Here is a 72,089-nt window from a genome sequence, read left to right on the forward strand (position 1 = left end):
AATTAAACACATAATCCACAAAATCCTAAAATTTATTTCTATAAAATTGGAAGCAAAACTCACCTAAAATGCTCGACGACTTCGATCAAAGATGACAATCAAACCAATGCAATGCATGCTGCTCCCAATTAATCACACCAATGCAATGCTTCAATTCAATTCACAAGTTGATCCCAATTCCACCATCAACAACCCTAGTTCCTTCGAAAGCAATTGATATTCCACATAAGCGCATCGTTACGAGCCACGTAATTAAAAGTGAGACATAGTTAAAGAGCCATGTCATTGTTCCGTTATTGATTTTAACACGGTTAACTTTGAGGACTAAATTGAGTCATTTTTGAAAATATGAAAACTAAATTGAGACAACGAATAATTGAATGACTATTTTGAAACTACCTAATATATAAGAGGACTAAAATAGTAATTTAACCAAAATTAAACAAAAAGCCATAGTTGACAAAATGACGAATATATCAAAAAGAAAATGAGTAATTTATTTAGAAGATCAAAATGAAAATAATAGAGGAGTCGAAAATGAAAGTAAATAATAACAACTTGTTTTAGAGAATAGAAAACTAACGGCAGTTAGTCTCGAAATATATAAATATTTTGTAAATATTAAGATAATTAATTTTTAAATTAAGTGTTAAAGGCTAAAACTCGAAAAATAAAATGTGTATACAGAAAATGATATTTGGGCACACAATTTTTTGTTCAGTTTTACTTTTTTAATAATTATTTATTTTAAATTTAAATGATTTTTTTTTTCTAATTTGATATTTTCAATAATTATTTATAATATGAAATCTATTTATGCAATAACAATTTCATAATAATTATTTATAAGCTATAAAATAATTTTTATAAATTAAAAATTATATAATTTTTTATTTTAGTAATTAATAGTCATTTTATAGTTTAATAAAAATTTTGTTATATATAATAAAGAAAAATACAAACATGTGTTTGCACTAATAATTTAATAAACCTTTTACTATGGTTGAAAGAAAATAAATTCACATTCGCTACCTAAATTTAAACAACTCCACTCCCATTTTTTTTTCTCTGTTTTCATTCCTTTGTTTTTACTACTGGAGTCAACATAACACCACGCCCTAAATTATCGTAATATATGATAGTTTCAATTTCACTGGTTGCGTGAGTCTTGTGTGTTTGTGCGGCGGTGTCTCCCTCGCTTGTTATTTTTTCCGCGAATGTACGGTCATCCTTTCCCTTTCCGAGGTGGCCATGGACAACCGTCACCACCGCCGCCACCGCCGCACTCCGCCAATGCTCCAAACCCTAACACGTTATTCCTGCAACCATCGCTGCCGCAGTATCCTCTAAATGTCCCCAATCCCACCACCGCCTTCTTTCATCAGCCACCGCGATCTTTCTCATTCCCCAACACCACTCGGTCTTTCCCTCAGAACCCGCCCCCAAACCCTAAACTCGCAATTGACCATGCTGAGCGCGCTGCAGCCGCCGCCTTCAGCGCCGTCCTCGCCGCTGGTGGCTCGGTCTCGTCATGGGAGGTCTCCCAGACCGCTCTGTCGATGCTCCAAGTCGATTCTTGGAACTCCTTGGGCATCAAAATGCAGCAAGTACCCTCCCTTCACCGCCTTATGATAACTGAAGGCAAGGTATGAATGTTATGTCATTTCATTTAATGTCATATCACTCGTTCGGAATTTTCGGTTAAAAATTGATTGTTACATTGGGTTTATTAATGAATGAAGAAACCGTCAATATGTACGCCTGAAGTATTACTTACTCTCTCGTTTGTGTCTCCTAAAGTAATAAAAAAATTTATGCACTCCTCGAATATTGAATATCTGTCTCTTTTAGTTCTAATTTTATGTAAACTAGTTAAGTTTAAGGACCAATTTGAAATGGTTTTGAATATTTGGCAGAGTAGTCAATGCGATTTCCACTGCTTCTAGGCCTATTTAGTTTTTTATTTTTTTATTTTTATTTTTATACTATTTTGGTTCTTTTTGAGTAAGAAAGGGGGGTTATTATGTATTGATTGATGTGCAGGTGAATGCTTTTGTCCATTGCTTTGTTGGGGTCCGGAGGATCACTTCCTTGTATGATTTGGAAGTGGCAATATGCAAGAATGAGGCTGTTGATAACTTTGAAGCGCTAGGATTGGGACCTTTGTTGCAGCATCCTTTGGTTATGCATTATTTCTCCCTTCGCTCTGATGTCACCCAGGTGTTTAAGATAACGAGTGAGGAGATAATTCAACTTTTGAGTGAGTTTTTGGATGCTTCTAGAAGTGACAAAATTATTAAGGTTGAACAGTTTTTGGATTTTATTGCCAAGCAGCGATTGGTTAAATGCAAGGAATGGCTTGGGATTCGGATTCAGAACTTGGGGTACGTTATTTCTTGTTTCACTTACATGTTGGTTGAAATGTATTGTTCATTAGTAGCATTAGAAAGATGGAGTGAACGTGTGCTGTGTTGGAGATTTTTCATGTTATAATGATTCGATTTAGGCTCCTCACTCCTCATTAGAATTGATGACATGGGAGATTTGATATAATGCTAAGTAAACAAGTGCAGTTAGTAGGCCAGCAAAATTTCTTTATTGGTGGTATTTGAAGCAGCGGATCAAAATTTTTTTATATTGGCATAATTTGCAAATGAATTATCTGGTTTAGCTCTCATGGAAGATTCTTCAGTCCATACTCATAAACTAACTTTTGTTTAAGCAGATTGAGTTGTATGATTATGTCATGCTGAACACACAGATTGAAAGGGGGAGTATTTTATATTTGCATCTTTGAATGTAACTTTTGGTCCAAATATTTTTAACTGGTTATTGAAATTATTTTATTTCATACCTATGAATTTTGGGATTCATACAAACTAGTTCAGAATAAGCTCTACAATTTGCTTTTGGCTTGATCAGAACCCTTTTTCTTGAAATTGTATTTTTCTGTGCTTTGTAGCTTTTACTTTTTTGGGCAGTAGTTGTAACCAGACTTTTTTGCAATCTTGTTTATTAAGAGATATGTTGTGTGTCTATTAGTAGCATTGTTATTTTTTTCTAGCCTTCTCCCTTGTCTTAATTTTTTTCACATCATGTAAATGCCAACAATCATATTCATATCTCCATTTTCCCGTTTAATTTCAGTGATTGAGACATTCTTTTTGCTGGACTTATTTTCTTGATAAGTATTTGTAGTTTCAAATGTTTTGTATTGGGATTTGAGTATAATTTTTCTACAAATTTTTTTTTTGGAGACCAAAAGTGTGCTTTGACAGTTCACCATGGCAGCATGCAGTTCTATCAGTATACAATAACCACCTCCACAACCTTCTTAAAAAGCTCACGGAGTAGAGAAATAATTGCTTTTATGTTTTCTGGGGTTTTGTTTTCTGTTCTGTGTTGGATTTAGAGTGGCTTTCTTATCCAATCTAATGTTTTTATAATCACAGAATGCATATATCTGCTATACGAGAAGCTAGAAATTCAGAGCAATCAACATTAGAGAAATGCTTGAAGACCTTAAATTTGAAGATTGATAAGTTTGGAAAGCGTTCTCTCTCTTCCTCTCAGAAAAAACAGTTAGATGAACGTTTTAATGCCATTACTCAGCGCATTGAATGTTTTTCTCCTGTAAAAAAGTCTTTTTGTGGAAAGCATATAAGATTTATGTCATCAAGCTCCGAAGATGAAGATAGTGATTCTTCTGCACCTGAACAAAGTAACAACATTATGGGTAACCAGTCAAACCCATCATCACAATTCACTAGAAGTTCAGAACGAGTAAGTAGTTGTCCTTACCCATCTGCAACTGAAGAGATGGAACGACTTGGGGTGAGGAATGATATGATGGGGAACTCCCTTGTTAATAGCAGCCTTAAAAATGAATTTTGTCAACAACCAAGAAAGAAAAGGAAATTTGAAAACGTAACTTCTACAAGATCTGCTGCTTATAAGTTGCAAAAGAGAAAAAGACTCGGACGTGTTGTAACCCCAATCCATAATGGTAACAAAACAGACAAAACCAAGGTACCAATCAATATGGAAGGAAATCTTTCAATCACTAATGATTCTTTGCACTTGTTTGTCACAACCTGGAAGGAGGCATGTTTGGAGCACACGGTTGATGAGGTAGGTGTTAAAGATCATTCAAATGAGATGATACTTTTTTGTTATGCTAAATGGGGTAAATTAGTCAGAATGTTCAGTAGATAACTAGTCTTGGTCTCTGGGAGTCTTAGGCCCTAGCATGAAACAACCTTGGGTTTTGTAAATTGAGCATTTTTGTCTGTTGTTTTTATATTATTGGGGTGCCTGAGAAATTCATTTATATGGGAAATCTATTGCAAAATATTCAAATAATTTACATTTCTCCTTCCCTCATGCTAACACATTTCTCTAATAAAAGCATGCACATTTTGGTTCTTTTCTTTGTGAAATTGTTTACATCCCTTAATATCTTTCATCATCTACTACTTTTATCAGCCTAAAATTTGCATGCACAGTGTATGTCATCTTGAGAGGTGATAATTTATGTATCAAATGGGTAAAGATGAAAAAATATCAGTTAACAGCTAATATTGCTTTTGATGCACGATGTCATGTTTTTAAAGTTTCTATTTTTTGCTGGTTTTTATACCAAAGTATTTTCATTTAGTTGTTTCTAATGGTATGCAACAGTTGAAGCAGTTAATTAGTTTTTTGTTGCTTGCTGTATTTTTTTTTCCTTTAGAAAAGTAAAATACACTATTTTCACGATAGGTTCATGGACCATATGCAAAGACCAAAGATCTCATAGTGGTATAATTTTTTAATAGAAAAAGATCAACTTATGCTGACATACAAACAACTTGGATGGACTATTATTTTTGTTTTTGTGAAGAAGTGGATTTGTGCAGAGAGTTTGAACCAATTTATCATTAGAACGGTTGTTTTTGGGGGATTATTGAATTAAATTTATTTATTTGTTTTATTGTGGAGTGATTTGGTTGGTGCCTTTACATGGAGAGCAGTGCCAGCTTTCACATATATTTTCTATGCGGCACCTAGTTAGTTGTTCATATTCTGAGATGTCAATGTGGTTTTTTCTCATTCAATTAATATTTTCCTTCTCTTTGATCCCTTCCCCCCAAGGATGGCTTATCCATGTATGTCGTACTTTTTCTTCTTCTTCTTCTTCTTCAACTTCAATGAACTTCTTCTACGGAAACAAATGCTCTTCTATGAATATTTATTCATCTACTTCAGCTAGGAATAATTTTTGCAGAAGTATACTTGTTTTAGATATGTGTAACATAGGTCTAACACAGTTCTTGATACACAATTAATATGTAGGTTTTCGAGAGGATGCTTCAATTCTATAAAGTAAAACACTGTGGCTGGAGGAAAATAAAAAAACTGTTCTCATCATATCCTTTCGTTGGGTTACTGAATGTTGCTGTAAGCTTCCTTTTATTCATTCCATTATATTAACATTGCATATGTAACTTTATTTACTTCTTTTATGTATACTAGTTAATTAGCATTTTAAATTTAGCTGTAATCCCCCATTTCACATATAATGAGTTGGTGTTAAGAGATGATTGATTTTGTTTGTTAATTAGGTTCCATTTATATTTCCTTGTCGTAGTAAGCCTATTAGAGATAATTATTTATCAATGTGAATCTGATATTATTGATCCGAGAATAATGAATAAACATCCTTCGTTCCAGTCTACTGTATATGTAATAATATAATAGTATAGCTACAAACATGCAACAATTGTAAAATGGAAAAGCATAGTAGGTCAATTTTTAAACTCTCCATATCAAGACCATTAAGAATCATCCTAAAGTATATATATCAAGAAGACTCCTAGAAAATACCTCATTAAGGAAATACTAAAATTGTTGGGTTATCTAATAGTGGTTGGGTATGGTTACGACATAATAAATGCTTTATTTTAGGGTATTGTATTCTTATTAGAGGTAATTGAGTATTAGGATAACTGAGAAAGAAAATGTTGTGGCAAGGTCAAGTGTAGAAGCATAATACAAACTATGACAATAATCACTTGTGAGTTGATCCGACTAAAACAACTTCTCAAGGAGCTTAAATTTGAAGAAAGTTTCCAAATGCACCTTTTATGTGCCAACTAGGCAAACTTAAACATTCTCGCCAAACATATTGAGGTGAATTGTCCTTTCATAAGAGAAAAAATTGAGTCTGGAGACATCAACATTAGATTTGTCAACTCCAATGAATAATTATCTAACATGTTTACTGTTAGACATCAACATTAGACATCAACATTAGACATCAACATTAGACATCAACATTTGATCCCTCTTGTGATCTTCTATTAATAATGATAGAAAACTAATACAGTGGGATGATTAAAAGACTATTCTAAACTCCTAAGTACAACTCATAGAGGGCATGACTTATTACATATTTCAACAAAATCATTCACAAACTTTCACAAACTTTACCTTTAAATCTCTTACTTTCACCTCTCCATCCCTTAAAACAAACAACCCCACTTTCCCCTCTCTATCTCCTCAAATTCATCCACTCACTCTCCGTTAAATCCATCCTTATTGTCATTTTACCAAGGAAAAGATGCTATCAAAGGAATTACATACTAGATTTATAAGCTCTAATGACTAGCTCGCATGTATTCTCCCTAAATAATTTAGATGACCTAGAATTATATTTATATATTTCAAGTTTGGTGCATGCAAGGTTATCAAACTCGCGGGTTGACTCGTACACTCGTACGAGTCTGCGAGTCATGACAGTGTTCACGGGTTAACTCGCATATAAACTCGTTTTTTTTTCAAACTCGTAGTGAACAAGGTGTAAACTCGTCAACTCGTACCAAACTCGCGAGTTCGAGAGTGAGTCACCGAGTTCGAAGAACGAGACGAAATGACACAAAACATGTTGTTGGCTTTCGAATTTTAAGCCTAAACCAAAACCCCAATGACCCAAATTGAAAATTCAAACGAAAACAGAGATCGAAGCCCAACTCGAAAACCCTAATCGAAGAAGAAGAGAAGATCGAACTTGAAAATGTTGACCTATTTCGACATCTCAGCCCCGGTCATCCACGTCGCAGCTCCAATCGTGTCGCATGGTAGCTCTGATCGCCTCGCGTTGCAGCTTCGTCAGGTCGTTGGTTTAGTGGCGTCGTTGTTCCCTTCTTCTCTTTTCCCTCTTTCGAAGTAATTGACATACGTATTCCCGTTTGGGTTTTTTTACTTTTACTAATCATTACATATATAATATATTATATATTTTTCTTTGTTTTTTTATTTCATTTTTTTTTCTCTGGCTTTTGTTGTTGTTCTGTTACATATATATATATATATATATATATATACACACACATAATATAATATGTGTAGTTTTGTTCTTTTATTTAATTTATTTATTTTATTTTTGGTTTTCTAAAAAAATAAATTATTTGATTTTTAATTGATTGAGACTGGTTTATAATGTCTGGAAGTGGGACATGCACTACTTCAAATTCTTGTGATCCTAGTGAAGAAGATGATGATGTTGGAGATGATATAAGTAGAGGGTTGGGCCAGAGAGTTGAAGTTATTTATGTTTTTTGATTCGTATTAACTTATGTGTTTGCTGTAATTTGAACTGAACTTATATAACAATCATATGTGTTGAACTAAGTTATTTTACAATTATTGAACTTTGTTTACTATTTGCATTAATTGTGGTGATTAAATTCTGAATTGGTATGGTACTATATACAAATTTTCATATGAAGTAGGGGTGTAGTAGACTCTTACGAGTCTACGAGTCGGGTCTACGAGTCGAGTCTACGAAGCTCTCACGAGTCTACATAGACTCTCGAGTCTGATAACCTTGGGTGCATGCAATTTATATCGGCCCCAACTTAAGAGAAGTGTTAAAATTATGGTTGGTATTTTATTGTACAACTTCCATAAATATGCTTTTTAGGTATATGTATCTAGCCTAAGGGTTTTGTTTTACATGACATACCTTTTCCTTCCAATTTACTATTCTCTCTTTCTTATTTATATATGTAATATATAAATACCTTAATTGAGCAAGTAGCAATAATAATCATGGCACAACTCTTTCTACTTAAGAATGTAGCATTCTATGTGTCACTATTCGGTTATGATTTGATCCACTTGGCACCTCTCTAAGGGACAATTGATAACAACAATCTACCCTCAATAATCTATTTAAGAAGGTAGCTCTCTACTTAAGAATGTAGCATTGTATGTGTCACAATTCGGTTATGATTTGATTCACTTGGCATCTCACTACGGGACAATTGATAACAACAATCTACCCTCAACAATGTCCTGCTAGTAGGCCAAAAGTTATACATTTTAGTCAATGCATAAGTCTTTTCACTAGAGAGTGTAGCAACACAAGTGCCATGATTCATGTTGATTTGGCCCACTTGGCGTTTGGCACTCGACAATTAATGCATTTCATGACAACCTCAATACTAGTGAGACAACAATGATGTGGCTCTTTTTTTGTGGCAATGAAAATTAAAATCCCAAGATTGGGAGCTTTGATACTAAGTTGATCTGTGTAAGGAAAAAAAAAAGAACACATATTTTAATGATATCCAATATACAACATCTAGGTTATTGATTTACTTGCTAGAATTATTTAAGAACACATTTAGAGCTTGTTCTATTGTTGGTTGCTGGTATTTGATGGTTTTAGGATTTCACAGCTTGCTGGGATCAATGGTTGAAAAGATTTTTGATGTTAATGTTTTTTTCCCCTTTCTTGCACATGTTAGCTAGTATTTATTATTATTCATAATGCATTAATTTCAATGTTATTAATATCGGATAATGGAAAATTTCGGAGACTCAAATCCGTTGTAAAGTTATAACGGAAACTGTAAAATAAGATGAAATAGGGTTTTGGGATTAATCTCCCTTGTGTAAACCCTACACAAAGGATAGTTTATTTATATTGATAATGGGTCAAACCCAGAAATACATAATGGGCTGAGTCCAACTACTAAACACAATATTATATCATCTAACAGAAACCATAACAGGTTATGGCGGAAACATCAATTTCTAAAGAAATATAATCATATCACATGTAATTCTAATGGAAAAGTAATAATATTATAGTGAAAATAGATTTTTCTTTTAAAAAATAGTTATAGTGAGAGTGTAGAAGAAGAAAAATTAAACAAAAAATTGAAAATAGAAAAAAAGGCTTGGCCGGTGACGGCTAACGGCGGCAGCGACCGAAGAGCAGTGGCGGCAGTGGTGGTTATTGGTGATAATAAGTTGCAGCTGGAAAAGAATAAAAGAAAAAGTGTGCTAAAGTTGTGGGATTAGAATAGGGTGGGTTTTAATTTTTTATTGGGCCTGGACCAATTTTTAGCTCTGTTTTAAACACATAAAGCAAAGGTTGCTGCAATTAGGGTATTAGGGTTTCACTCCTGCCGCCGCTCCTCCCCCTTCTTCCACTTTGCTGTCATCTCTCTTCTCCACCCCACTTCTTCCGCCATTGTTGTTCTGCCAACCACTATGCATAAAATGGCCGCCATGGACCACCATGGAAAATCCGTTTCACCACCATCTTGTTGTGGCGGCAGGTCGGAAAACCGCCACTACATTCCGCCATGGCCGAAATTTGATAATACAATTTTCATGTTAATATTTATATTCTCTATTAGTGTTATATCTAAGTCAGTTTTTATTTTTATTTAATTTTGTACTAGCTATGCCACTTCATCAGTGCTCTGTACTCTTTATTTTCAGTTGTTTGTAGTTATTTGGACGTTACACTGTTTTGTAACCATCAATAACGGTTTTGTAACCTTATTTAACTGTCTTTTCCGTTTTTCCTATCTGTAACACGTAAAACATTTTTTTGAGTGACAATATACTACTTTAATTTTTTGTACGTTCACCCAGTCACAAGACTGCATATTCATTTGTTCTGATTATGCCTTTTCTTTTTTTGGTCAAAATCTAATATCTATTAATATTGCCGGTTTATGTGACTTCTTTATGGAACAAATATAGGCTTCTTGGTAAAAATGTATATCGTCATATGGTGAAATTTTCTCACTCTTCAATGCTTTAGGTTTCATATATCAAATCTGGAATGAGGAACAACATGTATGATACATTCCAAGATATCATTGGTAATGAATTAAGTAACTCCCCAACCAAGCGGTCTTCTGAATATGAGACTATCGATGTTGGACCATGCCAGGAGAAAGTGCCAGTCATAACAATGGATAACATAGAGAATGCAAAGTGTGAGTGTTTTTCCTTTAATTCAAGCTTTGGTTGACATATTTTGTAGTTATATTCTAATATTGACAATCTGTACCTTTATATTTCAGTTTCCATAACTAGTCAAAATCACATATATTACAATGAATTGCACTTGGAACTTAATACAGCTCAATCTTCTGAGTATTTTATATGCCTAATTTTATATTGGAGTTGTATGTTAATGATTTAAAATCTATTTGATGAGAACTTAAGAAATTTATTTTGGAGTTGTATGTTAATGATTTAAAATCTATTTGATGAGAACTTAAGAAATTTATTTTCTTTTCTTTTAAATTCCAAAAGGATACGAGCATTATTGTGCTACCTTTTTTTGTAGTTTTCCTTATTATGTATGCGATCTTTTATATCGTTGGTGACATGGAAACTTCATTATTGGATGTCACAGGTATTTCTTCTGGTGATGTCGTCAGAAAAATTGGAACTTATTTTGACCATGACAATGAGATAAATAGAGTTAGTAGCGACTCACTTATGCAACATAGAATTATGTTGTTGAGGAAGTTTTGCAACTGTGAAAATTGGGTGGCCAAGGAATTTGGTATTCAAAACTTTGATTCTCTTGGTTATGGAGATTTCATATCATTCCTGGTGAAGCACATTAACCAGTTGCCTCATGAGCTACTGGAGTTGTTTGATGGAGATAGATGTGAAAATTTCCCTTTTGGGGCCTGCATGTCTACAAATCAATTGACTACTCTAGTATCTCAGGCTCTTAGTACTTTGTGGGAGAATGAAATAGTAACCAAACAAATGGTATCCATACTGCTTACGAGGCAGTTCCCTACAATTATGTTTGATGTTCCTCCAAATGGTTCTCTAGTGAATCTGCTGGATGCTGTTCAGGGGCATAAATCTTGTGTGACTTCAAAATGTGTTGTATTTTCGGCAACTATTACAGGAAAAAACTATGGAGAGTCATCAAGTGATAGAGATAATAATTGGTCAGAAATGACTACTGATTGGTCTGAGATGAGCCACGCAAAAAACAATGAAAATGTTATGGCAAAAAATGCTATTGAACTCTTTCTCAAGTCTCCAATGTTGTCTGATTTGAGCAAGTGGTCTCATTGGGATCTTAGGTTTGCTCCCTTTCTAGGCCCACTAATATCATGGTTGTTGAATGATGTAAATACCCAGGAATTGTTGTGTTTAGTTACCAGAGATGGAAAGGTGATACGGTTAGATCATTCTGCTTCCTTGGACTCTTTCCTGGAGGCCGCACTTCAAGGATCCTCTTTCCAAACTGCAGTGCATTTGCTGTCTCTGATCGCACTTGTAGGGGGGGAAAAATATGTGCCATTGTCACTTTTAAAATGCCATGCTTGTCATGCATTTGAAGTTATGTTCAGAAACTCTGTTGAAGATGTTGAAGTTAGTGATGATGGGAATGGTCTCTATCAGTCTGTGGAAGTATTAAGTAAAACAAAGAATTTAACTGAAATTTCAAATGCTAAAATGGGAAGTGAGTTTAGCAAACACATAGATAAAGTGAGTAAAGTTGCATCCATTCTGTCAAGGTTTGTGCTTGATTGTCTTGGTTACTTACCAGAAGAATTTCACAGTTTTGCTTCTGACTTGTTGCTTTCTGGGATGCAATCTGTTTTCAAGGATTCTGCTTCAGCTATTTTATGTGAATGCACCAATATCGAGCAACGTTTCATGCTTCATGAAATAGGATTATCTTTGGGTATTTCTGAATGGATCAATGATTACCATTCATTTATTTCAAACAACACCTCTGACATTCATTGTACTCAAGTTTCATGCGTAAAAGATGCCAAAACTGATATAAAAGCAAGGGGTCATGACCAATATACCTTGGATAAGTCTCCTATTCCTGAAGCAAATATTGAAGTCACTGGAACAGTTGATCAAGAAAAACCTAACCAGGAATCTAACACTTGCTGCCTTGGAAATTCATTTCAAAATGGTGCAGATGTGGATGCTCCACTGCTTATTGAATCCATCAGGCGGGATGAATTTGGCCTAGATTCAAGTCTTTCTGATATTGATACTTCAATGTTGAAGAAGCAACACGCTCGGTTAGGGAGAGCACTGCATTGCCTTTCACAAGAACTATATTCTCAAGATTCACATTTTATTCTTGAGTTGGTGAGAATAATTCTTTAATGTTTTATCTTTTGATTAGTAATAATGGAGAAATGGAGGATATTTGTGATTCAATATTATTTCTTTTTCTTATTATTGTTCGTAAGTACTATGTGTTGAATATCTAAGATGATGTTAAGCTTCTACATTATTACCTAATAGATGAGTTTCACTTTTTACATTACCTTAGACGTTGAATTTTGTTGGGAATGGATAAATATAATATCTAATATAGATTGAAGACAGAGATAACACACTGGAAATGTTTCTCATATCTCAATGATTTTAGTTTTTGGAGTAGTGACATCATATCTGCACCATTGATAGATTGTTCATGCTATGCAGGAGGGTAAACAACCGAGTCTGATTATCTTAGAGCAATTCAATTTAAATCTTCAATATCATTTTACACTGTTCATGTGCAGTTGATAGTAATAAATCATTTACATTGACGATCCATTCTTAAATTTGAAAATTTGTTTATCTTGTTGGCACTTATTAAAACTATTGGTAGTTTTTGAGAGTCAATACGTCATGTGCCTGATAATTGTTAATTTTGATTCAGGTTCAAAATGCAGATGACAATAATTATCCAGAAAATGTGGAACCAACTCTTACATTTATTCTTCAAGATTCTGGTATAGTTGTATTGAATAATGAGCTAGGTTTCTCTGCTCAAAATATGAGAGCACTTTGTGATGTTGGAAATTCAACAAAGAAAGGATCTAATGCTGGATACATAGGGAAAAAAGGCATTGGTTTCAAGTCTGTTTTCCGGGTATGTTTCTGGGTATTTTTCTTTAGGTTCTTAAAACAACATTGTTTTATCCGAAGACCCAACTTCAATTTTATTAATTGCTAAAATCAAGTCCATCTACTAGTTTTTAGATCCCCAAAACTCTGAATTCTTATTTCGTTCTTAATATTTCCTTGAATGAATCCATTAAATCCTTTTAAACCATCTTGTGATATAGACTTTGTTCTTTCAATCCTTAACCCAACGATACAAATTTGATAAAAAAATTCATCTCTAAACTTTTCTAACATTTGGTATCTCTAATCCATCCCAAACCTCTACTTGTTGAGTAGGACTTGATTGTAACTACAATTAAAAAAAAATCTGGGACTAAATTCTAGTGAAAAATTATCAAGTATCTAAAATTATATTATAATTATATACAAATGATTTGGAATGATTTTTATAGTGAATTTCCCTCTTAGGATCTCAAATTTGTCAATAAGATTTACTGCCAAAGTTTTTTACTATATTTTTAATTTCTTCCTCATTGTTTATCACGTTTTTCATCTTTTGCAATCTACTATAGAATTTGTCAAGTTATGTAAGTATTTTGTTTGCAAACACAAACCAACATGTATCATTAGCTTGTTGAAAAATCATGACAGGTGTTGCTCTTGCATTTATAGCAAAAGCATACAAACACTTGAAATAAAAGAGAGAGGGGCATAAGCTGGATCCCTAATGTGTATTGAGCACATAGGGTTATGCATTTATAAATAGGATAATATAGAGATGGACCCAAGTTTGTTACAACGAACACTCCCTTTCAAGCCGGTGCATATAAATCGTATAAACCAAGCTTATTATAAATATAACCAATTCTAGCTCAATGTAATGATTTAGTAAACACACATGCTAGTTGATCACTAGAATTAACATTGTCTTGATATTTCCATATACAATTTTTTCTCGAATAAAATGACAATCAACATTGATATGTTTGGTTTGCTTGTAAAAGACGAGATTTGAACTAATATGAGGAGTAACTCGATGTCATATATAAGTGTCATTTGAGTCAAATTGCAATTCTTTAAGTAATTGTTTAAGCCAAATAAGCTAACAAGTATATGAGGCCATGGCTTTATATTTTTCTTTTGACTAATCTTCCATACTTCCTAAGAGTGACTCCCCCTATTAGGTAGGATTTTGGTATTGGGATCCGTGGGTGTGTCAACTGACTTTGAATTCATTAATCCAGTATCCTCGGAAATATCAAATGCATACTTCCTTTGAGAAATAAAAATTCCGTTGTTGGATTTTGCTACCTCAACTCCCAAATATCTGAGTTTGCCAAGGTATTTGATCTGAAAGTGGTGACAAAAATGTTGCTTTACTAATGCGATGCCATAGTGATAATTGTTTGTAAGTACAATATCATCAACATATACTACTAGATAGATACACCCAGAGTGACGATAAACTATTGAATGATCTTCACTTTGAGTCGTACAAAATTATTGAAGAACAATGCTAAATTTGCCAAACCAAGCCCTAAGAGATTGCTTGAGACCATATAAAAATTTGTGGAGACAATATACCAATCTAGAAGACTCCTCTTGAGCAACAAAACCTAGAGGTTTCTCCATATAAATTTCTTCTTGCAAATTACTACTAAGAAAAATATTTTTCACATCCAGTTGATAAAAAATAGTCAAAATTGAAGAGTAGGCATGGCTATGAATAAGCGAACAAAGGTCATCTTTGCAATGGGAGAAAGTGTTACCAAAGCAATTCAAAAATTTGTGTGTAACCTTTGGGCACTAGGCGAGCTTTGAGATGATCAATAATGCCATTAGGACCAACCTTGATAGCAAAAAATCCACCTATAACCAACATTAGATTTTCCAGAAAAACGAGTTCTCAAGTTCTATTACTTTGAAGAGCACTTATTTCATTAACCATGACTTGACACCAATTAGGATGGGTGAAGGCATCACCTATAAATTTTGAAATTGTAACTAAAGAAATAGACAAAAGGAAAGTATGAAGTGATGGAGATAACCTATGATAACTCAAAGCACTATAACAAGGATAAGAATTATGGGTAGAGCACATACCGTTATATAGAGAAATGATTAGATTCAATTGTCCTTGTTGGAGGAGATGAAGGAGCACTAAAAGAGATTTGGTGGAAGATGGGAAATTTATTAAAAGTATACACATGAAAAGGTGGTGGGGAAAGGGAGATATGTAGGCACACTAGAAACAATACGAGGATCACAAACAACTGGGTTAGTGATTTGATAAGATGGAGATGTAGTAAGAATGAATAGACTTAAAGTATAGGGAAGACTCAGTAAAGGTGACATCAACTGAAATGAAATAGTGGTTAAGGGAGGGAGAGGAACATTTATATCCTTTTTGTGACCTAGTGATTTCTATAACATGTGGACCCAAAGACTAAGTTGTAAGACATGGAGATGCGGAAGATGAGTTATGCAGTTAATAAAGATTCTCTTACTTACGCAATTCAGTCTTTAACGATGCTTATCCCGCATCTTGTCACGAGGAAATAAAATAGAATGAGTAATTTGGTTATCTAAATGATATGTGATTAATTCGATAACACACTATGAACAACATAACCCCAAAAGTATTGAGGAATCTCACCATGGATTAACAATGTGTGAGTTGTTTCAACAAAATGTTTATTCTTTTGCTCAACTACCCCATTTTTTTGAGGTGCATGTGCACATAAGGTTTGATGAAGAATCCTATGAGAAGTTATAAAACTTTGAAGAGAATGAGAAACATATTCACGGGTGTTATCACTGTGCATATTTTGAATAGACACTCCACATTGATTTTTAATGTTGTTGTAAAGTGATTGAATCATAGAAAACAAACTCAGAAAGATCTTTCATTGAAATAACAGTGTACATCTTGAATAATGATCAATAAAGGCGACAAACTACTAAAATCCTAAATTTGACTTAATTCAACTTGGTTCCCAAATGTCAGAATAAACCAAAGCAAAGGTAGGCGAAGCATGTTGTGAATCATTTATAGGAAAAGGACTATGACTGTGTTTTACTACTTGACATGACTTAGATAAACTTGGAACAAGCTGCAACATCTTGACAAGGCTAGGTTGACCCAACTTCGAATGAACAAGAGAGGTAGACTACATGACCGTACCAATATGTCCAAATGTTCGCAGATGATAAAGGCCATGAAACTCACATTCAGTGCCAATAAATAAATAGAACCAGAAAATTCTCCTACTGTTTTCGATACAATGTTTTATGATCTTCTGTGTTAGCGTCTCCTATTGCACCTTTCCTTAATACTCATCCCATGCAAACCAGGTCTGAACCTACTAGTGTTAAACAAGCTGTTAAAGATAAAGATTGGTTGGCTGGAATGCAACAAGAATGAGGCTTTAGTGAACTAAAAGACTTGAGATCTAGTACCTTTTCCCTTTAATAGAAAAGTTGTTGGTTGCAAATGGGTTCTTAGAGTTAAGGAAAATGTAGATGGCTCTATCAATTTATATAAAGCTCTACCATGTAAGGAGGCCCTAGAGCTGCCATGGTAGTAAAAGGTAAACAACCCGAATTAGTCAGAGAAAAGAAAAATGATTTATTACCAATGATATGATTTGTGGTCCTTGAGTTTAGAACCCAAGAGCCAAGATAGTTGGAGTGAGTGAGGCCAACAAATGATGTACCCATGTGTGCAGTAGAAGCATATTGTCTTGAAGGATCAAATGTTGAAGGTGCTGAAGAGGCCATAGATAATCGTACATTGAGAAAATAATTATTGGGAGAGAGAAACAACCCTAAAAATAGTGAAAAAAATTCCAATGAACCTTGATCACAATGAAAGTTACAAGTTTGATGAGTTGGACAAGATGGGGAGACCAGACTAGGTGTTGGTAGCACAGTGGTGGTGAAAGACAAAGGCGGTAAAAAAGCTGATAGCATTGCCAGAAAATAATTCCAGAACAATATTTAGCATTGGCGAACAGTGGGTTTACCAGAGAGGCAAGGATAAACCCTAGATTTGGATAGCATGTTGAAATAAAAGAGAGAGGCATAGGCTGTATCCTACTGCATACTGAGTACATAGGGTTGTGTATTTATAGATAGAAATATAAAGAGATGGAGCCAAGTCCTTTACATGTAAAACATACGAACAAAATTGAATTTGTTCACCATATTACAAAAAACTGACTTTTCCCTAATGTTTTAAATTGTGATGAAAGACTTGATAAGAAGAAAAAAGTCTTTTTCCACCAGGTAAAGTCAGTCATATGAATCAAATGACATGGTTAAGGAAAATATTAAAAAATGTAAATTTATTCGTTTGCACTGGTCTCTGGTTTGCACTTTAGTTCTGTTAATTTACACCTCTTATTGAAGATAATGTTTCCCAAACTCTGGCAGGATTTCAGTTTCTATGCCTGAACTGATGGTTGTGCATTTTTCTGAACTTTCAAAATTTTAGTACAGCTTTTTTATTTACAAGTTTCTTTTCCTTTTTTCTCACTTCCTATTTGCAAGGTATTATCATATTTCTCTTTCATCTTCTTTAATCTGTCAGAGGTTAATTGAGCTGACGGTGGATTAATGCAAGGGCTTTTGTTCTTTATCATATTTGTCTATATATAATTATCACAAAACACATTTTTTCTCTTCATTTTTTATATATTTAAATAATGAATTTCATTAATCTTAGTTGTCCTTATTGCAGGTCACAGATGCTCCAGAAATTCATTCCAATGGTTTTCATGTTAAATTTGACATTAGTGAAGGCGAGATTGGTTTTGTTTTGCCCACAGTAATACCTCCTTGTGATATTGGGATATTCAGGAGGATGGCATCTAATGATAGCAAATTGTATGATGATGGTTCCTGGAAAACATGCATTATGCTTCCATTCAGATCCCATCTATTAGAAGGAATGGCCTTGAATAGTATTTTGACTATGTTTTCAGATCTTCATCCTTCATTGTTACTTTTTCTTCATCGCCTCAAGTGTATCAGGTTGAGAAACATGCTTAATGATACGCTCATTGTTATGAAAAAAGAAATTTTAGGAGATGGTATCATTAAGGTTTCTCATGGAAATGAGAAAATGGTGTGGTTTGTAGTATCCCAGAAGTTGCAAACAAATTCCATTCGCTTTGATGTGAAGACAACTGAAATCTCTATGGCATTTACTTTGCAGGAATCAGATAATAGTTACATTCCATGTTCAGATCAACAGCCTGTTTTTGCATTTCTTCCTTTAAGAACATATGGCCTGAAGTTTATTCTTCAAGGTGATTTTGTTCTTCCTTCATCTAGAGAGGAAGTTGATGGAGATAGTCCTTGGAATCAGTGGTTGCTGTCAGAGTATCCCAGTTTGTTTGTCAGAGCACAAAGAGAATTTTGTGAACTTCCCTGTTTTAGGACTGAGCCTGGAAAGGGAATTTCCGCCTTCATGAGTTTTGTTCCATTAGTGGGTGAAGTTCATGGTTTTTTCTCCAGTCTTCCTCGTTTGATTATTTCTAAATTGCGAATGATGAATTGCTTACTTGTGGATGGTGAAAATAGTGAGTGGGCTCCTCCATGTAAGGTATTGAGAGGCTGGACAGAGCAGGTGCGTGATTTTATTTCTGATAACATGCTTCTTGAACACCTTGGGCTTAGATACCTGAATAAAAATATAGTATTGTCTGATGCATTAGCGAGGGCACTCGGCATTGAGGACTTTGGGCCTAACATCCTGGTTCGATTACTGTCATCTTTATGTCACAGAAAGACCAACCTTATATCTATGGGCATGAGTTGGCTAGCTACTTATCTAAACACTCTTTATTTAACAATGTTCAATTCATCTGCCGCTATGTCAATCAATTTTAAAATGGAAGATGTTTGTAAAAATCTTCAAAAGATACCATTTATTCCACTTTCGGATGGTACATACAGCTCAGTGGATGAAGGCACTATATGGTTGCAATCCAATATCTTAAACCCAGGGTTTGACGATGAGCATAAAATTGAAGCTTTCCCTAATGTATGTGCTAAACTAAGGACTGTAAGTCCTTCCCTTTTCTCTACGTCTTCTGGTACTCTGAGCATGAATATGATTTTTTTGGACAATATTACCCAGTTACTTCAGGGTATTGGTGTTCAACAGCTGTCTGCACATGAATTAGTGAAGCTGCATATTTTACCTGCGTTGTCTGATGAAACAATGGCAAACAAAAATAGAATGTTAATGGTGGAATATGTATGTTTTGTAATGCTACACCTGAACTCCACCTGTTCTGATTGTTTTACTGAAAGCAATCATATAATATCCGAGTTTAGATGTAAATCTTTGTTATTGACAAATTGTGGTTTCAAGTGTCCTGCTGAGACACCAATTCATTTCTGTACTGGATTTGGGAATCCTGTTACTCCAAAATTGCTGGCTGATTGTGTAAATATGACGTGGCATGAGGTAGACCTAATCTATTTAACCCATCCAGTAAATGAATCAGTTTCATCTGCAGTGATGAAGTGGAGGAATTTTTTTGAGAAAATTGGCATCACTGATTTTGCTCAAATAGTTCAGGTGGACAAGAGTGTTGTTGATATTGGTGATGCCACATTTAAGCAGGTGATGTGGGATAGGGGTCTAATATCGACTGAATCATTAGTCAAAGACTGGGAATCCCCTGAAATAGTGCAATTATTGTCCTTGTTGTCTAAAGGTGGCAATCTTGAAAATTGTAAATATCTCTTGGAGGTTCTTGATATGTTATGGGATGCTTGCTACAGTAATAAAACAACGGGTTATTTTTATCCTAAATCTGTTGGGGATGGCCGTCCCTTTAAGTCTACATTTATATGCAGCTTGTGTGATATCCAGTGGGTGGTTTCAACCATGGATACAGAGCTACACTATCCTAGGGATTTGTTTTATGATTGTGAAACAGTCCGGATGATCCTAGGAGATTTTGCTCCGTATGCTGTTCCAAAGGTTAGTTTTGGGCACTTTTTGTTATTCAGTGAGAGAATGTATAATTTCTCTTGGATTTCCTAACATTTTTCTTCGGTTAGTCAGTGTGATATTTTTCAGTCTATTATTTCTGTTAGGTTTTTGGGTGTTACAGTAACAGCTGTTACAATAATTGATTTTGCCTGTGCATGGATATTCTATTCGAATAGAGGATAGGCAATTAGAATACAATAATTTATTTCCTATCGCATTTTTCTTCTGTTAGTCAGTATGATATCTTTCTGTCTGTTGTTTCTGTTAGGTTTTTGGGTGTTCAGTGACAGCTGTTACAATAATTGATTTAGCTTGTGCTTGCATATTATATTCTTATAGAGCATAACCAATTATAGTCAGTGCGAAAAAAGTGTTTAAGGAGAAAGCAATAATTATGGAATTAATTTCTTGATATGAAAAAGAGAATTGTTTTGCCCATATAAGCTAACAGTTAACGGATGCAATTTCTCTATTGATAAGAGATCATCCTATGTTCTTGAGATTACAAGTTAATGGTGTTTAATCATATATGGGCATGAAGATTAAAGAGGACTCTCTAAACTCTCACCCACGGCTTAACAATAATAACTCTATTTAAATTATTCAACTCTTTACAAGTGGTGGAGAGGTCTTTTTATATAGGCGTTGGAAGGGACCTCTTAGCTATTACACAAATTGTGATTCTAGAAGTTAAGGAAACCTAGAAACTAGAGCAACCTAGCATGACCTAGATATATCTAAGGCCAGCTCCTTGCTCTCCAAGGGTAAGTCACAGGGCCTTGATCTTTATATATGGTCAACCAAGGTCTCCTCTAACCTTCCATGTGCTAGTCCAAGGTTGGGCCAAGTCCAATTCCTTCTCTCTTCCAACCAAGAGTGCTTTCTTCAAACTAAGAGGTGTTAAAGCACCCCAAGCTTTAGGCCATGCACCCCATCCTCTACCCTCCAAAGGATGTCTTGATTAGCCAAGGAGGTGCCAAAAGCAACCCTACAAAAGCATAAGTCTAAACAGAAGGAGAAATGCTGTGTAAAGAAAAGGAAATGAGTAAGGATGAGGTCTCCCTATAGTCATGCTTCTATTAATCCTCCTAGTAAGAGTCTCTTCTTCCTCATGAGGAGTCATGGGCTCATCATCCTCCCCCTCTTGGAGAGAATTTGACCATGAATTTGCAACACTTATATCAAAAGGAGAATGATCACCAACATTAAAAGTAGGGCTAATGTTATAACTAAAGAGTAAATCTAACTAATAGGGATTGATATTGATCCTCATCAAAACATGGGGGTTGTGAATTGCATTGTATCGTGCGATACGAATCGTGTATCGTACAATACTTACTACCATGCTGATTGTTGATATGGTTTATATAAACAAAGTGCACCATGTAATTCATAATTTATAGATTAAGTACTGGTATGGTTTATATACTGAGGTCATTTTTTATGCTATTATATTGTCTTTCCTAGCTTGGATTTTGGTTGTCGTATGGTTGGATTGCTTGTACTACTAGAGCTAGGATTATATGTGAGGATATTAATTTGTCTATCTGCTAATTATTAAATTTCAAAATTTGAATTTTTGATAAACTTTACTGTTTTTTAATGTTTTCCTTTGGTTGCAGTACCTGTGCTACAACAATGTTGTCTGCTTTATTTTGGATTTTGAATACTGTGACAGCTGAAAAAAGAATATAGCAACTGGAATTTGACATTTTTTTCTGTGTTTAATTAGGTGAAAAGTGAAAGATTGGTAAAAGATTTTGGGTTTAAGACTAGGGTTACTCTTGGTGATATTTTGGACGTTCTTAAGGCCTTGAGAAAATCATCGAAGACTCCATCCAAGGCAAGGTATGCATGTCTATGTTTAGGAAATTTGTCTTTGTGTAAATAAAGTCAAACCCAATCCCCTTCAAATATTACTTCTCTCTTTTCCGTGTTTTGTTTTCTGTATCTCTTTGTTTGTAGTTGTATTTGCATTTTAATCATCTCATTAAGCTTCATTACAAATTCAGCTTTGAATACCCCTTCCCTTCATTATATATGAAATCATTAAGTTTAGTGAAAGGTACCATGCTCAACTTCAAAAGGAGAGATCCTGGTACTCTTGTGAACACTATGTTACAGGCAAACTCACTTTAGGGGAGGGGGGGGGGGGTCATCTACATTGATGTTGGAACTTGTGATGATTCTATTATTGTTATTATTATTATTATTATTATTATTATTATTATTATTATTATGTTGAAGAAGTTTATGTGCCTATTGGTAGGAGAGAAAAGTTGAGTGGCCAAATTTAGAAATTGGCTGTCGTTGACTATCAGTGATTCTTCTGTGCATTTGCTAACAATTTTAAATTACACAAGTTTACTCACAAATAATGTCGATTGCTTTTGCCAGCATAACACAAATGACCAAATTATATACGTTCATTTGGAATGAAATGGCATCTTCAAAGAAGAAAACTATGGATGACTTGATGTCTGGACCTTTCATATTTATACCATACTCATCTGTCTATGATCATAATGATGCTGTATGTGGGACGTTTGTGTATCCCAATGAAGTTTATTGGCATGATTCAACTGGTTCTGTTCAGCAAATGAAGGAGTTCCATCCTCAGTGCAACTCATCTTATTCCCCTATAAACAAGTCGTTATGCAATATTTACCCTTCTCTTCATGGTTTCTTTGTTGATGAGTGTCAAGTACAAGAGGCACCTCCTCTATGCAGCTATATTCAAATTTTGCAGCAGTTATCAACTGTCACTTTGCCTTCGCAAGCAGCAGATAAAGTAAGTTTTGATCTATAAATAGGAAGTGTTTCTTTTACCTGTAATCTTACCCGGTGCTCTCTCTCCAGATTTTGCAAGTTTTTCTCAAGTGGGCAGATGGACTGAAGTCCGGTTTGCTTAGTGTTGAGGGTGTCAGTTATCTGAAAGAATGTCTTTCCAAATTAGAGTTTCCTGTGCTTCCCACTGTGCAAGATAGGTGGGTTTCGTTGCATCCTTCCTTCGGTCTCATCTGCTGGTGTGATGATAAGAAGTTGAAAAAGGAATTCAAACATTCTGAAAACCTGGACTTTCTCTATTTTGGAGAACTGACTGATGATTGTAAGGAAATGGTGCAAGAAAAAATTTCCATCGTCATGAAAAGCTTCGGTATTCCAGCTATCTCAGAGGTATGAACACACTTTCTCCTGTGATTCTCTTTTGGTCTGTTATATATTTTGCAGTGTAGACTATTCTTAAATTATTTTCAATCGCATTTGCCCCCTGATTTTATAGTCTGCTGATTAGTTTTATACTTATGTAGTTTAGACATTTCTGAATATCTCCCTTTTCTTAAAAATAGGAAGGAATCAAGGTGTTTGTCCTTCATTCATCTGGCATTTAATAGCTTGGTGAGCCAAATGATATCTTGTTTTCCAACACACTTCTAAAGTTCAAAAGAAATATCATGTGGACTAACATCTTTACCGTTTTCTATCCTCCTCAAGGTTTCTCTTGCCTCTCCAATTTTAAATATATGATAGTGAGCCAAACTTTTGTCCTATTGGATTTCTAGTCCTCTCATATGACAATCCGATCATTGTTCATAATTGTAAAATTTACATAAGCAATACCTCCCATCCTCTTTAATATCTTGATATGTGATCTCTGATCAACAGTTTACTTTCTTACTCTTTAATACATCTTTCTTGATCCAAATATCTTGTTTGCCTTCTTTATTTTGGTAAGCTTTTGTACTCTTTAATACATCTGCGCTCTTTAAAAATCTTAAAAGGTTTTAGATTGTTTCGGTAACAACTTTCCTTTTCTAATTTCGAGCATTCACTTGTCCAATTTTCAAACTTATTGCACTCTTTTAGACAAGAAAGAAATCTGTTTCTTGCCTTGTTTGATTAGTTTCATTCTATTGCCAAGATTCTTCAGCTCTCAGCACTGCCTTTCATTCTCCCAAGACCAATTTAGCAACATTTACTAATCTTCCCAGACATCACATCTCAATGAGGTTAACACTAGCTTGTTATTCCCAATTATCTTCGTTCAATAATTTCATCTTAAAAACGTCTATGTTTTTCTCCATGGATTTGCTACCACTTCATTAACTTGTTGAGTTTTTTCGTTATGCTTCTTCATACTACCGTAAAAAATCAAAGAATATTTCACATGCGATAAAAAAAATTATTTGAACAGAATTTTCCTTTGTCAGTAAGCTATTAATAACACTGTAATTTGTTAGTGCTTGAACCTATTTAAAGTATGACTAAGGAGCATTTAATTAGCCACATAAAAACATGTAACTGAACTAGCCTATTTGTCATTTTGGGCATGCTTGGATGAGCTTCTCCACAACTCCTTCTAGGAGCAATATTAAAAAAATAAAATTAACTTTTTTCTTCATGAACTGAAATTAGATTGTACAGGATAAAAATAAAAAATTTTAGAAACAATATAAGAGAGCTTCTATAAATTAGCTTAAGCATATACTATATTTAATATGTTGGTTCTTATTAAATTTAGTGAAAAACTAAGTATAGGGTTAATCTCCCTGGTGTAGAAAATACACATAAGGTAATGTATTTATAATAATGAGAAAGTGGGCTAAGCCCAAATGCAAATGAATATGTAAAAATAACATAATTAACATAGGTACTATGTTTCCCTAATTAACATAAAATGTAATATATCTAACACTCCTCCTCAAGTTGGTGCATATAAATTGTATGTGTCAAGCTTGTTACAAATATAATCAATTCTCGACCCCGTAAAGCCTTAGTTCAAATATCTACTCACTAATCATTTGAGTTGACGAACTCAACCTTGACGTCTCTAGTCTTCATTTGAATGAAATGATACTCAATCTTAATGGGTTTGGTCCTCTCATGAAAAATAGGATTAGAACTAATATGAACATCATCATGATTGTCACATATGAATGTCATTTAAGTGACATCTCCAAAATGTTACTCTCTTAAGCAATTACTTAAGCCAAAAAAGTTCACAAGTGGCTGAGGCCATATCTCTATATTTTGCTTTCGCACCTAATCTTGCCACAACACTTTGTTTCTTGATTTTCTAAGAGATGGAGACACAATACCCGAAAGTGAATCTTCTATCTAAAGGAGATCCTGCCCAACTAGTATCAAAATAGCAAACAACTTTTGTATGAACAAAACATTTAAACATGTAGACCCAAAGACCTTTAAAGCCAAGGGATGGAGAGGTTCATGAGAAAATAAAGAGAATGAGAAATTTTGTTATCAAAAACTGAAGATCACATACGATTAATAAGATAAACATGTAGTAAGAATAGCATCACCCCAAAACTGTTGAGGAACCTCACCATGAATTAAAAGAGTGAGTTGTTTCAATAAGATGTCTATTCTTTGCTTAGCCACCGTTCTTTTTTAAGGTGTATAAGCACATGAAGCTTGATTGAGGATTTTGATAAGAAGCCATAAATTGTTTAGAAGACTGTGAAAGATATTCACGACCATTATCACTCCGTAAAGTTCAAATCAAAATCCCAAACTGAGTTTTTATTTCATTATAAAAGGTTTGAAATATAGAAAACAATTCAAAACGATTTTTCATTAAGACAACCAAGTGCATCGATAATAATCATCAATAAAGGTAATAAAATACTGAAAACCTAGATTAGACTTAACACCATGGTTATTGCTAGATATATCACATTAATTATGGAAACATAATGTCTATTGTTTATTACGGAAAATAGATATTGTTGATATTCTTTATTACAATATCTTCTATTTACCATATTTATGTTTGGTTGCCATATATACTTGTATCACTCTTTATTATAAATACATTCACCCTGTGTATTTTAGACACAAGGGATATTACCCCTATACAATATTTCTCAATATTCAACATGGTATCTAGAGCTTAAGGATATCTTGACATTTTTTTTTTCGTCGTTGCCGTTGGTGTCTGTCACCATCACCGTATGTTATTGCTCTCAACCGCCGCTGCTGTCATTTGCCGCCGGATTATCAGTTCGACGACCACACGAACGAAGCGACAGACGCAGAAGAAACAGTAGTGGTAGATGCCATGGAGGAGAGAGAAACCCTAAAAATTAAAAGTGCTCCGATGGAAACACGAAGCCCATATATGGAAAGACGAGGCTGAGGCGAGTCAACGGTAGAAATGATGGCACGCAATGTCACGCATTGCGGAAGCGGACAACGGCTAGAATGTTTGAATAGCACGTGGGAGCTTGTCGGACTTTTGATGATGATGAAACCAATGGCGTTGGTCACCTGGCCAAGACGATCACAATGGTGTGGTCGCCATTCGGAATTGGATCTCCGGCTCTGGCGATGGCAGTCGATCCAATGACAGAGGCGACAAAAAAAAGTCTTTAATGACCCTTAGGCTCTAGATACCATTTTAAATATAGTGAAACTAGGTATGAGATTACTCTCCCTTGTGTAGAAAATACACACAGGGGTTGTATTTATAATGAAGAAAATATGGGATAAATCCAAAATACACATGAAGAATAATAACAATAGAAATTGAAAAATAAGATAGAGATAAAATATCTAATGATATCTTAACAAACACATAGCTAGTTTAAAATTTATCTGGATGGTGCTTTTTATCCAATACTTTAGTTTGTTCTATATATTTATCCGGCTTGGAGTGTGGGTTTTAGATAGGGTAGTACAGATAAGTAAAGATTGTTACTTATAGCTTGGATGTTCCCACTCACCCAACCATCACTGCTGGACTCACCACACTTTAGCTATCTCCATTGCTACAGCATTAGTTCCTATGAAGAAGCAACGTATTTTTGAAAGAAAAAGAATGAGTACTGTATTGTTTTTCGCTTGTGCACAAAAACTGTGGGAGATTTGTTTCTACATTTCATATTGTGCTATACACAGGCTTGCCTTTATAACAACTTCAAGCATTGATTTCCCAATTAATGGCAATTGCCCTGCATTTTACCCTCTAGAGTGAACCCCGATAATGGGTTTATGTTAAAAAAGGATTATTATGAGTTTGTTGGTAGATTTATTTCATAGGATGGATAAGTTTCAAAATTGTCCCGTGTACCCTTTTAATATTCAATTTTGTCTTCTTTTATAGAATCGTATACTTTGGAATTTACATCAATGCAATGACTTTGTGCAGGTGGTATCTCGGGAACCAATATATTATGGTCATGCTGATTCTAGTTCAAAAAAGTCATTGGTAAACTGGGCTCTGCCATATGCGCAGCGCTACATTAATAAATTTCATACTGATAAATATGATCAACTTAAGCATTCTGGTTTTGATATTTTGAAACATCTGAAAGTCGTTGTTGTTGAGAAGCTGTTCTACAGAAATGTTATAAAAACCTGTGGCAGTGTGTCGAAAAGACGAGTTGAATGTAGTTGTCTTTTGCAGGTATGTTTGATTCAAAACTTTTTATCTAAACGTTCCAGATTTATCTGGATGCATGTTCTTCATGGAAACTGAACCAAACTTGATGGAAGTGTTCACTTGGATTCTAATATAAAACATTGAAGTAGGCAACTTTTAGTTTGAAAGATCAATTTTTTTTCACCTTGACCAGAGATTTGAATTACGCCCCAGACTTGATTTTTTTTCTTTTTCTAAATGGTATTTAGGCACCCTGCATATGAAAAGATAATATTTTCTTCAAATTTTTTATTTTCTTTAATAATTAAAATCTGAACACGTGCCATTCTTTGTTGGGTGACGCTTCCTGTGTACGATTTGATTCTCCGTTCATCATCAGTAATTCAGGAAATTTTTAGGATATATGTACTTCATCATTAAACTATGCTAGAAAGCATTGAGGATTTCTTTGCATACATCAAGCATTTTAGTATATCAGTACTTCATCATTAAAGTATGGTAGAAAGCAATCTGTATCTCAAGCATACATTACAATTTAGTTACCTGTTGTAAGCCACAATTGTTGTTGAAATAATGTTTCGCTGCTGAACCTGTATTTGTATAATGTGTTTGTATGTTGTTACTTACAGGGCAACAATTTTTACACTACTAAAGAATCAGACTATCATTCATTATTCCTTGAGCTCTCTAGTTTATTATTAGATAGGACTTCTCAATTGCACATGGCAAATTTCCTTCATATGATAACAACCATGGCAGAATCTGGATCCTCTGAGGAGCAAATAGAATTTTTCATTTTGAATAGCCAAAAAGTACCTAAACTTCCAGTTGAAGAACCTGTTTGGACTTTGTCTTCTGTTTCTTCACTTGCAGAGTCTGATAATTTGAAACCTTCAGATCACGTTCCATCAGTAAATGAACCGATCTTTCAAAGAAGGAAGACTGTAGTATGTCCCAACTGGCCACCTGCTGATTGGAAAACTGCACCAGATTTCAGTTATGCCCGGACCAATGGTTTCAAAACCAAACCAGCTCAGATTAGCGGCTTTTCGGAAAAGAAGAAGGATGATATTTCTGAAAGCATAATTTCCCCACCATATTGTGCTGAACAAGAATCACTTACTGTTGACTGGACCATTAAGGAAGATCCACCAGCAAATTCTGTGGCGCTAGTGGTGAATAATAATGTGAACTTTGAAGATCAATCGGGCAATCTTTTTGAGCCCTCTGCTTTTAGTATCCGTGCTGATTCTGATTCTGTGGGTTTGGATGAAGCTATAGATGAATCTCCGGATGAAGCTCATTTTAATTTGCCAGCTTTTTGCAACAGAGAACGACTACAAACTGGCACCTTTGATGCTAACCAGGGGAAGGTTACTGGCAGATTAGGTGAGTTTCTTGCATGCAAATACTTTGTTGACAAAGTTGGCAAGACTGCTGTAAGGTGGGTTAATGAAATTAATGAAACTGGACTTCCATATGATTTAGTCATTGGGGAAGATAACAATGAAGAGTTTATAGAAGTCAAAGCAACCAGGTCTCCAAAAAAAGACTGGTTCAACATATCTCTGAGAGAGTGGCAGTTTGCAAATGATAGAAGCGAATCTTATAGCATTGCATTTGTTGCATTAATGGGAAATAATGTCGCAAGGATCACCATATTCAAAGATCCAGTGAAGTTATGCCAACAAGGTGAGCTGCAATTGGCTGTTATGATGCCAAAACAACACAAGGCGTTCTCTGTTGTTTCATAGCCTCCATTCTTAATTATTATATTGGGTGTACAAACTTAGTGAATCCAATATTAATGACTTGCAAATGCATATCATCTGCATCCTGGCTTGCCAGAGAGATCCGATTGGATATCATTTACGCAAGATATGTTCACTTAAAATGTACACAAGATTTTGCTGCTACATGGATATCTTTCATTATGTAAATACAAATTTGTTTCCATTTTGTAGGTAACATGATACCCCCAATTTGATTTTCGATGATTTAGCTAAGTTTTGGGATATAAATGTGTTATTCTACTGATTTGGAATTTTTTTTCTTTTCTAAAATGATTTCACGTTAGCACTTCCTTTTTTTGTTAGATCTTTAGATGGCATATGCTGTGTGCTAATAAAAAAAAATGTATGTAAATACTTAGAAAGAGGATGGCTGGAGGGGGTTTTACAATTTGTGTAACATTAGCATGTATGATGAAAATGGGTTTCCTTTGGTCCTTTTCATCCCATTTTAGATGTTCGAATTTTAATCCTCAATTTTTAGTTATAGAATTATAGAACGTGATACTAAAATGTTAGTAACTTATCTCGTCAGCAATTTGTCGTTGTTCTTTGTTCCTGTTTTCCATTTCTACGTAGTAGTAAGAACACACAGTCACCCTTATTTTTTTCCCTTTCTACTTGATGTCATTTTGGTTACAGAGGTTATAGGTTCTACCATTTATTTTTTTCTCCAGTCCTGGAATGTGCATTAATAGTTTATTCATAGTGGTTGTTCTTTTCGTAACTAAATATGGTTATTATGTTGTGTTTCTCCTTTTCTCCTTGCAAAGTTATCCTCAAATTGACTTTAATTTTTCGGAAGTTCATTAATCATATAACTTCATACTCTTGTTAACTTTTGCACTAACATAGAATCATATTTAGAAGTACAATGCCAATCCAAAATATGTCTCAATTTTAAGGAAAATCCAAAATTATATAAAATATAAAAGGGTTAAGCAAACCCCCTAGTGGCCAACCACACTCAAGAAGAATTGGAATCATATGTGAAAAGTGGACCCAAGCTTTTATCATCATAGGTTATAAGTGAGTTTTTAGTAACATATATCTATTTTGGCCCTTGTATTATGAATCTAGTAGTAGTATAGAGAGTCTTCCTTTTGGGTTTTGTATAATAGTTCAAGTAGTTTAGGTTTTCATTTAAGTCTTGTATTTGAGTCAAGTAGTGTAGGATTTTTCATAGATAACCTAGAGGAGGGGCACATTTTGTAGTTGACTACCAAGCCAGCATGCACCTATAGAGAAGGTTTGCTCTCTAGGTTGAGGGATTCTTGGTTTTTCATTTTTAAGAGAGTATTGACCATGTGTTATGCTCTTAATAAAAAGAATTTTTCTTTAGTAGTGGTCATGTGTCATGTTCCTAATGGAGAGAAATTCTCCTTAGTAATGATTATATGTCATGCTCCTATTGAAAGAATTTTACATTGGTCTTTCCCATGTAAATTCACCTTTAAATTAAGTAAAGTTATGTTACCAATTTTGTGTTATATTACTCAACTTAGGTCACCAAGAATACATCTTCTATCTTTCCTCTAGTAAGAGTTGGTTCAACCACTCTTGAGAGCACTCAAACACCCCATAACATCTCCCTTGTATTTGAGTCATATAGTTTGAAGGAGGAGTCATCATCTCATCATACCAAAACCACTATATATGTACCATATTTTCACTACCATCAAGCTTTTGCAAACCACCATCCATTTAGGAGTCTTCCTTTGGCTTGAGTCTTTATGACACTCCTTTTGGCTTGAGTCTTTATGACGCTCACTTTTTCACTTTAACTCTTTAACAACAACAACTATTATAGTAGGCATAACTTGTACCACTACCCTTCCCATCAAAAGTTAAAGAAACTTCTAAGAAAGTAGAGGATGAGAAAGAACTCATGGATATATTCAAAAGAGTAGAAAGTAGAAATCAACATTACGTTATCAGAGCAATCACTTGAATCACCAAGGTAAAAAACCTCTACTATTTAGTTAATTTTTTGTAGTGGCAGTGTTAGTGGAAAAAATAAGTGTATTAGTCGCACGTAGCAGGTAATATTGTTTTTTTTTCATAGGGACTTGTGTAACACATGACAACTCGCAATTCACAATTCAAATAGACAACGAATGTCACAAAAACATAGGAACTCTTTTTATATTTTTATCTAACAATTGGTGTGTAATAATAAATTAACATAAATGTATTGTCCCACGTAACAAGTAATAAATATTGTTTCTTTCACATGGACTTGTGTAATACATGACAACTCGCAATTGATAACTTAAATAAACAACGAATGTCACGAAAACATAGGAACTCTTTTATATTTTTATCAAACAATTGGAGTTTAATAGTAAATTAACACAAAGTATTTACAAATGTCAATACTAAATTTCATCAACTTCATTCTCATGCATACAATCATCTCAAACAAATACGTTAGTCCAATTTTGATATAGACAAAGACTTGAGAACTGAAAACATAAACATAAAAACAGAGAAAAGAATTGAAAAATAAAAAAGAAAGAGAAAAGAAAAATGCATAACATAAACAAAGGCATACCAACAAAACAACAAATCTAATATGCAGAATGATTAAAATAGATTTCCTAAATAACCTCACTTAGATCCATCTTAGATCCCTCTTGTTCCAAGATCAATTAGTAAAGGGATGAATATTCCACTCAATTTCCTTTTGTTGTGTATATTTAGGCCTGATACATCTTACCTAATCTATTGGCTTAACCATGCATCAAGACTTGCATAAAGAACTAGAATAATGGGGCCAAACACGCAAACTCATCCCTAGTGACTTGTAGTATTTGGTTTAATTTGGTTAGTTAGGATGTTAAAATCTCATTCTTAGGACCTTTCAACAATTGGATCAAGCTATAAGACATACTTTGAGACAAGTATTAAGCACAAACAAAACAAATGGAAAGTATAAACATCTATAGGCAAACTACATATAAGAAAACCCAAGAAAAGAAAACACATAACCAAGTTTAAAAGTGTCACAAAGTTCAAATCGCCTTGTGTTGGAACACAAATCCCTAGCAACAGCGCCAAAAACTTATTAGTGAACATCGATCACACGCACCATGTAATGATTATCGTTTCTCCACAGGGACTTATGTGACACATAACAACTATCGTAATTCACAACTCAATTAGATAACAAAACTCACAAAAATATATAATTTTTTTATCAAACAGTTGGTGTGCAATAAGAAATTAACATAAAGTATTTACAAATGCGAAGATTAGATTTCATCAACTTCATTTCATGCTCACACAATCATCTCAATTTCAAATTCATGTCAAAATCAACTCACAAGATTATCAAACCTTATTCTTAATGACTTTGACCTTATGATAACTCATCAAGTTTCAATTCCTTAAATCCTAAATAAGTAGCCATGCATTAAGTTCAAAAGTCTTAAGATTACTAAGGAAACATCTTCTAACCCTAGTGATAAGCTCCATTAGGTATTCAATGTCAATTTTAGATTTAAAAGATATTTTCCAACACCTCAAGAACCACAACAAGCTATGGACGATCAAGTCACAACAAACATTAAGCACAAAATTCAAATGCTAACTTGAATTGAAAAATCATGTATATATAATCAACATAAATTATGTAACATCCCAATCGAATATTACTAATTTAAATAAAAAGAAAACAATATTAAAATTTAAACCACACTTATTATAACATCTTTCCAAAAAGCGCGGGAAAATTTAAAACATACATTGATAATATAATAATATTAATAATCATACATTGATAGTATAATAATATTAATAATCGTAGATAAAATCCAAGTTTTCACATTTCCAAAACTGATAAATTAAATTCGATTACAATACGAACAAAATCAACGATAAAATAAAATCCCTAAGCAGCCCCACTTCGACGCTTTGCCTCACCAGCACCACCTGCAACATCCTCTGCTCCCATGTAACGAATTACACAATCATCGCCAAACACAAGCAAATAGGGTGAGCTAATATATAAACATATATACAATTCAAAAATATGAGCATACACTCATCAAAGGAAACTCTATCCTTTGATTCCATACCACATGGCCAACACCATGTTATCCATGTTCTATGACTTTAGATGATGATCATAAGATATCCTTTGTTGCCACAAGCCACAACTCATGGTTCCACCATTTACGAGTCACAACTCGTAGAAACACGTGTGGGAATAACATGTTGGATAACACTAAGAAGGGAAATCTTTCAAAATCCATCTATACGACCCACGATTTCGCACACTCCACTGGACTTCCAAAACCACCAGGATACAACCTCGAGTGGTCACATATTACCTCAATACAAGTTACACTCGTAACTAGGCCCTCAGCAAAGCATCGTATCAAGACCTCCATCCAAAGTCGTGTAGAATCCTCCTCGCAGTCAAATTCAGCACTTGGAACCACTTGGCACCTCGTTCGCATTGCCTGGTGAAAACTGGTTCCAGACTGCTTGGTAGTCACCTTACATCGCTAAGCGCCACACGCCTTTCAATGCCTCTTTGCTTCACAATTTTTCACCTGGTGGGACCATCCCCATCGCTAGGCGCCGCATGATTCTAGTGGCCATTGCCACTATTTTGGGTCTCTATCGCCTGATGGCTCGTCACGCATTGGTAGCCATCTTACTAGTGTTTTTGGCATTTTTGGACAAGTTCTAATGAACATCAAACACTCATCACCCAATTAATAGCACAATTACAATTATCCAGTCATAATCATATGACTGGATCACAATTCAACACATTCATGGTTTCACAATTGAGGTCATGCCTCTATTCAATTATGAAGCAATCCACTATACACTCATTATTTTACGAAACAAACATACCACATTTAACTTAAACCAACATCATAATTTGCACATAATGACAGTCTAAAACATGCACCAAACAATATCATAGTCAAGGCAAAACCTTACTCTTACACGCATCTAATCCCAACCATCACATAATTATTTAATTATCTTACATATTCTACTTTACCAAATAAGCATGCCAATTTGCATTCATATCAATCAACATGATTCAAATCAAATATAAAGAGCAACACTCTAACAACTTAAGCCCATGATTCTATGCACCAATGCAAATTAATATAGCACTTCACACCTCTTATGCAATAATTTAATTTATATTGATACACATGCATTCATCAATAAACAAATTCTCAATATGTGACTATCCCAAAAGAACATTCGAATTCATAGAGACTTACAAAATAACCCAATCATGCTTCCAACTCATGCCACATTAGTAGTTACTTGAAATTATCAAGAGATTATTCATGCTTTTTAAAGACTTTCAAACTAGCAATCATGAGTAACATATATCTCTAGCTACAAACCTCGAATTCAAATCTCCACCGTTCAAAGTAAAGAACATGTTACGGATCACGTGTAAAAATTTCACCTAAATCGGACGATTAATGAATCAGAAAATGCAGTTTTACAAAAACTGCGCAAACTAGACAAACGGTGACGCCTAGCGCCAAAAAATCAGGGACCTAGCGCTTGGCGGTATAAAACCAGCATTCGACGGTTCCTGCTACGCGAAAACATGAAAAACAACGTTTTTTCATGAAAAATCCTTATTCCACACATCCATGCATCGCTTGGCAGCTTCATCACCGCTAGGTGGTTCAAGACAGAAACCTAGAAACTGGGATTGTTTCACATGAGTCGCCTGGCAGCTTTGAAGGCCCGCCAGGCGATTTCTGGAAATTTTTCAAAAATCCAAATATTTGCGATTTTTTCAGCATGAAAGCATATACAATTTATCATATTTCATGCAATTAGACAATTAATCATCAAAATCACGAGATTTAGCTCCCCTAACCTGGAATCCAACTTCAATTGCATGCCTAAATCTCCCTATTACACAAAAATGATTCCCTTTGGCTCCTCCCTCTTAGCATTCACTTTGCCTTCTGATTCTCTCTTAGGTGAAGAGAAATCGTAAGAGGAAGAGAATGCCCCAAAACCTCAAGGAAAACACGAATACCTAATTTTAACATGTCAGCGATGAGACCGCTCAATGCCATATCATTACCGTTTAGCACCATTGAATAACATGTGAAACAATAATTGTTTGTCAAACCACCGCTCAGTGCTAGTTTAACATCGTTCAATACCAATTTTGCAGGATCACTTGGTGTTCAACGCTAAGTTCCTCTACAACATTAGTTGCTCCTTGATTTTGTATCGCTGAACAGTGTCACCCATTGCTCCAATCATGTTCCTTGAGTTTTAGCTTATGTTCCTCCATCACAAATACTTCATATTCACTTAATTAACACACTTAAAAGAGATATCAGAGGTAAAACAAACATAAAATACAAGAAAATACAAAGGTATGTTAAACTTGAGGATAAAACAAAATAAAAGCTATGAAAAGGTTGATTTTATTAATAAAAACAAACACATAAAATAGCTAAAGTATATGTTATCAAACATCTCCAAAAGAAACAAAATGTTAGAGACATCTTAAAACAATGTTAGCTTTGTTTCAGTCCAGGATGTCCTAGAAATGTGAAGATCTAGGCGCTTTAAAATTCCCTAGACTATTAAAGAGATCACCATTGTTAATGCCCTGCTGGAGTTGGGAGCCCCAATCAATGTCATGCCATCAACTATGTACAAACTGTTACACATGTGAGACTTGAAGCTAACCATTGTGGTAATCTAGTTGGCCAACAAAAGCATTGCTCAACCCTTAGGACTGGTTGAGGACATGTTACCGTTTTTCTATTTGTATTGTTTATTTATTGTTGTATCTATACTTTTTATACAATCCTATACTATTATATAAAGAGCATTGATCCTTTTGGTGTTCACATTTTTCTTTTGAATTTTATCCTTTATAATCACTTTTTTAAATTCAAATAATTACTAATAATAAAAAAAAATTCTAATTTTATCTTTTTAATAACAACTTTTTTAAATTTAAATAATTGTTTATTATAAAAATATTAATATAACAAAAAAAAACTTATACAAATTATTTTAGCAAAAAACTAAGTGCCTTTTATAGAAGGCAGCAAATGATCAGAACCTTTCTTGACTCAAAGTTTATGATTACCTTTAAGCCAAAATCAGTTTCGTCCATTAACTGTGAGAGTTAAAAAAGACAAAAAAATCATAACCTTTCTTGACTCAAAGTTTATGACTACCTTTAGACCAAAATCAACTTCGTCCTTTGATTGTGGGAGTTAACATTTTCTTTATATGTAAAATATTTTATTTTCCAAAAACAGAAGAACATTTAAGTTACAAGGATAATAATCCAAAGATAATAACAGAAGATAAAGATACTTTTTGCTAATGAAATTTAAATTAAATCTAGAATAAATTTAGGTCCAATTTTTGGGTCCATAAATGTTAAGTCAGATTTTGAACATTTGTTATTCATCTTTAAGTATTGAGTCGAGCCCCCAACGATTATTTATTTTATAATTGAATAGAACTTTTTTATAATAAAAATAAAGTGAACTACATACATGCATGTGTTTTCATTAGTATCCATACAATTTAAATTCGTTTAAGTTTGTACTCAAATAAGTCTAACTTCCGCCTAAATCTATATTTAGAAAGGAAAAAATCTCAGATCAAGTTTTGAATGACTTTTTCATCAACTTCGAGCAATACTTGCATGGACTATGGTTTAGATTGATGAAACAAAACAATAATCTTTAGGCGTTGACGATCATTTAGACATAAATCTTGGCCTTTAAGTTTCGTGCATCCCCGACTGCTCATCTTTCACAATGAGATGAATTGTTTTCTTAGTAAATATAGGGTTTCTTATATGACTATCAGATTCTATATTTATATGACCTCTAGTATTCCATAAATTATATGATCCTTATAATATTTCATAAAGGGGATTATGTTTTTGGTGTCTATATAGCACTCCAACTAAAACCTGGTGCTATTAGATATTATTTACTTATCTAATGTATCGTTTACTTGTGTAAGGGAAATTTATTTGTATTCATTTAACAAATACCAAACTAAAAAATACATCACTTAATGTATCATTTGTTAAACATACATGATATTTAGGCGAATAAAATATTAATATACCCATAAGTGTATGTAATAGAAGTTTGTTTATACTTTTACAACCAACTAAAGGCATTTCTTAATTTGAAATACATGACAAACAAGTTACACTATATCTTGTAGCTTTAACAAAATTCAGAGTTATATGAAAAGTTAAGCTAGACAATCTTATTATTACATGTTAGTTTTCCATTTTGTTCATTTGAAAAAAAAATGTAAGTGTAAGTTTTTTCCTTAACTTTAAAACTTCATCATGACATTTTAAAACATGTTTATTTGAATAAACATGCAATTGGATTCACAAAATTTTAAATCTACATAATATCATCATAATATAACTAACCATGCCAAAAATAATAAAATCAAGTTAATCAATAGGATAATCATTACCGTATGTTTTGAATCTAGGATCTCAAAATCACCATTATCAATCCTTTAATAATCATGTTCACATAATTATGAGTTTCAACTCAGTTGTATATTCATCTTATATTCTTTCTTTATATACTCTAGACTCAAGCATTACCATTAGACTTTTTCAAATCATAATGGTTTTACGCCAATATGGATAGTGTTAGTAGGTTGTACGCTCCCACGAATAGAACATGTGCACTACACTAACCTTTTGGTCTCAATAGTATAGTCAAGAGGACAGTTGAAAGTGGAGTGCGAGACCTATGAATTTTTGAATACCCGGCTAATTACGTATGTCAATCCAGGGTATTTATATCACACTCTCCATTCTACTAGGTCTACATAACCTTTCTTTGGACTCTATACCTAGTGCATCTCTGTAATATGTATACACTCCTTTTTATTCTTTATTTCAGTACTTTAACTTATAATCGTCATTTCACATTATCTTTATATACAATTATTAAGACTTTTACTCACAAAATTTTGACAACATAACAATTGTGTTTCTAATTTTTCATAACTTTGAAAATAGTAAAAAACAACCAAATTACAAAAAGAGTTTAAAATCAACAACCAAACATAAATCATTATTTCAAAATAACTTTACACAAAATTAGTCAAAACAATAATCATAATTAACAATAGTCATAATTAAGACATAATTTTTGTATAATATCTTATAAATAAAATAGCAAACTTACTTTATTTATAACTTGTGTTAAACTTCAAATAAGATGATTCTTGAACCTAATCCTAGGTTATCATACCCAAGATATCCATTTTTTAACTCAAACTTTCAAAATAGTGTATGAAAATTTCAGAATCCATAAGACAAATTGTTTACTTAAAGAAAATGTGCTAAACCTTGCACAAATAGATAAGGATAAACTGATGGTAGATTTCTGAGATTTTTTAGTGTGGGTAAATTTATTTTTACCGTCTAGAAAAGCTTGGTTAAAAACCCAATAGTTCTAGGCAACTTCATAGTAGTTGCAAGGACACTTCTTGACTTTGTATAAGACTTATTCTTACTAAAAATTGTAAAATTCACATGTCTTACCACACACTTCTATTTGTAAATCACTACGGTCCAAATGAATCCTTATGTCTCTAGAACATCTAGAAAAAATATGAGCGAAATCCAACGATTAATGAAACTGGATTCAAATTCTTAATAAAGAAATTCGGAAACAAAATGTAGTGATGCGAATTCAACTTGCAAATATTATTTCTCTTACCTCAGATGTTTAATTGGAAATCCCAATGGTCAAAATAAAGATATATGTTTTATGTGTGCTTTGTTAAAATGTAATTTCGATCCAACAGTTAAGAAAGCATGAATAAAAATTTTACCAAGGAAATCCAGAACCAGAAAGTATATGCAGACCTAACTTTTTACACTAAACTGGGGAATTATTGTTCCTTCCATACACCTCCAATTTAAAATCCAACTGGTCATAGTGAAGAAATTTGTTTTAAGAATGCTATGTAAAAATTGCAGCCTAATCTAATGATTAATGAAGCCTTAATCACAATGTTTCTTAGACAACTCAAAAATAGGAAGTAGTTGACAAAATAAAATCAACTTTTACTTTGTACAAAGCCATTCCTCATAATTTATCGATTTACTTATGAAATCATAAAATTACTTTATACTACATATTTAAATAAGAAAGATAAATATAATTAACATAAAATCGAGGTTGTTACAATGCATTACGGATGACAAATAAACTCGCGCTCGTGGATATTATCCGAACTCGTCTCCGTTTTGACGGGAAATCCCCATAATGATTGGGTATAAGTATGAGAAATATTGGATTTTTTTCAATTGGGTATGGGGATGGGGATGGGGATGTACATATCCACTCCATCCCCATTTAAATTATTAAAATACTAAGTCTATTAAGTAACCTTATATATATATATATATATGTATATATATATATATATATATATATATATATATATATATATATATATATATATGTATATATATATATATATATATATATATATATATATATATATACACACACACACACACAAGCATAAATACAGGCACTATCGTGCCTGTATGTATGATTTTTTAAATATGTGTGATATTATATTAGTAAGTGATAATATTGAAATATTATTAAGTTGTTATATAAACTAAAATGATATTTATTAAAAATAAAGTGAAATATATCATAACAGATGAAAGAATAACCATTGATAAATAAAGAAGAAAAGAAGAAGCGGAGATAGCCAAATTTATAAAAAGCTTATAAAAATAACGGTCAATTTTTAAAAATTTAATAAATTATTATATTTAAAGGGTAAAATTGGTATTTTAAAATGTGGACACAAAAAGGGGAATCCCCTTTATATATTGTTATTGTTATAGATATACACACACACATACATACTACACACTTTCTATTTTTTACTTCTTTTAATTATTTTGTTTGCCATAAAATTCATTCGCATCTTCAAAGATATATTTTGTCTTAAAATGTATTTTGTCTTTTCATAGTCTTCATGCAATTATGTTCGAATAATATATGTCAATTGCATATTTTAAATGTCTCGCATTTATATATTTGTACTATTTTTCAATCTTTTTATTTATTGTATATTTTTTTTTTCTCATGAGAGTGTTGAACACTGTTACTTTAAATCTTCTTTATCATATTATTATTAATTATGTCTAATTTGAAGAACTTTTTTTGTTTGCTAAAAAAATTTTTGTTATCTCTCAATCATCGAATATGTTGATATTTGAAAAGTTTTCTTAGATCTCTAAGGTATTTTTCATTTTATCACACTCTTAATTATACATTTATTTTCCTATGTGTGATGTAATTCAATGGTCTCTCAAATTGTTTCTAAAATATATTTAATAATTTTTTTAATATTTTTATTTGTTGTTTATTTTTATCATGTAGAATACTATTTTGATATTTTTTATATAATTATTTTAATTTTCTATCTCATTATCATACATGTAATTTTATCACTATAGTTATATAAATAAATTTTATTTACTATAATACAATAATTTAATGTAATTATCATGAATCGTTTTATCAACATTCAACATATATTGAAGTTCAAAATATGAAAGGTCTATGTTAAAATTATATTATTATTAGTTTAATATTGTTCTTTGTATGTTTTAATCTGAGTGATATATTATAACTTTTATTATTGTATAAAAAAATATTTTATTAGAATTCAAAAAATTAAAATAAATAGACATTTAAAATATTTTTCACTTTGAATATGTATTTCATTTTTTTATTTTTTTATTTATATTTTATTAACATGTTTCATTAACATTTGCAAATTTAATAAATATTTTGGTTCTCATGAAATTTTATTTGGTATTTTAATTTGAAATGAATATAATTATAATTTATTTCTAAATATTTGATATTGAAGAAACAAAATTTCTTTTAATATTGAATATTTGATAATATTATGTTTTTTGTACTGCAATTTGTATTATTTTATAAAAAATAATTTTTTGATATTGAAATAGTAAGAAAACGGGTACGGGTACGAGTATATACCCGTTACCTAGAGAGAATTAAATAAGACAAAAATTTTATATCTTTTGAATTTGGGTATAAGAATGAAGATGATTTTTTTTTCTTGAGATAGCTACGGGATACGGAAGCCCATCCTGCCCCCACCTTGTTGTTGTCATACCTACAATGCACATTTGCTTTAAATTTTTACCCTTTAAATATATATTTTTTAAATTAAAAGTATAAAGAAATTCTTATTTTGATCTCCACATTTATTTTTTGTATTTTATCTTTTAAATATAATTTTAAAATTAAAATAATTATTTTATCAATATTTAAAAAGTATCAATTTATTTAAATTTGACGGTTTGTTTGATTTAAATTTAACAACTTTTATGATTAAAAATTATCTATAGAATAATAAAATGATGAAGGCTTGATCCCTAATAAGGGAGTTCCTTAATTCATTTTCATTGTTTTATTTCTTTAGTTTGAATTCCATGAGTTGGCTTGATTGACTATTTTAAGTTGACTTGTTGACCTTGACCTTAGGTTGACTAGTTGACCCAAATATTAGCTTAACCTAAAGTCAATATGTTAATCTAACTTTATTTATTTTGTAGGATAATTAAGGAGATGGCCACAAAATGGACAAGTGGTCCATGAAGACAAGTCCATATGGAGAGAAAGATGGTAAAGCTTTCTAAAAACATCTAGAAAGGATAACCACATGCCTTGGCCACCAAGAATTCTAGAAACATCTAGAAGGAACATCCATTTTGCCTTGCCTAAGACGACTTCTAGAATGTGTCCATGTGCTCCTTTGTTGACCTACTTTCTAGACACTACTTTTATTATTTGTTAAGTAACCCTTTTGAGATTATTTGTTTATGCTAAAAGGCCCATAAACACTTCTATTTAAGGGGACCTCTAACACTTGTACAAGAGGTTGAACATTTTGGAGAATTAAACACATTTGTGTATCAACCCTTTATGAGAGTTTCCTCCCTAGGGATTGAATATTTTTAAGTCTTATCTTGCATAACAAGTGGGAACATACATTCACTCATTTTCAAGGTTGCCACGATTTCTAGCCTAGCCTTGTAGTGGCGTGTTTCTCACATTTTTACCATTCCTTTTCTTTCCATTTTATGCTTTCTTCTTCCTTTATTGTTCTCTGTTTTCTATGGTTTATTCGCATTCCATTTCCTTTTTGTTTTGAATCAATCTATTACCTTCTTCTCTTGAACTTTGTGAAAGGAACCTTCATATCTAGACAATATACTGCTATATGTCCAGTGAAGATTTCACTTAACTTTCTTAATCAACTCATACCATATTCGATAATTTTAAAAAGGAATAAGATAATCCTACATCATAAAAACTACTTACAATAAAATTATAAAAATTATTTCTATTTTATTTTAATATTAAAATAATAATTTTTTATAATTTTTTTTATTATCATACAAAATATACACATACACGCGTGAATAAAAAGAGTATAAAAAACATAATTTCTCAAATTAATGAATTTGCCAAAGTTTTACGTTAGACTTATGTTTCAACATATTTTCTCCATTTTTCTTCTCAAATTTTATTGAAAAACATAAATAGAAAACTCCCACTTTTTTATAAGAATTTATTTTTTGTTTCACTGTTTCAAACAACCATTGTTTTACTTTTATTTACACCCCTTGATGCGTAACCTGTAAGCCCTTGTTTCTGCCCAAAAAGGGGTTGGGTCTGGCCTTTCGTAGGCCCAGGGTCAGCCCCTTTGTAGGACCCAATACCCCTTCCAGCTGACTCATTATTCACTTGTCACCTTTTCAGAATCAACTCCTACCCCTCCCTCTCAAATCTCCAGCAAAGTGCTCTGCTAGGGCACAATAACTTTCGTTCATCTCCGAGCTAGCAAAATCCTTCTCACCTTCAAGTAAGTTAAACGTTAAGGTTTTGGGTCTGTTTTCCTCTTCTTTACACCGTTTAAGTGTGTTAGACCGGTTAGGGTTTTGTCTCATACCCTGGTTTGTCTTCATTCCATGTTTCAGCTCACTGCTCTAGCCCTTGGAGCTGACGTACTTCTTAGTTGTGGATCTGTTGCGTTTTAGCATCTAAGCAAGGTAAGGGAAGTTAGTTTAGTTTCGTTTTTTTGGAGTATGTTGCCTGTTTCACCACTGTTTTATGTTTAAAAGGGATTTGGAAATGTTTGTGCTTGTGTGAGATCAAGAATAAAATGTTTGGCCTGTTTGTTCTGGGTTGCATGCACGGAATAATGGGGGAGAACTGGTATTCTCGCCTAGGCGAGCTCGCCAGAAGGTCGCCCAAGATTCTGCCTCGAGCGCTCGCCCAAGCGGTTAGTCACGTTTTGAGCGACACCTTGTCTCGCTCAAGCGAGAAGGGCTCGCCTGAGCGAGAGCTCGTGAAATCTCCCAGGGGTCACTGTTGCATGTCTCGCCTAGGCGAGAGCCCACAATTTTGAGCGAGGCAAGCACCTCGCCTGAGCGAGGTCCCTAGCTTGGGCGAGGTCAGTGCAGTGGTGAGTGCGGGCACTATTTTCTTGACTGTTTTGATGATTTGATGCATGTATTGTCTGAATTATTCTTCCTAAATATGATGCTCGTGAATATGCTTGGGTGTTTGGACTTATGAATGAAATTGGCATGCTTGGTATGAGGTTGATCATGGATTTGTGGCTTTGTGATGTCTTAACATGAGAATGGGATGAAGGTAATAAGGGAAGTGGAATTGTATGATAAAAATGATTCTGATTGTGTGATAGGCGTAATTCCATGAGTCTCGTGGGGAGACCCCATGGTGGTGAGTAGTGTATATGTTAGGATAAGGATTTAAGTAAGGACCGCATCCCGAAACTCTAAAGAGTTAGTGAGTCTCAAGTAGAGCAAACTGACCCAAGTGGTGAGAGTAGCGGGAGGCCATAGTCTTTGGCAGGATAATGGCCTTAGACGCTTAAAGGCTAACCTTGTGTGTGGTAGGGTGAAACCCATTGGCAATGGCTCTGCAGAGCAGTAGAGGCCACCACAAGTGCAAGCGTCCAGTGAATCTGATCCTAGTATATGTATCCGGATAATTGAGTCATATAGTCTTGCTTATTTGTTATAATGTGATTCTTATGCCTACTGTGTTGTATGTTTGGACTGTTTCTAAATATTTCGCTGCAATAACATGCATAATTTAAGTCACTCTAGCTTACCTTGCTATTTCTTTTGTGTGTGGGTCCTTGTTCTGATTTCCCTTTTGCGATGATGGTGGGAGCAGATGGAAATACTTCTGGAGGTAGGCCTGATGGTGGTAGCGGTGCAACTTAGTGGGCTCATTGAAGTGGCCCTCGAAGGACGATTCTATGGCCCTAGTGCCTTTGTAATCCCTTGCTCTAGGAGTCTTTATTTTGCATAACTGTGAACTTTGTTGTTTCTCTTTTTGGCTATGGCATGGTTATATGCCTAGAACCCCTTTCAAGTGCATTCGTGGATGACTGTAACAGTTGGGATCCTTATGTATGTTGTTCCAATTCTGACTACTCTTTATTATAACTGTGTGATGTTTTATTTAGTAGATTTTATCTATTCAAATGGGATGTCACATAACCAAACTAAGCAATGTAAAAGCCATAAACTATTTGCATAAAAAATCTAAAATTAATTACAACTTTTAGAAATGATATTTCTATTTATAATCTTAATTGAAGGGTAAAAATAAGTTTGTATTTAAGTTATTCAATGTAAATGATTTATTATTATTTTTATTAATAAATTGTTACATTATAATATTTTTTTGTAATATTTACTTTAAAATGTTAATTATTTAATTGAGTAAAAAATTTGAAAGCAAATATTTATTAAATTGAAAAATAAAATTGGAGCAAAACCGTAAGGAAAATTCAAGGAGAGGCGAAACCGGTTAATTTTTTTTTGAAATGGTTGCTTTTATAACCAAGCTCAACTTGACGATAAAGGAGTTAAGAAACAAAAGACACCTCTATTATAAAGTCTCCTTGTGTCTGTAATTCTTCTTTTTTCTTTTCCCTCTCGCTAATTTTAAACCGCCTCAAAAGAAAAAGTTAAATCAATTGGAATAAACAGTAGTGTTACAATTTCTGAAAATCCAGACATAAAGGTAGCCCAGAAACGGAGGAAGAGGGAAGAAAAAAGTGTATACCCCGAGAAAGGGAGAAAGATGCTCAAGCTTTTCAACAGAGGCAGGGATAGCCCCGCCGACGCGTCCCCGCCCTCCTCCGCCGTCACCGCGCCGTCTTCCTCGTCGGCATCTCCAGTCACCGGCCCCGCCAGGCCCATACGCCTCGTCTATTGCGATGAGAAGGGGAAGTTCCGCATGGATCCGGAAGCCGTCGCTACGCTCCAACTTGTCAAGGAGCCCATCGGCGTCGTCTCCGTCTGCGGTCGCGCACGGCAGGGCAAGAGTTTCATCTTGAATCAGGTAATTATTCAATTCAAGTGAAAATTTCGTCGCTGTTGGACTTTAGGGTTTTTGGAGTGTAGTTAGGGTTTTGATGTGTTGATGTCTGTTCCTTGGGATAACCGTATGTTCAGTGGTAATTGTTTCTATGATACAGTATCGGTTTATGTAACTGTTGCATATCTGGTTTTGATTAATTTTGGGACAAATGTCGTTTTTCTAGTTGTGGTCGTGGTGGTGTTATAAGGTAACTTGAACGCTAAATTCGAAACCTACTTGGAAGGTTTGGGGACTGTCCTTGATTGGCTAGTAGTCCAGTGATTACAGTGGAAAGTGTGGTTTTGTGATTGTGAGAGTGTCTGCTCGTTTGCGTATCGTGTGCAGCAATAAGTTTGTGGATTTTGTTTCTCTTTGGTTCGAGTTGTATGTGGAAGATAAATGCGTTCGTACTTCTTTCGGTGCCATTGGATTGTTTACTTACTGGGAGTATTTCTTTTGCGTATGCGTGCTTTTTATTCAATATATATTGAACATCCTTTCTGCCTCTAAATTCCTCCGAGTAAAAGTTGAATCAGCACATGGTAAAGATGAACAACTGGTTTGCTTCAACACTCAGTTTTATTTCTGCGAGTCTCGAAATATGCATACTTTTATAACATTATTTTATTATTATAATGTGTACTTTTGATTTTGGGCTTATGCTTTTTTATTTTTTTATTTCAGCTATTAGGAAAGGGTAGTGGATTTCAAGTAGCATCAACACATCGGCCTTGTACCAAAGGGCTTTGGTTGTGGAGTACACCTTTGAAAAGGACTGCCCTTGACGGAACAGATTATAATCTCCTGCTATTAGACAGTGAAGGAATAGATGCTTATGATCAAACAGTCAGTTTTTCAGCTTTCTAATCAAATATTCTTTTTCACATGTATGTAGTCGATCTCTAAACATTGCTAACTTGTCTTACTCAACAATTTGTTTACTACGCAGGGAACATACAGTACCCAGATATTCTCACTGGCAGTTCTTTTGTCTAGCATGTTCATTTATAACCAGGTTGGCAGGGCTTATTCAAACCTATACATTCATTCTAGCATGTTCATTTGTTCCTTGGTTTTGGATGTCATGATCAATTTGATTTTGTTACAACATGAAACTTTATTCTGTTTTCCAACTTTTGTGGCTTTCTTGCTGAAATTGGAATGCTGATGCTACATTTTTTTCCAGATGGGTGGTATTGATGAGGCTGCCTTGGATCGTCTTTCCCTGGTCACCCAAATGACAAAGCATATTCGTGTTAGAGCATCTGGAGGAAAGACTTCTGCATCTGAGCTAGGCCAATTTTCCCCAATTTTTGTTTGGCTTTTAAGGGTAGGTTGTGTACATATGTTGGGCAAAAGTGTCAAAATATTGTAGCTTTGGTGGTATCTTAGTAGACTGTAACTGTATTGTACATTATCACTTTTTACTTCATTAATTTGTCAACTCTCATACTTGCAGGACTTCTATTTGGACCTTACAGAAGATAACAGAAAAATAACACCCCGTGATTATCTGGAAATTGCCTTGAGGCCAGTTGAAGGGAGTGGAAGAGATATAGCAGCTAAAAATGAGGTACCTTTCTGCTTCCCTTTTTAGTTATTCATAGACGCTACTTAATTATTATTTCACTACTATTTCTAGGATTATTATTAATTATCTTAGTAGTCTTATGTGCTGGGCCTTCAATAATAATATACACATTCTCCTTGTGTTGTCATTTCTTCTTTCAATAATTCTATTTTCAATAACATTATTGAGTAGAGAAGCTCAAAGGAATAAGACCGATTATTGAATGAAAGTACTTAAGATTAAGAAAGAGAAAAAATATTTTTGGAGGGCTTGAAAGACCCCTCTTATGGCTTCTAATTATAATGATAGAAATCTGATACAATGAGAAGATGAAAGATCAAAAAACTCCACTAGACTTCAGGTACAAAACTAGTTACAACTCATAGGAACAGTAGGAGGCTTTATGCACAGATGACGTTGACAATCAGTCTAAGTTGTTTGATCTCCTTTCCAAAAATGTGGGCGGGGGTCATGGAAAACTGACAGAGAGCATTTAGGGAACCATAGCCTGAAGATAGAAAAATCCTCTGAGGGAGGAAACAAGACATCAGTGAAAACAATGGGTGGCAACAGTAGAGGCTTGAAGAAATTATAGGGTGATGCACTTGATGAATTTCGACAATCAGTCAAGAAGGTGGGACTGCCCTTGTTCATGGGAGAGGATCCGACGGGTGGATAATTAGTGTGGAAGTTTATTTTCAAGTGGAAGAGACCAATGATCAGGTTTGGATCAACTTGGCTGAGTTATGTATGGAGTTTCCTTCCAAGTCAACTTGTCCAGAGTGAGTGGAAACGTAAATTCAGACGAGTTAATGAGTTAACTTGCGAGTTTGATAACCATGTATATGCCAATGCTAATATTTTCCTAAGTGCAAGAAACAACCTTCGTGCTGAGATTAATGTCTTTTGGCATGATACCAATATCCCACGCTAATAGTTATGCTAACATTGACTGATAAGTTGAAACTTGTACTTGCCCATAATTCGAGTTTTTTTAGACTCTTCGCTCTGAGGCTTGAGCTTGGGGCTTGTGGTTTGTCCGGGATAGCATCTCTCGTGGTTAGACTAGTCCAAGAAGTTGATAATATTTGCGGTTTAAATATTGAGCTTGGAGCTCACTTAGAACAAGAAACCTACCACTACCCCACTACTCCTAAGCAATAGAGTAGAAAATATCTGCTTTTATCCCTATAAATAAACCTCTACACTATCACTAAGGGATATACACATTGAATGTTTCTAGCCTAAGTCTCATTTCAGATTTAGCAGGAAAAATTTGTATTCTTCCATGTATGGAATGTTGTCCAACAAGATTTTGTTCTATGGTTATTTTCTGAATCTAAATTTCTTTTAGTTCCTGTCATTGTGAGTTACAAACTATAACTTTTTGTAAATAAAATTTGCAAGTTCGTTAGGTACATTGGAAAATGGCAAATATGTTTATTTTCTCTGGAATAATTATTTTTCTAACAAAATTAAACAACAGATTCGAGATTCCATTCGGGCTTTGTTCCCAGACAGGGAATGCTTCACTCTTGTGCGACCCTTGAATAACGAAAATGATCTACAGCGCCTGGATCAGATATCAGTAAGTAACTTATCAGCTGACATTCTATTTTTGTCACTTTGTTGCATGTTTTAACTTGTGATATTTTATATTATGCAGGTTGGAAAATTAAGGCCTGAATTTCGATCTGGCCTTGATGCTTTGACAAAGTTTGTTTTTGAGAGGACAAGGCCAAAACAAGTTGGCGCAACTATGATGACTGGTCCTGTCTTGGTTGGCATAACGGAATCTTATTTGGATGCGCTCAACCATGGTGCTGTGCCTACAATTTCTTCCTCTTGGCAGGTAAATACTTAATCTTCAAATTATTATTGTAACCGACTTGAGTTAGAGAGGAAAAACTTAGCTGTATCACATAAATAATGATACAGAATTCACTGGACATGTTTAAGGTTTTAGTTTGGTCAAACTGGTTATGAAATGTCATTTTAGTGGCTTGTTCCAATTGCCTAATATAATTTTTAACCATCCAAGGAAATAAGATGCTTGAGGAAATGTTGATTATTCGTTTTACGTTCTCATAAATCATAATTGACACCTCCTCACGCCGAGGTATATACATATCGTGTGTGGGACTAGAAATTAATGGGTGGTCCGTTAGCGGTCCGATAGCCGGTGGAACAGAATGGCCAAGAGATCTCGATAGGATAGGTTTTTTTTTTTAAACAAAGACTTTGATACCATGTTAAGAATAAAGAAAATAGGGTTTGAACCGGCTTGTAAGGTAAGGTTTGCACCTCACTTATGTACTATGAAATTGCCTTATCTCTAGTCGATGTGGAACTTCGAACTGACGATATCTTGAAGTTGATGTTCAACTGATAAAAATTTCTTTTTATTAATTGTTCTAAATTGTATGCTGCTTTTGTCCCCTCTCTTTTGATGTGAATGATTACTTTTTTAATACATTTGAAGTAATTTTTTAGTTTTTAACTACAAAAATGTCATTTGTTCTTTTTACCTAGTGTATTTTATCTGACAATAAAAGGAGCAACGTGACGTTATTAAGGGGTTTTGGTAAAATAGTTTGTTAGAATATGGGAAAGAAAATGTGAAAATATTATAGCATGCCATGTGTTCTTGACGTTTTTGTTTGCTAAAGTATTGCTTTTATACTTCAATTGTTGTTGCCTTGCAGAGTGTCGAAGAAGCTGAGTGCCGTCGGGCATATGATTCTGCTACCGATGTTTATATGTCTTCTTTTGAGCGGTCAACGGCCCCTGAGGAAGTGAGTAATCTATTCTATCTGCTTAAAGTAAATAATGAGTATAATTCTTGTCTTTTCTAATAGTAATGCTTGTTTGTAGGGTGCTCTGAGGGAAGCACATGAACTAGCAGTTCAAAAGTCAATGGCTGCTTTTAATGCTAGTGCTGTAGGAGTTGGTTCAGCCAGGAAGAAATATGAGGACCTTCTTTTGAGATTCTTCAAAAAGGCATTTGAGGTATTGTGTATGTCAGATCATGAGTGGAATTAACTGATAAACTTGATGTGAATAAGTTATGTGAATGTTATCTTATAATTTGTTGCGTCAGGTGTTTTGTCTCCCCCTCCCTCTTTTTGTGGTTGGGGTAATAGGCTGGTTGGTGGCAGTTTATGGTCATATTACCTGCAATGGGTTCATTTGCTTATAAATTCTTGAACGGTTTTGTATTAAAATTGTAAGATATAACTTTTACCCCTTCTGATCCCTCTGGTCTTGTTGAATGAACCATCTAGCTTATCTACTTTAGAAAGCAGAGGAAAAAATGTAAGGCTGTAAGCTACCTGGATGCATCTCATGTAATTGGCTTGCCTTTGATCTACTTCTGTTACAGGATTTAGTGGGAAAGTTTATGATAGCCTGCTATCACTATTTTGAAGGGAAAACTGCTTGGTGCTTCTTATATCCTTAGGGGTCGGCATAGTTGTGTGTTACAATTGGAATGGATTCATATTTTGTTTTGGCTGTACAGATCATTATTATTCATTTCTGACAGTATTGGAGGTTATTGAGAGGGGACAAAATTTTTTTGTGTTCCTACTTGTTTAAAATATAAGATCTTATTTGCTTAGATATTTTGTTTTCCTCTTTTGTTGAACATCGTTTAGTGCATGTTGCATTGTATGAAAGTTTTATTGAATCATTGGTGAGTGAAGATAACCTGTTATTGCATTTAGGGGAAATGTATACGATGAGTTCTTTGTTTATAAGTTACCATAACAATATTCAGTTGTGATTATTTAAATCCATTTTGGTCAAGACTTTAATTACTGTTTTAGGTCTCAAATTTTTAAGCTAATTAAGTCAGTTTTAAAATAAAGTAATTTTGGTCCTTCCCTTTGTTTATGATAGATTTGGGATCTGAAGTGCAATTAAGTTTTATGTATGTGTCTGTACGTACACCTACCATTTTGTCATGGTAAATCAGTAAGCAATTGTCTATTCATTTGAGGGTTGGGGTTGGGGTTGGTGCAGTGCGGCAGTGCTTTCTATTAGATGTTACTAATGTATTGGTTAACAGGATTATAGAAGGAATGCATTCATGGAGGCAGATCTGCAGTGCTCAAATGCCATACAGTCTATGGAAAAGAGGCTGAGGGCAGCTTGTAATGGTTCTGATGCAAAGATTGATAATGTTGCTAAGGTAATTGTTGTGCTCCTAATGGAAAATATACATCATGACTGTTGCAAAAATAAGGCAGCATTGTTGAAATGATAAGTTTCTATAATGTATTTTTGATGCAGGTTCTTGATGCTCTTTTATCTGAATATGAAAAAACTATTCAAGGTCCAGGGAAGTGGCACAAACTTGCTGTTTTCTTGCAACGAAGGTTTGTTAAAATGTCTTTCTGCCAAATTTTCTGTTTGTCTTTGGTCTTTCCAGTGACTTTTTCTAATTAATTTTCGTCTTGCTGCTGTCAACAGTTTTGAAGGCCCCATAGTTGACCTTACCAAGAGGCTAATAGCTAAAGTTGAATCAGAAAAGAGTTCTCATGCTTTACAATGTCGGTTGATTGAAGATAAGATGGCACTTTTAATGAAACGGCTGGAAGCCAGCGAAGGTGAAAAATCTGATTACATTAAGAGATATGAGGATGCCATCAAAGATAAGAAGAAATTAACTGATGAATATATGAATCGCATAACTGATCTGCAATCTAATCGTCGATTACTGGACGAAAGGTACTCTGGTTTATTGAAAACACTAGATTCTACCAAGCAGGAATCCATGGATTGGAAAAGAAAATATGAACAAGTCTTGTCGAGGCAGAAAGCTGAAGAAGATCAAGCTAGTTCTGAAATAGCAGCTCTCAAGTCCCGAAGTGGTGCTGCTGAAGCAAGGTTGGCAGCAGCAAAGGAACAAGCTCAATCTGCTCAAGAGGAGGCGAAGGAGTGGAAACGAAAGTATGATATTGCCGTTAGAGAAGCAAAGTCTGCTCTTGAGAAAGCATCTATTGTGCAAGAGCGCACAAACAAGCAGACACAGTTGAGGGAAGATGCTTTAAGAGAAGAATTTTCTGGAACTTTGGCTGAAAAAGTGCGCTCTCCCTCTTGAGATTCCTGCTCATTTCTTTTATATCTTTCACTTAGTATTGCTAATACATGAAGAGATCTGTAATGGTTTGTAAACTTGCGTTCTTATCTGTTACTCCTTTCTAACTATGCAGGAAGACGAAATAAGAGAGAAAACTGCAAAAATTGATCATGCTGAGAAGTGTTTAGCAACCCTGAATTTAGAGTTGAAGGTGAGATTCTTGGCTTCTAAGTAGGGTCCCACAGGGCCTATTATCAAGTGCTCTCAGTATGACACGATTTATGTTGTGCATGTGTATAATAAAATCTGGTTTATATTCTTGATACTTGTGTATTTCTTCTTTTATTGTGGACCTGCACCTGGAAGGCTACTTCTCAGCTTCTGTCTTTTGCTCTCATGATTTTTTATATTATGTTGCATCTCAACCACTTGACTTGGAATTGTATATGGATGTTAAGACTCTAGAATTCTACACTCAATTATATGCATGTTTACTCTTGTTGGGACTAAGTGCGTTATCTGATCTTGCAGGCTGCTGAGTCAAAGATAAGAAGTTATGATACTGAAATATCATCACTGAGGATCGAAATTAAAGAGTTGACTGAGAAGTTGAAAATTGAAAATGCTAGGGCCCAATCATATGAGAGGGAAGCTATGGTTTTTCAGCAGGAGAAGAACCATCTAGAACAGAAGTACCAGACTGAGTTTAAAAGATTTGATGAGGTCCAGGAAAGGTGTAAAATTGCCGAAAAAGAAGCTGCCAGGGCTACTGAAGTGGCTGATAAAATGCGGGCTGAAGCAGGCATGGCTCAGAAGGAGAAGAGTGAGATGCAGAGACTGGCAATGGAAAGACTAACGCAGATTGAGAGGGCTGAGAGGAGAATTGAAAGTTTGGGGAGGGAGAAAGATAATTTGGAAGCTGAATTAAAGAGAGTAAGGGATTCAGAGAAGGATGCACTTACCAGAGCTGTGAAACTAGAGGAAAAGGTGCAACAGAGAGAGAAGGATTTAGAAGCCCTTTTGGATAAAGACAAGACCCACAGGCGAAATAGTGCGCAAATTCTCGAACAACTTCTTGAAACAGAACGTGAAGCACATGCACAGGCAAATAACCGGGCTGAGGCTCTCTCTCTGCAGCTGCAATCTGCGCAAGCCAAAATTGATTCTCTCCATCAAGAGCTGACTAAATTTCGTCTCAATGAAACTGCATTTGACGGTAAGCTAAACACTGCTTCCCATGGTAAACGTATGAGGGTAGATGACGACTTTGGTGATGACATGGATGTAAGCCCAAGAATAGTAAAGGTAAACAAGAGAACTAGGAGTACATCCAGTCCTCTTAAGTACACACAACCAGAAGATGGTGGTTCCGTCTTTGAGGGTGCCGAAGAAAATATTAGTCAGCCAAGTGAGGAGGATTATAGAAAGTTTACCGTCCAGAAGCTTAAACAAGAGCTGACAAAGCACAACTATGGTGATCAGCTGCTCCGGTTGAAGAATCCCAACAAGAAAGATATCATTGCTTTGTATGAGAAATGTGTTCTTCAGAAGTCGTAGCAAAGTTTTGCCTTATCTGGGTTGGTCTGAATCACATTCATTCCGTGGTGGTTGACATTAGACTAGAAATATTGTGTGATAGTGACTTTGAGTGGTTTTACATTTTTGGGTGTGTTTGCTTGAGTTTACCAGCAATGATTATTATCATACAGGCCATACTGAATTTTGATGGCCCGATCTTTTATCTGTTGATTGTTTCAGTCAGTTGTGTTTACATCTGTATAGTTTTTTATTTCTGTATTTATATTAACATTGCATGAATATTAGATGAATTACATTTAGATTGAAACTTACTTGTGTGTGCCCAACTTTATGTACTGATTGTTTTCGAAGCAGATGAACATAATTGATGAATGATGTGCGCTTCTGGATACATTTCCATCGCACTTAGCCTTTTGGAACGCTGTCTACTGTAATGAAGGTTAAATTTTCATTTTAGTTGCGAAATATCCGGGAAATACCAATTTGGAGGACTGTATTGACGATCTTAAAGAGGTATCACTTTTTTTTTTAAATTTTTTAATCAAAAAATAATATTTATCACATGTCTATTTCATGGTGTCATATAGAGATGTCAAAATGAGTTTCAACCTGTGAGCCAATCCGGTTCACCACGGGTTCGAGCCGGGTTGGGTTGAGAAAAATTTAACTTTTTCAAAAGTGGGTTGAACTCAACCCGGCTCACTTAACCCACGGGTTAAACGGGTTCGAGCTGGGTTGAAGGTGGGTTGGCCCACTTAACTTACCAACATTTTTTTACAAATTTTTTAATTTTTAAATTTTTTTTTTTAATAATTATTTACTATTCCATTATATTTGTTCACAATTTCATAATTTTAAATACTAGAATGTTGCTTAATTATATTTGAATAGTTTAAATGTTTAATTAATTTGATTGTCAAGTTATATATATGTTGATACTTTAATCTTTATAGTAAATTACTCAAGTAATCGTCTTATAAACAATTTTTTTTTTAAATTAGCATGAAAAAAATATATAATTTTTTTATTTATATTTTGTTGAATAGAATGACAGAAAATTTGTAATATTAGTCATGCTTCCTTAGACTAATGGATACTTTCTTGGAAATAATTCTTCATATATTGGCGGTGAGCATGATCAAAATATTGGTTCTTGATTTTAGTATGATTGTCATTTGATGGGTTACTTAAAAATTTATTTAAATATTTGAATACTAAAAAAAATAAAAAAATAATTTTTTTAGGTGGGTTGGTGAGCCAACCCACTTAACCCACCAACCCGTGGTGGGTTGAGTCGGGTTACAGAATTTCTGGCTCACCAGAAAGTGAGTCAGGTTGGGTTCACTCATTTTCAACCCGGCTCGTGGTGAGCCAACCCGTGTGAGCCGGGTTGGCCCACTTTGACATGTCTAGTGTCATACAAGGTGTTATTTTGGTTTAAATTTAATTTTTGTATTTTTATTTTGTCTTAAAATTTAATTTATATATATATATATATATATATATATATATATATATATATATATATATATTATACAAATATTTTTATAATGTTAGAGAAAAACTAACATCACGTCAAATCATTTAAATATTTTATTCATTTTACCTATAATAAAAATAGGTTAACCTACTTATCACTGAGCATTCCTACTTGAATTATTATCTCCTCTCATGTACCACATGATCAAAGCAGATGGAAAATACAATCATAAATCAAGGTAAGCCATAACATATATAAAAAAGATAGAAGTACAACACAAGTAAATCCTCAAGCAATTCACATTCCTCATTTTAAATAATAATCGTCTAATGACATTTAATCACTAAATTTGTATAATTATATTTTTAGAAGACCTGTGGATTGAATTGGACTTAAAAGATTTTGTACCTATCATATTATAATAGTGATAGATTATGGCATCATGCCCTAGTTCTATTCAACCTTATTAAGAACTAAGTCGTCCTCATATGACATGATTATTTTTTGTAACTTGCTAAAACGATTATCTTTCATATCAAATCCATTATTATAAGAATTTTCATCCACTCTCACCACCTAATCATCTTTTTCTAGTGAGTCTGAGTGTATAGTATAGTATGAATAATCTCATCATGGAATTTCTATTCAATACACCTCATAAACCATACAAACAAAACTTTCCACCTTGGAAACACTACATTCATCACATGCATAACAATTCAATAATCGAAAGAGATTAAGGTTTCTGTCCTTGCTCTACTTAGTCTCACTAATAAACTTTCGTCGATACCATTAAATTAATACTCTTTATCAATAACAACTTCAATATTTCTAAGAAAGTAGTCAAACATATTATTATGGGTAAGTTAACCTGTACTAAATTGTGTATTTCTTCTTTTATTGCATACCTTTGAAGGATACTTCTTAGCTTCTCTATCTTTTTCTTCTTTTGATTTTTGATCTTATGTGGCATTTTCACAACCACTTGAGTAGGAATTGTATATGGATGTTAAAACTTAGAATTCTACACTCAATTATGTATGTTTACCCTATTTATGATTAAGTGCGTCATCTGATCTTGTAGGTTGGTGAATCAAAGATAAGAAATTATAATATAGAAATGTCATCATTGAGGAATGAAATTAAAGAATTGACAAAAAAGTTCAAAGTTGAAAATACTAGGGCCTAATAATATGAGAAGGAAGTTATGGTTTTTCAATAAAAGAAGAACCTTATATACATGCACACAAACACGCATACGTGCATACACGCAAACATGCAAAAACACTGCGACGACCAAATTCTTTTTGTTACTATTATTTTCTATATTATACTTACAAATAAAAAAATTAACACATAATTTTACAATAACATATAACATACTTAAAATATTCACATATACATATATTTATATATTTTACAGTATTGTATGCATCTTATATTTACATCATTTGGTACATATTATATTTTCTACACTAGAAGAGGAAGAAGTATTACTTATTTACAGTTTCTCCCTTGTAGGTTAGCCTTTAAACATGTGGAGGAAAAAATGTTATGATAAGATTCACTTGGACTATTGGGGGTAAATAAAAAGTGACTTCAATCTGTCCTTCCAAGATAATTGGTGCATTTGGAGCACTTAGGAATGTGATAGTAGAATTTCCAATACCTTGAAATGTTATCGAATTATTTACCACATTGGTTTGCCATGCGTTACCCGGAAATTCTGCTACTATATCGGAAATGAATGGGTCAGGCATGTTAGTGACAACCATCTATGATGAGATTATATTTTTTTTTTATACACAATCATAAAATAGGGAAGTGAGACAAATATCACATAAAAATATAGCATACCTCAATAAAAAAATATAAAAAAAACTCTTTCAAATTCATGAAATTGGGTTTTTATTATATTTTATAAAGATTTTGATTAATTTTGTAATAACTAGCCAAGATAAATGAGCCTCATCATGGCTAATAGGGTAACCCAAGAACATCTTATCTTGAGCAAAATTCACTCATTTAAATCTCCAAAATCATACCTTGAACTACAATAATCAAATCTTTATTTATCATAATTTTTATTTTGATATTAAACTATATAATTGTATAAATAAATAAATAAATAGGATTAATGCATAAGTAAAATTAAATTAAATAAATAAAGAGGACCAGTACGTGATTGGAGATAAATATAAATAAATAAATGAGAATAAATATAAATAAATAAGAATAAATATAAATTAAATAAATAGAACTAATGCATAACTGGAGATGAATATAAATAAATAAAGGTTAATTATGTTTTTCATCCCTCAAGTATTATGCGATTTTGTTTTTAGTCCCCCAACTACCGTTTGCTCCAATTTGGTCCCTCATGTTTTGAAACGATTGGAAATAGTCCGCATTTTTGGACGTCGTTAGTTTTGTTTGACACCTGACAAATAGACTGCCACATATGGATCCCGTTTTAAGCTGTGTAAGTCATCTATGTTTCTGCACGTGCTAATTGAAGAGGAAGACAACTAAATAAAAGAGGGGTTGGGAGAAGTTTGAAACCCTAAAATTTAAATTTCAGAATTGGGGCTTCGAGTAGTGAGGAAGTGGTGCATATCGTGACTGTGCAGGCATAGTTTGGCAAAGTTACTGTGTTCTTCATTGATGAAGAGTGGTAGCAAAGGGTTTCCATGTATGCTGCGGAATACTGGTTCCAAAATGTCGCAAAGTTGTGCGTCATCTTCAGAAATGTCATCCAAAGTCTGTGGGTGTGGGGAAAGATTGTTGCTCCTGAAGACATCTACTGTGAAAAACAAAGGCAGATTATTTTGGAGATGTTGAAATTGGGCTGTAAGTTGAAATTTTCGTGACTTTTACTGGATGTTGTTTTTGTATTTGTGGTAATGATTTCATCTTTTCTTTCGCAGACCAATTCACATTGTAATTACTTTGAATGGGTTGATGACGAGGAATCCGATTTTCAAGGGAAAGAAACTGAAAGTGAAGCCAGTGGTGGAAAAAGAGTTGATGGTGGGAAAAAAGGTGAAAAAGATGAAGTTTCTTTGTAAAGGGAGAAAATTATACTGGATTTGATGAAGAAAAATGAGAAGTTGAAGATGAAATTGTAACAAGAGAAAAAAATTGGGACATAAAATATAAATTAAAAAGAGGTTAAGCACATCTCATTTAAGGTAAATATAGAAATAAAAATAATTATGAATAGATGAAAAGATAATAAAATTATTATGGATTTTATTGTAATCATTTTAATTGTAACAACTTAATTAATTTTGATTCTCTGGATATTCATAATTTCTATATTTATATATTTACAAGTTCTTAATTTATACTAGATATAATAATATACATAAAAAGTAATGCATAAAAATGGTGTTAATATACTAAAAATATTATGATTTAAATTTTGCGATGTTACACACACACACAATGACCTAGCCTTTCATGAGCACTTTGGGTTCTAATTAGAAAATATTTTTCACTAACTGATAATACTTCTCACCCAACGACTCAAACCCTAGGATCTACATTCATTGGACTCATCCAATGTGTTTGAATCATTCACTTAGCGTATCATCTATTGCTCTCTCTTTAGAAATTACCTCTTATTGCAGTTGTTCAATGGGTAGTGCTCATCCAACGAGCATATCATTTGTTGAGTATTGTGTGCTTTTTTTTTATCAAAACTAATAAGTATATAAGTTTGGTATTATTGGCTCATACTTAATTTTCTCTCTTAAACATTTTAAAGAATATTTATTTAGTAATAAAATAAATTACCTTAGACCAATTAATTCAAAACTCACAAACTTACATACTCACTGTATTATTAGAGCCTTATCTTCATAACTGCATAATATCCTTTAACTATATAAGCTTATCTCTTTAGTCCATCTAGATGCTTTTATTCATTTCTTATACTAAACAAACATACATTTAGTTTAAAATTAACCTTCAGCAAGACATTTGGTTCAGTTCAACTGATATATTTCAAGGATCTAACCTTACCTAGTAGCTCAAACATCTCATTAAAACTAATCCTTTAAAAGAACGCTTTCAACCACTATGAATCATTTGACTTACTAAATCAACAACAAACAATAAACAGTCATCATTATCATATCTCATCACAAACAGGCAAGCTACCTAGAGTTTAGCTCTTTTCTCTAATAAGCTCCAGTAACTTGTGCTCTCAATACACATTTTATTCTATATAATAAAAACCTCAGATCAACAATTTGAACATACACCCTAGTGATCATTGACATGCAAAGATTCATCTTAAATCCAAAAGAGCTACATGCAAGCAAGTTTCACCCATATGCAAGCATGTAACCAAATTAATTCAAAAGAAAGGTAGAAAATGAACTCACTCTGACTCACTCCTTGCTCGGTTAGGATGATGGTTCTCTATACCATAACTCCTATGATGCTTTTGAATGCTCAAACAGATGCATAGATTGGTTACAAATCTAAAGCGATACTCTGGAGGAAAGGAATAAAAGTATGTTTGGAGAGATGGTAATGTTTATAAAATAAAACTCAATTATTTGGTTTTTTTTTATAGAACAAACTTGTTAACAATAAAATAATGGATTTTCTCGCATACGATGTTGAGTGCATATGTATGTCCTCATTTAACATTTAATTTTGGCTTCTTAATTGAGTTTTGTGGTTAAAAGACTAATTTAATTAATATTTGTGATAATTAGGTTTATTGAGCTTGTGTTGCATAAAATATATTTGGCTTATTAAAAGTGTGAAATAAATTATTCAAAGCTACTAAATAAGGCCAAAATCAGTTCCAATTAAAAGCTGTTAAATGATCACAAATTTGACCAACCAACACATGCCATGTGACACTATCATACAATCTCAAATTTGTCCAATTAGTAGCTGCCACGTGGCCTTGATCGTAACACACAAATATGAACCAGTGACAGGATGACACATGTCCAACATCCTAACATTAAAAATCCAACCAATTAGATGATGATGCATCATCATCTTCAACCTCCCGTATCACTAGACACAACCCATATGCAGAACGCGCCATCATCCATGCATCTCGACACTGCCACTAGGACCGTGCTGACGTTAACAATAGTAGTCATTACGAGCGCACACCCACACAAATCGAAAATAAATAGTGACGAAGCAACCATCGTGAGTGCAACACCTCATTGCCACCTGGACCACGCGTGCAGCTTTGCCCAGAGATCGTGAGACCTATATGCACATAGTTATGCTAAGAGCGACGAACTAACAAATGTTATCGTTTGATAAAACACAAGTGAGAGAAAACTATAAGAGAAATAGTTTATGAAAGTTTTAGAATGAGAGTTTGCATACCGATTTATTAGAAACTTGTGCAATAGATAGAATACAATATCCCATGATATAAGGGGTAAAATAAAACCTAATATGTATCATCATAAAACTGAATATCTGATAATAATATAAGAGAATAAAAAATTATATCTCCATCAATAAAATTAAATCTAGAAGATATATGATATTTTATCACCTCCAATCAAGGTGGGCTTGAAGAAAATGAAGGCCTAACTTGGAAGTAACAATTTAGGAATGTAGTAGGATGAAGAGAATCTTGAGATCTTGAGAAGCCTAAGAACCTTGAGAGATTCGAGAAGCTTGAGAGAGTCGAGAACCTTGAGAGAGTTGAGAACCTTGAGAAAGTCGAGAACTTTGAGAAAATCGAGAACCTTGAGAAAGTCGAGAACCTTGAATTTTTTTTTCATTGTTGATAATTGTGATCAATAAGAAAGAGATATATAAGAACAAGTGCATCATTTTCTCCAAGATGAAGAAATAAAGGATGAGGAGTAGCAAAACTCGCCATGAGTGAAACGATGAAGAGAAGGTAATAACGGAAGGTGTTTTTCATCATATACCATATTAGTGTTTGATAAAACACAAGTGAGAGAAAATTACAAGAGAAATACTTTATTCAAAGTATGAGAATGAGAATTTGTATACCGATTTATTAGAAACTTGTATAATATATAGAGTACAATATCTCATGATATAAGGGAAAAAATAAAACCTAATATGTACCATCATAAAACAGAATATCTAATAATAATAATAATAAAAGAGAATAAAATAAATGATATCTCTATCAATAAAATTAAAACTAGAAGATATATGATATCTTTATCAGCAAACGATGCAACCATTGTACATCCACCTAGCTCGCACTTGAGACGCATTTCACCATGAACTTCCGTTGAAGCAGCGCAATCTCTGCCTTGCACTACACCACACCCACCATACAACAACAACACACAAGAAGAGGCTTGATTTGAGAGAAAGATAGAGCTGCCTTATGGCAGTCTCGCATTGGCCAGTCAATAGGTTAAACAGTCAAAGTCAAAGTTTGGTCAAACAAGACAAACTAAAATACAAATATTGATATCTTTTGATTTCTCTACAAATTTGGCTGCATGATTGAAATGGGTGAATTGGGAAATAAGTGCAAAATACTTTGATTAAATGAGACTTTATTTTGATGAAAGGTAATTAATTACTTTAACTAAAATTAATCAAGTTTGTACTTTGGTTAATTAGATTTTTACTTGATAAAAGAAGAGACATGATTAGACATAGTAAAATTTGATTGAGATTGTACTTTGATTGAATTTACTATGAATAATATAAAAATTTTTCACTTTTAATTGAGATTGTACTTTGGTTAATAGTGACAACGCCAACAAATTAATTAAGACTTTACATGGATTAATTTGAAAATCTAAGACAATAATTAATTGAACAATAATCTTTAGGTAATCAATGAAGAATCTTATTTTGAATAATCCTATTTTGAAAAAGATGTGGAATCAATCTATTTTATTTATCATTGTTTTTATATTCTTTTATCTTTTTGCAATTTTATTTATTTATTTATTTATTATTTTATTTTTAATCTTTTTATATTATCTTTATCTTATTCTATTAGTTCTATTTTATTTCACTAACCATTCTTGATGTATAGATTTTATAAGAAATAATTTAGTTAAAATCAATTTTGTATTTGTTCGAAGATTTATAGTTAACTTTACCCTTTTAATACTATAATTGCTTAAATTTAATAATATTTCATGTCCTTGCACGTCTCTTCAACCTTATGATCCAAGTTTAGTAGTAAAACAGAAATCATGTCCACAAACAACTCAAATTTCAAAATAAAATCAATTAAGGATACATAAAATTTAAACTCCTTAACCAGCTTGTGACAAGTGTTTAAGTTGTTGAAGTTGCATGTGTAATGGAAGTACTCGAACAACAAAATGAATTTTTTGTGTCGTCACTTTCTATCCGGGAGTCTAGCAATACTATACTGTCATCCCAAATAATCAATACATCTAATGAAATAGTCACAATCATATTAAGCTTAAAGATGGTAAATTTACTATTATAAGATAAAATGATGGTTGATTGGAGAAAAAAAGAATATAAATATGAGTTGTGATGTAAGTTAGAATATCATGTATGTAATGAAGAATGAAGAAATTTTCAGGAAATAAAAGAAAAACAAAGAAGAATTAAAATCTGTTACTTTAATATTGTTTACATGAGACCATTAAAAAATTATCACTTGAATTTTAGGATATTATAAGACAAGACTGATGAAAAAAGAATAACAATTAAGTCAGCATTGTTAAAACTTTCTCAAAAAAGAGTTTGTCAAAAAACAAAAAAATCCCAAAGACATGTTCATTTGGTACTTTTGTTTTCCTCATACATGCTTTTTGATCGAGTTTTTATTGAGTCTCCAAACCACATTTAGTCCAATTTTTTATTTTAAAATAAACGAAAAATTACAAGTAAAAAATATGATAAAAAATTATTTAAAAAGTGCAATAGAAATAAATTTTTATTTAAAATTATAATAAAAATAAGTTCTTATTCTAAAAATATAAACAAGTATTTTTTTTAAAAAAACTAAATATTAACAAAGATTATTCACATGACATTTACTATTGACATGACATTGCAATAATGATGTTGGGGACAGCATAGGAAGATGAAACTTAATGAAAATATTGTTATCTTTTAACTTAATGAAAATTTTATACAGAGAAATTAAACTGAAATTAAAATGAAATTATAAATGGAATCCTTATAGCCAGCAGAGCATAATATGCATTTCCCAGAAGGTTAAGAAATGGCAAAAGAGCAAGAGTAGGCAATATAACAGGTATAGCTACCAACTTTGAAATGCGTCCCTTGTCCTTCCTTAGGAGACCTTCAATGAGGGGATAATTGACAGTAACTATAAAAACTGCAAGGAAAAGCTGTATAAACATTTTGTCACACTCACCCACCAACAACACTCTGTACACTCCTCCCACTAAGCAATATATGTTGACACTGATGATGAAAAGCAATGGTGCTATAAAGATATTTGATGTTCGGAAATCATATTTATCCATTTCATATAGCACACTTTGTTCATCACTTTCTAATTTATTAGTGGGCAAGAACGTAGCTTCTCTTATACCAAATTTCTTTAGCAGTGCATCCAAACATCCATGTAGATGGCAGGTGACGGATTTCATCATCCAGATCCTCTGTTCATTTATCCACTTATGGACTGTACCACCAGTTAAAGAGACTTCTAGTAAATGTTTTACAAGAGCTGACACAAAGATGAACACAAAGACGATGAAAAAAGGGTCTGAAACCTGTGAAGAAGAAAAAGAAATATGAAAAAAGGGTTTTAGCATATGAAGCAAATGTATGCATGAATGGTGTTAATTACCTTAGGGTATAAAGGTATTCCATTTAGTAGACTGAGCTGAGGGACCGTAGCAAGACACCAAAGAGGCACGCAATAGAGAGGGAAATATGTGAGCCATGCAAAACATAGACACTGGAGAAATGGGATCCTTCTCGGCCAATATATAAGGGGGCAAAATCTATTTATACCATTTTCAAACAAACCACTGTACCATCTTGTGCCTTGGATTAATACATCATTCAAATTCGTTGTAGCTTTACCTAGGAACTGTGGCCTCGATGGTTCACAGAAAACTGAACTCCATCCATTACAATGCAACATAAATCCTGTAAGGTAATCTTCTACTACGCTATAATATAAGAAACCAACCTCTTCTCCCCATTTAGTGCCAATTTCGTAGTTACAAGAAGCCAAAAAGTGTGATTCTTCTAGCAATGAATGTTTCTGATGCGGTATCGAATCACTTGTGTAGTTTCGATGAAGTGATCCGATTAGTTCATTAGATGAAGGAAATTGATCCTTTTGTTGCAGCAGATCACTTCCTAGGTTTCAAAACAAAGAATAGTAAAGAGTGTTTTAGGCTCTCAGCACAAGGGCAACGGTTATCTGTTAATGTCATTGAAGTTGTGTTTTAGGAAGCAACTAAATAAAAAAAAAATGTTGTTTGATATATACCTTTGCTACCGCAGTTTCCAAACAGTGATGCCCTTTTTATGTAAAAGCCTGTACCTGACATAACAGGTCCCATAAGCCCATCCATACCTTGCCATTGAAGCTGAATTGTCCAAGAAAAAGTTAGCCAAGGATTGCATCATGTTATATATACAACATTAAAGAATTATACGAAGGTCTGAGTTAGATCTCCTTATAGTCCTTACGGTAAATAGTGATCTCAGCTGACTATCATAGATGTCATTCTTGCTAATGTTGTGAAATTTCTGAGGAAATTGAACAAAAGACAAGGAGGAGGACATGTTTGGATCAAGGTGAAAACACATTGCATATCGAGCTGAAGTTGGATCATTGCAGAACATGTCACAATCTAGAACTAGAATGTATGGAGAATTACTCATCACCCGAGAGACACGAAGCTGCAAAACATTATATTTGTTGTGTCTGTAAAACAAGTTTTCTTTACAGTTTGGCAGATACACAAGAAAAAAGTATAGTCATATACCAGGACATTGAGAGCTCCAGCCTTGAAATGGTGGGGATGAGAAGCCATTTTTTCACGAGAAACATAGACAAGGAGAGGCATTTTCACATTCTCTACATCATCTATCATACTTTCTTCTATCATCTGCCAAAATCAGATTCATAAACCAATTTCCAAACATAGATATCTTAATAAACACATGCTACTTATAACCGGATGTTGGTCTCGAAAAGTTTAATGAAAATTTACTATAAAAACGAAATGTCCAAGTTAATTTTTCAGAAGTTTAAATTATTTTAGCTTCATATACTACACTTTTCTCTCATAAAGAATTCATTTAGAAGTTCAATCTAAACGAATCTTTGCTTGTCATGTTTAGTTATTGTACATGAAAAAAAGTAGAGAAACAAAAGTGTGTGTGTGTGATGAATGCTAAATGATAAAATTGTATTCACAGTAAGAAAAAAATAAAAATTATCTAAACTTTTGTATACATAATTTCAAAAATCAAAGTTAATGTCATTGTAAACAGCTTCTCTAATATAAAATCATAAAACCTTCAAAAACAACATTGGTGCATTTTTTTTTTTCTAAATCTACTCATTATAATTATGCCAAAATGGTAGAAAACACCAATATTTTGGTTCTCACCGTTGAAAATCCCACATAAATTAGAGATAAGATCAATTTACAAATCAATTTTGTAGAATTAAATTAGACTTTAAGCAGAATTCTAACTCTCTGGAAGTTTGTCCAATCCAATACTCAAGCGAAAATGTTTTCTAAATGTCTAAAATGACAAAAGCAATGCAAACGCTAGTATACCTCAATGACAGACGGGTGATCTCTGGAGAACGCAGTATCATTTCTAAATGTCTTTATCTCTTCTTCAAGAGCCTCATACTTTTCCTGCAAATATAAATATTATTTTCATGGTTACGTGTACTGAAAACAGAATCAGAGATATAGGATTTTTGTCTCTTAAAATCCAAAAAGATGAGTTAAAGCAAGTTCCGTGAAAGTGAACCTTAATCCTACGCTTATCCGCCACGTACAAACTACTCCTTGCAAAATCAGCATGAGCATGATCTTCCAAGGCCGAAAAGTAAGCCTTGGGGCACCTGTTGTTTAATCTGTACCTTCTACAAAAGGGAAGCCAGCACCTGGCAAATTTACAAGCCTCCCCTCACAGCGTGCAGTGTCAAAGGCGAGGCCGCATCATCTGAAAGATACACATGAAGTTTGTTTGGAGGGTAATCCAGTGCCATGCTTGACAACACAGTGTTGATGACATCCAAAGTGGGTTCCTTAGTTGGATCTGCAGTGCATATGAAGACATCAATCGGAGAGAGTTTGTGATCCTCCGGCAATCTTTCTGGGTAGACAGAACGTGAAACTGGACGCCAGCGAAAGGCTTGATCAAGGACCCAAACAAAGGAGAGAATGGCTTCTGAAGCAGAAACAAGTAGCCATGGCAACAACTCATGGCCTTCTCTTGTTTCTGTGGGTTGGAATACAAAACTCACCCTGTAATACAACAACAAGGCTAAAGCTGTGGAGTGGAGTAACATGTGTAACCTGTTAACGATAAGTAAGAGCTTTTGGACATGGAGGGCATTCAGAGGAAGCCTCTTCTCTCTCCCCTCCATTTCTTCACTTACATACAAATAGGTTAAGTCCATCTATCTATATAACATTGGATGCTCCCCTTTTTAGTCATATTTGTCAATTTTAATGGCATATACTAGTCCATTCCTACCAAAACTCCTTTTTTCTGTATACCACCAAATTATTATTCAAATCTTGGTCCACCAAAAGAATAGTTTCCATTTTCGTATAAACAAAAACATTAATAATCATAAATTGATTTAATTTAAGAATAAGTAATTAAATTATTTGATAAAAAAAGTTTAATAACAATTTGTATGATATTTTTTTCGTTTTGAAAACTTAAGTATCATATATTGTCAGGACAAAAAGTAAGTAATGACACAGAAAAATTATTATTTCATTACAATATTTTATTATTAAAATTTAGTGTTAAATGAACAGAGAAAAAAAAGATGGTGTTAATTATCGCAAATGTTTTTATATTTGTTTTTTTCATTTGAAAAGTTGATCACTACAAAAGTTAATTTTTTTTTTTGGTGTTTGTATCGAAAGATAAAATAAAATTGTAAAATGTATACAAATGTGTTCGGTGATGATAATGTCTGCCAATTCTCTTTCTTATTTCAAATATGACGGCAATGTTTAGAAAAAAAAAAACATGAAAACGACGTTGTTCAGATAACGACAAGGTTCTATAAACATTTAAATCGGATCAATATAATTTGTTAAGAATAGAAATTTGATTGAATTTAACATTACATCATAAAATTAAAAAGTGAATTATTTGTATACTGAATAAAAAAAATTATTTTCAAAATTTACACCTTTTGAATACTGAATTTCTCAGAACAAAGAAAATTTTGAACCTGCCACATAAGTGTTCCTTTATATGTTGTACTGCTTCTGAACCTGCCACATAGCGTTCTCTTTCTGCGCTAACCGCTTTTCTGTTTTTACGGCCTTTTTCTCCTTTTTTCTCTTCTATATAAGTTTGTTCTCTATCTATGTTGTAAACATCTCACAAATCCAATACAAACCATTTTTTTTTCTTCATCCCTACTTGTTGTCTCTCTGCCCTATTTACATTGCATATTATATCATGAAGAATCATCCTCACATATCAAGCGAAATCAATTCCCTCATGTGTAATCAAGAAGGGTGTAAATTGTAAGATGGTATCAGAGCTCTTCTTCAGAAGAGTTCTGTTGCGCATCGCCACTCTGATTCGTTCTCTCTTTTCGTCTTTCATTTCTGCTTCACCTGTTTTGCTTTCTTTGCTTTCTTTCATTTTCAAGATATGGCTAAAGAAGAAGATTTTTCTATATATGTGGATAGTCACTTGTATCTGCATCCGGGAGAAAATCCAGCCACCGCTTTGGTCTCCCTAGTTTTTTATTCTACAAAGAATAAAGCCCAATTCGTGGATGGTATTGCTGCTGAAGCAGAGAAAAAGGATCTTGCATACAACGCGTGGAAACGATGCAACAATATGGTTGTATCGTGGATCGTACATTCGGTCTCCTGGATGGATAAGGCTGAAGAAATTTGGAATGATTTGAAGGCACGTTTCTTTCAAGGGGATTTGCTAAGAATTTCAGATTTGCAAATGGAGGCAGCATCGATGAAACAAGGAGAAAGCACTGTCACAGAATACTTCACCAAACTCAGAACAGTTTGGGATGAATTGGAAAACTTTAGGCTCGATCCTCCTTGTACGTGCCATGCAATTTTTAAGAGGGCTTGAATGATCAGTACGGTAATATCAGATCTCATGTCTTACTCATGGATCCTACTCCACCTATTTTAAAAATCTTTTCTTATCTTGTTCAACAAGAAAGGCAGTTAATTGGGAATAATTTTTTGTCTAACTCTGAGGTTAAAACTATTGCTGCTATAAACACTATCACTTGTTCTTTTTGTGGTAAGAATGCTCATACAGATAATAAAAATGGTTTTTCTAGCAACAAGAACAATAGCAACAAGAAAACATGTACACATTGTGGGAAATTCGAGCATACAGTGGATGTATGCTACAAGAAACATGGTTATCCTCCAGGACACTTTGTTCGATGGAAAAACAAAGACAGTTGAGAATAGAGATAAAAATACGGATCAAGAAATCAAATTTACACCACAACAATATCAGGCTCTGATGGCATTGATAAAACAACCAAATGAGGCTACTGCAAGTACTCAAGTGAATCAAGTTAGCACTATCTCCTCAAGCTTCACAGATCAAGGTAATAAGTTTCTTGATATATGGCCCACAAAATTTCAAAATAATGATGTTTGGATTCTTGATTCTGGGGCAACGAATCATGTTAGCATGAATCATGTTAGCATGAATCATGTTAGCATAAATCTGAAAAGTTTTTCATCTTATGAACCTGTTGATAGCATAATAGTGAATTTGCCAAATGCTTTAAAAACTAAAGCTACATATAAAGGAATTATCAACTCTGTGATTCTATTACTTTTGTGATTCTATTACTTTACATGATGTCCTTTTCATACCAGATTTTAACTATAACCTCATTGCTTGTTTCTCACTCTGAAATAAAATATAGTTTTCTTGTAGTGAAATTTGTCTTCAAAATTATCAAAATGGTGTAATTTTGAACTCTTGTCATCTTGGTACGACTTCAATTAATATTAAAAAAAGGTCAAATATATTTTTGGTCTTTTAATTTTTAGTGAAAATTGAAATTAGTCTTTTTTTCGAAATTTTCGTTCAATTTAGTCTCCCAACTTTAGGAATGTCTAGATTTAGTCATTTTAACCATATTTTGTTAAATTTATTTTATGTTTCAAATGCGTTTCCTGATAACATTTAAGTTGTTTATACAATTTAACACATTTTCGCATCAATGTGAATTGAGAAATGCATTTGAAACGTTAAATAAACTTAACAAAATTTGGTTAAAATGACTAAATCCATACATTTTCAAATATGTGAAACTAAATTGGTCCAAAACTTCGAAGAGAGACTAATTTCAATTTTCACTTAAAATTAAAGAACCAAAAATATATTTAATCCTACAAAAATTACAATGAACTGAAGTCATTCCAAACTAACACAATTTCAGTTTATATCATAATACACTAAAGTCGTACCAAGCTGACACAACTTCAATTTATTAATCACATGGAAGATTCATGTTTTCGTTAAAAAATCTCAATTGGGTCTTTCAATTTTAAGTTATCCTAATTGGGTCCTATTTTTTAAAATTTGTTTCAATTTGGTATTTTTCGTTAGGGTAGTATTGATGACATTAATTGTGTGTCACAGCTTGTGATTTTTTTTTTTTTTTAATTTCTTATAATTTTTTTACCTTAAAAAGAACAACTGACACATGTCAAATTAAGAGATTTTGCAACGTGTTATCTTGTGGTTTTTTTATTTTTTTTAATTTCTTTTAAAATATTTTTTAATTTTTCATTAAAAAAAATGATTCTGCCAAGTGTCAATTGTTTATATTAAAAATCTGGATTTGATGCTTTATTTGTTATTTTATCTTAATTTAGTTCTAATTTTTTTTAAATATGAGTAATTTCATCTCTTCATATAACCAAGTTTAACTTGTACATAAATATTATAATTATATTGTTGTTATAATAGATACTTTTAACTAAATTAAGTTTGTTTAAATTTAATTTTTGTATTGAATTTTAAATAAAATTTGTTTCAATAATTGTAGATAACTTTATAAATTCAAATGTAAATTTTTAAAATAGTTTTATAACAATAACAAAATGTAAATTTTTAAAATAGTTTTATAACAATAACAAAATTCAAATTCAAATGTGAAATTTAAATATTTATAATTGTATAAAATTGTTCGAAAATTTTACATTTAAATTTAAAAATTATTAAAACAAATTTTAAATAAATTTCAATGAAAAATTTAAATTTAAATAAATTTAATATAGCTAAAAATATCTATTATAATAAAAATATAATTATAATATTTATATAAAAATTAAATTTGATCTCAGTTGAAATTTGAAAGAACGAAATAGTTTCAATTTAAATAAAATTATGATTAAATTAAGATAAAATTATATATATATATATATATATATATATTAAAAACTAATTGAGACTATAAAATAAATAAAAAAAATTACAAAGTAACACGTAATAAAATTTTAATTTGACACTTATCAATTATTTTTTTTAAATAAAAAAAAATTAAAAATTAAAAATGAAATAAAAGAAAAAATTACGAACCGAACCGATGACATATATTTAACATAGATGATACTTTAAAAAAACTACCAAATTAAAATAAATTTTGAAAAATAGAACTCCATCAAAAAAATTTAAAATTGAAAAAGCCAATTGAGATTTTCTTTTTAAATAAATAAATACCTTGCGTGTGATTAAACATAAAATTAAAAAAAAATAACAACGGACTGAATTTGTAAACTTGCCAAGAATTAAAAAATTACAGTTTTGAAGTCGAAATAGCAAAATTTTTGTGCTTTGTGCCATACAAGGAAGGAATGGACGGTCCCTGTTATATTTTTGGCGATGTGATTAATTCTTGAATCTGGATAATGCAGTTCACTTGTTTAGTTATTCTGATGGCTTCCAACGCAGTTGGAGTATTATCTTTTTGCTTTGAACTGCTTTTTGTCATCCTTCAACTCCCTTTCTCATCTGTGCTACCAAGTAGCACGACCCAGGGATTCTCAATCCAAGAAGCAACTGTTTACGATCTCCAACTTGCTTTCCAGAAAAAACAATTGAGCTCTAAGCAAGTTGTGGAATTCTACCTGAAGCAAATAGAAACCCAAAACTCAGTTCTGAGAGGGGTGTTGGAGTTAAACCCAGATGCTCTCGCACAGGCTGAGAAAGCGGACAAGGAGAGAAAGAGCAAGGCACCAGGGTCTCTTTCACCACTGCATGGAATACCCATTTTGGTTAAGGACACCATTGCAACTAAGGATAGGATGAACACCACCGCAGGT

General features: G+C 33.3%; 3 protein-coding genes, 1 long non-coding RNA gene and 1 pseudogene across 11 annotated transcripts in view; 4 read left to right on the plus strand and 1 right to left on the minus strand.

The window, feature by feature from the left end:
- The first annotated feature begins 1,084 nt into the window (after positions 1 to 1,084).
- LOC114177339 lies at positions 1,085 to 29,620 on the plus strand. Of its 3 annotated transcripts, none has more exons than XM_028062636.1 (13): positions 1,085 to 1,646; positions 2,044 to 2,384; positions 3,453 to 4,131; positions 5,335 to 5,439; positions 10,106 to 10,283; positions 10,709 to 12,435; positions 12,998 to 13,210; positions 17,927 to 20,185; positions 21,930 to 22,045; positions 22,595 to 22,988; positions 23,057 to 23,374; positions 24,120 to 24,207; positions 27,366 to 27,623. In XM_028062636.1, exons 1-12 carry the CDS (start codon positions 1,218 to 1,220, stop codon positions 24,165 to 24,167), a joined length of 6,807 nt encoding a protein of 2,268 aa, XP_027918437.1. In that variant the 5' UTR covers positions 1,085 to 1,217; the 3' UTR covers positions 24,168 to 24,207; positions 27,366 to 27,623. The 3 variants fall into 3 exon arrangements, with proteins under 3 accessions (XP_027918437.1, XP_027918438.1, XP_027918436.1); XM_028062635.1 differs by lacking the exon at positions 24,120 to 24,207 and adding an exon at positions 28,229 to 29,620 and having other exon boundaries at positions 1,093 to 1,646; XM_028062637.1 differs by lacking the exons at positions 24,120 to 24,207; positions 27,366 to 27,623 and adding an exon at positions 23,548 to 23,615.
- A 13,643-nt stretch (positions 29,621 to 43,263) lies between these two features.
- LOC114176680 lies at positions 43,264 to 44,902 on the plus strand. Its single transcript, XR_003603037.1, has 3 exons — positions 43,264 to 43,357; positions 43,473 to 43,544; positions 44,701 to 44,902. It is a non-coding gene; the product is annotated as an uncharacterized LOC114176680 (long non-coding RNA).
- A 517-nt stretch (positions 44,903 to 45,419) lies between these two features.
- On the plus strand, positions 45,420 to 54,400 carry LOC114177337 (guanylate-binding protein 1-like). The gene is made up of 14 exons (XM_028062634.1): positions 45,420 to 45,879; positions 46,582 to 46,743; positions 46,847 to 46,912; positions 47,084 to 47,227; positions 47,357 to 47,470; positions 48,954 to 49,055; positions 49,134 to 49,319; positions 50,173 to 50,262; positions 50,342 to 50,476; positions 51,537 to 51,659; positions 51,761 to 51,846; positions 51,941 to 52,553; positions 52,684 to 52,761; positions 53,082 to 54,400. Exons 1-14 carry the CDS (start codon positions 45,619 to 45,621, stop codon positions 54,105 to 54,107), a joined length of 3,186 nt encoding a protein of 1,061 aa, XP_027918435.1. The 5' UTR covers positions 45,420 to 45,618; the 3' UTR covers positions 54,108 to 54,400.
- A 9,238-nt stretch (positions 54,401 to 63,638) lies between these two features.
- Positions 63,639 to 67,190, minus strand: LOC114175591 (annotated as a pseudogene).
- Positions 67,191 to 68,118: 928 nt separating this feature from the next.
- The window catches only part of LOC114176335 (probable amidase At4g34880), an 8,538-nt gene continuing 4,567 nt past the window's right edge, over positions 68,119 to 72,089 (plus strand). Inside the window, exons 1-3 of one of the 6 annotated variants that reach the window (XM_028061347.1) lie at positions 68,119 to 68,871; positions 69,077 to 69,355; positions 71,682 to 72,089. The exon at positions 71,682 to 72,089 is cut by the window's right edge and continues 165 nt beyond it. In XM_028061347.1, the coding sequence (XP_027917148.1) occupies positions 71,703 to 72,089 (387 nt within the window). In that variant the 5' untranslated portion in view covers positions 68,119 to 68,871; positions 69,077 to 69,355; positions 71,682 to 71,702. Of the gene's footprint in view, positions 69,356 to 71,360 lie in introns of those variants that run through there. The other 5 variants (XM_028061348.1, XM_028061346.1, XM_028061349.1 and 2 more) reach the window with 5 other exon arrangements.

The sequence above is a fragment of the Vigna unguiculata genome, chromosome 3 (genome assembly GCF_004118075.2).
Source record: "Vigna unguiculata cultivar IT97K-499-35 chromosome 3, ASM411807v1, whole genome shotgun sequence".
NCBI lineage: Eukaryota > Viridiplantae > Streptophyta > Magnoliopsida > Fabales > Fabaceae > Vigna > Vigna unguiculata.

Excerpts from the sequence above, each read along its gene's own strand:
- LOC114177339 (XM_028062635.1), top strand. The coding sequence starts at position 1,218 with ATGTACGGTCATCCTTTCCCTTTCCGAGGTGGCCATGGACAACCGTCA. Across the intron at positions 1,647-2,043 it reads TTATGATAACTGAAGGCAAG|GTGAATGCTTTTGTCCATTG; the intron begins GTATGAATGTTA and ends ATTGATGTGCAG. Across the intron at positions 27,624-28,228 it reads AATGTAGTTGTCTTTTGCAG|GGCAACAATTTTTACACTAC; the intron begins GTATGTTTGATT and ends TGTTACTTACAG.
- LOC114177337 (XM_028062634.1), top strand. The coding sequence starts at position 45,619 with ATGCTCAAGCTTTTCAACAGAGGCAGGGATAGCCCCGCCGACGCGTCC. Across the intron at positions 49,320-50,172 it reads CAATTTCTTCCTCTTGGCAG|AGTGTCGAAGAAGCTGAGTG; the intron begins GTAAATACTTAA and ends GTTGCCTTGCAG. Across the intron at positions 51,847-51,940 it reads GCTGTTTTCTTGCAACGAAG|TTTTGAAGGCCCCATAGTTG; the intron begins GTTTGTTAAAAT and ends TGCTGTCAACAG.